Source organism: Seriola dumerili, unplaced genomic scaffold (genome assembly GCF_002260705.1).
Source record: "Seriola dumerili isolate Sdu_G_001 unplaced genomic scaffold, Sdu_1.0 BDQW01000035.1, whole genome shotgun sequence".
Lineage (NCBI taxonomy): Eukaryota > Metazoa > Chordata > Actinopteri > Carangiformes > Carangidae > Seriola > Seriola dumerili.
In genome coordinates this window covers 745,969-817,090 of record NW_019174290.1, presented here as the reverse complement: position 1 = coordinate 817,090, position 71,122 = coordinate 745,969, and the positions used below count along the sequence as shown (strand labels likewise).

At 40.2% G+C, this 71,122-nt stretch overlaps 5 protein-coding genes across 7 annotated transcripts; 3 read left to right on the top strand and 2 right to left on the bottom strand.

Moving 5' to 3' along the window:
* Window positions 1-15,614: 15,614 nt before the first annotated feature.
* LOC111216610 lies at window positions 15,615-20,766 on the bottom strand. Its single transcript, XM_022738185.1, has 7 exons — window positions 20,682-20,766; window positions 18,794-18,989; window positions 18,558-18,633; window positions 17,332-17,470; window positions 16,916-17,245; window positions 16,468-16,695; window positions 15,615-16,255 (listed from the first exon to the last, which is right to left on the bottom strand). Exons 1-7 carry the CDS (start codon window positions 20,734-20,736, stop codon window positions 16,185-16,187), a joined length of 1,095 nt encoding a protein of 364 aa, XP_022593906.1. The 5' UTR covers window positions 20,737-20,766; the 3' UTR covers window positions 15,615-16,184.
* A 1,304-nt stretch (window positions 20,767-22,070) lies between these two features.
* On the top strand, window positions 22,071-23,846 carry LOC111216612 (pyrin-like). Of its 2 annotated transcripts, none has more exons than XM_022738189.1 (3): window positions 22,071-22,166; window positions 23,259-23,532; window positions 23,657-23,846. In XM_022738189.1, exons 2-3 carry the CDS (start codon window positions 23,268-23,270, stop codon window positions 23,809-23,811), a joined length of 420 nt encoding a protein of 139 aa, XP_022593910.1. In that variant the 5' UTR covers window positions 22,071-22,166; window positions 23,259-23,267; the 3' UTR covers window positions 23,812-23,846. The 2 variants fall into 2 exon arrangements, with proteins under 2 accessions (XP_022593910.1, XP_022593909.1); XM_022738188.1 differs by having other exon boundaries at window positions 23,259-23,544.
* A 1,985-nt stretch (window positions 23,847-25,831) lies between these two features.
* Window positions 25,832-36,959, top strand: LOC111216605 (protein GPR108-like). 2 transcript variants are annotated; one of them, XM_022738179.1, is made up of 18 exons: window positions 25,832-26,182; window positions 26,479-26,601; window positions 28,902-28,952; window positions 29,168-29,259; window positions 29,361-29,431; window positions 29,568-29,749; window positions 29,828-29,890; window positions 29,983-30,084; window positions 30,167-30,300; window positions 32,080-32,155; window positions 32,238-32,311; window positions 32,394-32,511; window positions 32,668-32,798; window positions 34,207-34,250; window positions 34,351-34,400; window positions 34,895-34,978; window positions 35,462-35,583; window positions 36,461-36,959. In XM_022738179.1, the coding sequence occupies exons 1-18, from the start codon at window positions 26,087-26,089 to the stop codon at window positions 36,546-36,548; spliced, it is 1,701 nt and encodes a 566-aa protein (XP_022593900.1). In that variant the 5' UTR covers window positions 25,832-26,086; the 3' UTR covers window positions 36,549-36,959. The 2 variants fall into 2 exon arrangements, with proteins under 2 accessions (XP_022593900.1, XP_022593901.1); XM_022738180.1 differs by lacking the exon at window positions 36,461-36,959 and having other exon boundaries at window positions 35,462-35,587.
* Window positions 36,960-39,700: 2,741 nt separating this feature from the next.
* LOC111216611 lies at window positions 39,701-46,119 on the top strand. The gene is made up of 7 exons (XM_022738186.1): window positions 39,701-39,826; window positions 40,857-40,916; window positions 42,429-42,510; window positions 42,633-42,753; window positions 42,851-42,990; window positions 43,832-43,995; window positions 44,555-46,119. Coding segments are annotated over exons 1-7 (1,062 nt in total). The 5' UTR covers window positions 39,701-39,824; the 3' UTR covers window positions 45,048-46,119.
* A 2,990-nt stretch (window positions 46,120-49,109) lies between these two features.
* Window positions 49,110-64,993, bottom strand: LOC111216600 (calmodulin-regulated spectrin-associated protein 3-like). Its single transcript, XM_022738169.1, has 19 exons — window positions 64,843-64,993; window positions 60,025-60,302; window positions 59,691-59,831; window positions 58,918-59,004; window positions 58,330-58,365; window positions 57,739-57,786; window positions 56,544-56,682; window positions 56,080-56,219; window positions 55,469-55,562; window positions 55,301-55,352; window positions 55,080-55,141; window positions 54,957-54,993; window positions 52,304-54,779; window positions 52,088-52,209; window positions 51,675-51,961; window positions 51,479-51,578; window positions 50,651-50,766; window positions 50,415-50,533; window positions 49,110-49,630 (listed from the first exon to the last, which is right to left on the bottom strand). Exons 1-19 carry the CDS (start codon window positions 64,976-64,978, stop codon window positions 49,301-49,303), a joined length of 4,800 nt encoding a protein of 1,599 aa, XP_022593890.1. The 5' UTR covers window positions 64,979-64,993; the 3' UTR covers window positions 49,110-49,300.
* Window positions 64,994-71,122: the final 6,129 nt, after the last annotated feature.

Sequence of the window (71,122 nt, the reverse complement as noted above, 5' to 3'; positions counted from 1 at the left end):
GCAGTGGAGAGTTAATTACTCCATTACTGAGTGCAAGTTAATTTTTAACCATCTGAAATGAAGTCAGTCATTATTTAGTCGATTGGTTGATAATTAAGAGTCTAATCTAAATTAATTGTTGGGAGGCTGGTTTTTGATCCTGCCGTGCGCTTTGTTCAGCCTTAAACTGGGAAACTAGATGCGATTCCAATTAAAAGTGAAGGGCTTTAATGTATTGATGTTTTGGTTTTTTCCACAAATCTTTTTCCTGACACATAATGGAAGCTTTGATAATTTAGAGCAGGAAAGAACCATTTCCAGGCAAGTGCGTTTTAGCTCTTTCTCTCCATGCAATTAAAAACTTTTCCTCCATCTCATTATGAGCATAATTGTGCCTCTGACAGAATATTTGGAGGGAAATGCAAGTAGCGACTGAGTTGAAAGTTCGTTTCTTTCATTCACCTCCTGCTTGATAGATTAAACACGATGCCTTTTAAAAATCTGTCTCCCTGTGTGTGTATGTTCATATATATATATATATATATATATATACGTATATGTATATATATATATACTTTTAAAATGAATGTAACCAAAGCCAAACTTCCTCTGGAGCAATAATTCCATTTCAATTAAAACTGACTTATCACCTTTTCCTAAAACGTGCTTAATATGCCAAAAATTTTCAATGCTTGAAAGAGTCCAAAATGCCATTTTAATTGTTATCAGTGAGTCGGATCTCTCTCTCCCCCTTCCTCTCCCTGTCTTTCTCTTTTTCCTCTGCCAAGCCCCCCTTTTTCCTTGGCTGTCTTGGCACAAGCCGCACGGAAATAGACCTAATTAACCCCCCTACCCCGCAGGGAAATCCGCTATGCAAATTAACATTTTCAAAATATAGTAATGATATAATTTGAGAAATGGTGATGCCAATTTTCTATGCACTGCCTTAAAGTATTTGCATATACATTTTAGTGGCCCGATCGATGCTTTCCTCCACATCTCCTGGTCATCTGGAGTGTGTGTGTGTGTGTGTGTGTGTGTGTGGAGGGGAGGAGGGGAGGAGGGGAGGAGGAAGGGGGTGTTGAAACAAATGCCCAGATCTGATGGGCATATAGAGGAAGAATGGATCAGCCTATTTGGCCACTGGCTGGCTACTGGAGCCCAACAAAACCATCTGCTAGGAGAGAAACGGTGGAGGGGTGGAAGGAAGGAGGAGAAAATCACCTCCCTCCCTCCCGCCCTCCCTCCCTCCTTTCCCCCCAAAGAGCTCAGCTTAAAGCCGCTCTGTAAACGAGGAAAGATGTTTTAATTAGGAAGCAAGTTCATGCACATCTCATTTAAATCACTTTGATGAATAGCTCTGTCTGAATGGCCTGTGTGCACTGAAATAAAAGGACTGATGCTATTTGAAACAAAGGTGTTTCCTTTGGTTCATGTTTTGTTTCCTCACCTCACCACGCTCCCCGTGTCTCCTAACCCTTATCGTTTCAATGCACAGTATAAACACCATTTTCCATTTACTTGATATTTAAATATATTTAATCTAATATACATTTGGCCACACAAGGGCCCCAAATATAAGGCTGAGACGCTCAATACAGTATAACGATCACTTGTACTAAGAGGAAACAATAGTAGGTTCAGGCTTCATTTTATCCCATTTATTGTTGATTTCATTGTTGGTAATTATACATAATTACTCCTGAGAGATGTGTGAATACATCCTTTACTCTTACACATAATCCATAAGTTAAGGCCCTTTATATTATATAAATATAAAGGATATCACTTTACAATAAAACTACCCTTATAAAGGATTTATGAATGGTTTATAATTAGTTTGTTAATTAGCTTAATAACACTTTATAAATCATTTAATTGTTATAACACATTAGATAAAAAGGTGACCTTTTGCTTGCCAAATATTGAGCCCACATTTATCTGTACTGTCAAGCCTCATATCTCATTAGTTACTGAGCTTTCTTACCTGTCTACTTCAACACATATTTTTTAAGTTACTAGCAATTAACCACCGTCAGCATCTTAATGGTCATAAAGTTTCATTTGGCAATTCAAATTATGGCATATGAAATTATGGCAGATCATGTGACCAGATTCACACTCTAAGGCCTTGGCAATATTGTTTACCTTGACACGCTATCACCAGCTGGAAAAAGGAGCCTTATTGAAAAGTGTAAAACCCATCATCATTTATTAATGAGTTATAATAAGGAACTCATTAATAAATGGTGACATGTGTTACACTAAATGGTAGTAACTCATTAGTAAGATTAACAAGTAGTAAGCATGAACTTGATCTTGCCAAATAATGATCCTGAATCAAATTATAAAACTGTTATAACTTGTTAATAATTGTTTACTTTTGATTTGTAAAGTGTTAAAAACCAAATTAATAACATAATAATAAACCATTTATAAATAAGGGGAGTCTTATTGTAAAGTGGTACCACATAAAGTCTACAGAGCTGGTAGGTCAGTGAATCCATCTTCACTCTGTGTCAGGCTTTATCACAGTTTGTCCATAGTTTGGCGATGACCTGTGTGTCAGTGTGTGTCTGTAAGAATCAACTATCAGTAGCTATTCCTCATTCAAATTTGAACTCTGTAAATATTTTCCAAGCACGTGTAGAATCCCTTGAATATATTCAAGCAGAGTTTTCAGTGTGTACATTGTGGCCCTCAGAGGAAATACAGTAGGTGATAATTCTCATCACTGTAAAACAGACATAATTACCTGTATGATAGAGTCAATAAGTGCAGCACCGACTTTGATCAGTCTTGTGAAATTTGATGTTTTACGAGGCTGTTTGAAAACCCAACACATCCGGCGATACAGCTCGCACGTGTTTTGCCTGTATAGTCCTCGGCCTCAACTAAGTTAGCATCACTTTGGTAACATATCCACGTTCTCGATGCCCCTTTCCACACAGAGGGCAATGTAGTGACGTTTTCCTACACAAATCAGCTGTTTAGTCACTCTACCAAAGTCACATGATTATGAGTTTCCAAAGACTTTACTTAAAAGGGACGTCTGTGTTTGTGATGCTCTTTAATCTCCATTGACTATCAGAAGAACCTTCCTGCAGAAGAGTTTCTGGAAAGTGTTTTGATTTCACAACTGTGGAGTTTTTCTTTCATTAATTTTAGCTAAAATCCACAGTCAGGAGGTGCACCAGACAACACGCAGTGAACCTATGACTTCTAAGACTCTTGACTCTTGAGGTGTAAGATGCTCAGGTGACTCAAAAATGAGAAGGATCTTCTCAAAGCTTCTATTTAAGGAACTATGTTGCTGCAAAAACCATCTGAAATGTGTCTTTTTCATCCAGTCAAAGCCAGAGATACAGGTTTTCTTTTAAACTCGTATTCTTAAAATTTCTTTCTTCTTTCAATTAATATTCAACTACTTGTGCTAATCCTCCACAGATCTACATAAATCTACATGGATACAGGCTGGTGTGCATTTTCTGCAGTGTTACTATACAATATAGATGTGGGATTTACGACGGACTAAAATTATATCATGAAAATGAGATCCTGTTTATAATTATGGATGTTTTAACTTGTTCATCAAGGACCAACAGAATGAAAGCACTCCAGGCACTTTCTCTTTTCCTCTACAGTTAAAGTTCACTTCACTTCTCTTAATTGTAAAACAACCACTTTTGTTGCTGTATTTCTTTCTTTCTTTTTTTTCTACTACTGCAGACAGCACGCAGCCGATGGCGCACAGCCAACATGACAGGACAGTTTAAGCAATTAATGCACAAAGATATCAGTCAGTGAGAGCAAATAATTTCACATAACCTGCCAGTCCACCAAGCACAGCCTGATGATACCCTCTGGAATATCCCATCCTAACATATGCCTAATTGTTTACAACTGCTTGTTTACATAAATACAAAATGCTACAGGGGAGGAGGGATGGGGGAGGGGGGGGGGGCAGGGGGGGGTTTAGAGTCAGTACACTATCAGACAGAGCTGGAGAATTAATAACAATTTGTGGCAGATAATTACTTATCAATTAAAGCTGTTATCCTGCCTAATTAGGCAACGTTCATTAAATTCAGCCAATTTAAACCTTAATCAAAGTTAGCAGGGCCTGACAGCAGAGTGAGAGTCAGTGGAGGAGCGCCCCCCAGTGGAGGAGAGGGGAAGGAGGAGTCCCTCAGGATGGTGTGTGTGTGTGTGTGTGTGTGTGTGTGTGTGTGTGTGTGTGTGTGTGTGTGTGTGTGTGTGTGAGAGAGAGAGAGAGAGAGAGAGAGAGAGCGAGAGAGAGGAAGTTTTGTCTATTCTTCTTTTTTGTTGCTCTAAGAATGGCCCACTTTTCCAGTTTCATAAAGTTATTATCATCATTATTATAAGTAGTAGTAATAATAGTAGCAGTAGTAGTAGCTTCTATTCTTTCTATAGTATTTTGTTACTTTATATTATTATATTTGATGCATGAATCTAAATGCAGAAAGGTGGAGCTTTTTGTTTTGAACTTGAATATATACTGTTTGTTTGAGTAATTAATATATAGGCATCATAATTTATGAGCTAGTTATATGTTTTGTATAAAGAGCCTAAAAGTCAAATAATCAAGGAGTTAAATAGACGTATTGGTGTAAGAAGAAACGCAGTGGCGTATGAGGATGCAAGAAGAGCCAACTGGAAATACATAGATACAGCTCATGCATGGTTGGATTAACCCACCAGGGGAACCTGGGGCCAAAGATGAGCTCCTGTGCCCTAACTGAATAAAATGATCATAAAATACCAACACAGTTAACCTGGGGTTTTTAGGAGGCCCCTAGCAGTTTAAGATCCATGCTTTTTACCTCAAAATGAATAACTATGAGTACATGTACTGCGTTGCTTTCAACCAAAGATGGTGACAATGTTGCTGCTGGTGGTTATTATTATTATAGTAGTAGTTGGAGTAATAGTATAAGTGGTGAAAGAAGTTAGCAAATACAAGAAAAGATCTGCATTCAAATATACTCATTGTGTAGATTAGCCCCTTTTCAAAGTGTCATATTACTACATATTATTACAGTTGTTGATGCATTAATGTAAGCAGCGAACTAATCTAATTTGTTAATATCCTGATTGTTTGGTCAGTGCAAAAGCATCACACCTTGTTTTGTATGTAAAATCTTAATCTCTAAGGAAACAGCAACACAGAGGTTAACTATTTGAGGACAAATGTACTTTTATTTATTATTTATCTACTCAAAAGCTTAAAAAAAAAACTACACTCAGGCACACAATGACTCCAGGTTTAACACCCGCCTTCACCCTCTGGCCTCTCACCTCTCATTTTAAAGCCTTCACTTCCAAGAACTGTTGTGGCCAATTGACAACAAAGCACGAGCTTCTCGGGGCGTCTCGGCACGAGGAACGAGTTAATTAATATTGGCTCCTGTTTGCTCTGGTTAATGAATGAGTGAATTATGCACCTCTGGGACACCGCCTCCCCAATCGCTTTAAATTATTCCCCACACCCCTCTTCCAACATTGTCCTCCAATTTCCCCACTCTGATCCTGCACTGATGGGGTCCCTGTCACCAACCAGACCAACACACACACACACACACACACACACACACACACACACACAGAGGCTCCATCTGTCTGTCTTTGTCCTGCTCTTGTGTATTTTAGTTCATTGTCTCCAGCACATTTATTGACGTTTTTTTTTTTTTTCAGGATTCAACGCTTCTGTTCGACCTCGCATCATAAGCTCATGGTGGCAAATAACTTCCATCCCATTAACTCGTTTGAGAGGGGAGGCTAGTCAAACAAAGCTTGGCTGCAATCTGATCCTCCCTCTCTCCCTCTCTCTCTCTCTCTCTCTCTCTCTCTCTCTCTCTCTCATACACGCTCACACTCAGTCCTGTTGGTCAGAGAGGGAAAAAAAAAGAAAAAAAGATCCATATTATTTGCATTAAAAGCCTCGCACCGTGAAATTCATTTATAATTACAAAGCGGGGTGCAGTGTGTGTTATGCAGATCAGGGACATGTGTGCGGACTGAATCGCGCTCAGATTGGTTATTTTGTGATATGCTAACACGAATGTATGGTGACAGATTGCAATTATCCCGTTATTGTAATTGTCAAAGTCAATTCACTGCAGGCTGAGTGCAGGCTACATGAAAAGAGCAGGATTTACACACGACTGTCTGGATTTGATTGTCTTTCTGACCCTCAAAAAACAAACAAAAAAAAACCCTGTGTTTTACCAAATACATTGCTGCTGTCAGGCCATCACCTCAGATGACACGATGACACGATGACACTCAAGTTGCTCCCAAATTAGGACTGGAATTGAAAATTAGCCTTAATTTGAGGATTATATAAATATCAGTGATGTGTTATGTTTCAGTTTTAAATGTTACGAACTGAACATAAAGTATATGTTGATCACATATTCTGTTTCATTGTCAAATTAAATAAGGGTGTAGCCTGTATGTGTGTGCTGAGGAGTTCACGGTGGATCTAAGGAAAACTGTCCATAAAATATCTTATGGCATCTTCACTCACACTGTCCTCTGCTCGGCCTCACGGATCTTCAGCGCCCCCCTGTGGTGAAAAAGACACTGTGCAGGTCTTTAAACTTTTGGTGCCAATCTGCATCCCTCTGCATACAGCACCCAAATCTGTGTGCCCCTGCAATCATGGATAATTCTCAATTATGAATCGGAAGCAGAGGAGATTTTCATTCAAAACACCACAGAAATTCATTTCATATTTTCACTGTCACCATAATTAAATATATATAACAATAAGATGTGTAGTGACAGAAAAAAAGTTCATCTCTTTGTTTTATTTTTGCTACAATGCTGCTCACACTATCAAAAATTAAAGTGTCATGGCTATATTAAGGAGGCTGGATCCTGGGGTAAAAATTAGCTGTTGCCACGTTCCCATCAAGTACGTTGCACAAAGCAAAGGTGGCAACTTCGATATTTTGTACAGAGATCCAGAAACTAAACACTACTTCTGCCTGGCTTATTTTCTATGCGTCAGTTAGTTTGAAGTAGTTTGATTAAACACAACTTTATGTAAGGAAATGTACCATGTAACTACAATGGTAATCTGGTGATCCAGACCCTTTATTTTTTTATTTGGTTTATTGTAAGGTACAAGTACACAAACAGAAGCAGAGTCTGATGTACTGTACATGTGTTTATAACCAAAGATAATGTCCAACACCAGTGTCTTGATGGGCATTGATGGGTCAAGCAATCATTAACTGTGCTGTGGCTCCAAATTGGGGTCAGGTGCATCCTGTTTGCTTTAATTATCCTTGAGATGTGTCTGGAACTTGATTGGAGTCCAGCTGTGGTAAATTGAATTGATTAGAAAAGTACACACCTGTGAAGGCCCCACATATCATACTGCATGTCAGGACGAAAACCAAAATTTGAATTTCTATTGGGCCTCTCAAGAAGATTTTAATTGGTTACTCAAAGCTGTAATTGCTGCCAAAGGGGCTTTTACTAAGTAGCCTACTGAATTAAAGCTCTGAATACTTATGTAAATGAGAGTTTTTGATCTTTAACACATTTGCAAAGAAATTCTAAAAACATGTTTTCACTTTGTCACTATTATTGAGTGCAGATTGATGCGCAAATACGTTATCCATTTACAATAAAGTCTAGAACACAAAGTGTGCAAAAAGTGAAGAGGTCTGAATAGGAAGCTCTATATGAAACTAACACAAGCTGCCGGTTAGCTAAGCTTAGCATACGGCTTGTAAGCAGGGGGAACACCTAGCTAGCTAGCATGGTAAGAAAATCCATCTACCAGTACATCTAAACTTCATACATTTGTTTAATCTGCACAAGTGTTAAAAAAATAAAATAAAAAAAAGAAAATTCACCATTTTAATGTCAGGTTATGTGCCAAACTGTTCTTGAAACTGTTGCCAGGCAACAAGTGGAGACTAAAAATGTTACTATGCCAAGAAAATAAAAGTTTAAGCCCCTGAAACGCAAATGTATAATTTTTCTATTTTGTTTTTTTTCCCCAACTTTTTTTTTTCTCAAGAAGATGTAGCCTAAATCATTACCGAGGTTTAGAGGTACAGGTAGGCGGATGTTTTTCTGTTTTTTGTTTTTGTTAGTAGCTAGCTACAGGCTGCATCGTAGCTAACCCTTTTTTACCGGACAGTTGAAAGGGTGGTATTGATTACTCAGAAAGCCAGTAAGCCTATTTCTCTAAAGGGGTTTCCTTAATGAACCCTAATAAAAACAGGAAGATAAAGGAATTAACACCTGGTATTAAAGGACAACTTTTAAAGCTACATGGTTTGACAAATATTCATCAGTGTATGGAATGAGATTGGCTGTGTGTGGGTGACACAGTTGAGCACACCTGCATCTACTTCTCCTTAATCAAACCCTTCCTGTCTCGTTCAAACCGAACCACAGAGTCGGTTTGTGTTCCCCGGTGTGATGGCTGAATCCCGGAGAGTTCAGCTGACCACTCTGCCCTGCGACGTGCCACCTTCATCCCCCGACCCGCCCGCTTCGGAGCACGAGTCTTCATCGAGTGTCCTGCGGGGGAAAGAAACCGGGTCAGACCGAACCGCTGACACCGACACGGTCCGACTGATCCTCCCGTTGTTCGAGCCTGATGAGCGGAGCTTTCCAGAGTTCAGCTACAGTCAGCTCATTGACAACAAGGTGGGGTTTCATATGGACTTCTTTACTTCTACTACTTTAGATCAATATAAATAGCCTGCAGTGAAAAAAAATCCCAATCCAAGCTCCACATGTTTGTACATGTAACCTGACAGTATGATAGGTCGTATCAATTAGCAGGGAATAGTATGTGCGCCCCCTCTTACTATATATATATATTTAAAAAGTCCTTTACATTTGCTGTAAAAAATGTTAAGATACACTTACTTTTTTCACCTTTTCTTATGTGCACATCAATTTCATTATTGATCAAAAAGTAATACTTGTAACATGAATCTTTAAAACAGCAGTTGTGATTGGTGTTTTGTCATGATTTTACTTTTTCTTAAGTGATCAAATTAGAACGATAAGACATTCCTGCATGTTCTATTTTAAAGTTCATTCCCTGTGTCGTTTGACACTTCGTTTAAATATCTGACTGGGTTAGTTTGTCTTCATTTAAATGTTTAAACTTTTCACCAGGATAATTGCCTTAATCTTCTCAAGATTTCCCAAACTGTCCAACTTTAAAGTGGCAACACATTTTAACGAATGAGATAAATGAATGGGGCTAACTGAGCTAAATTTCTGACTCTAGGATACAGAAATATTTATTTTTGTGTAAAATGTAACGGTTTATATGACACTTTACATTTTAGATCAACCACACAAAAGATAAAGACCCACTGAGCACATATGAAGAGGAAGAGAGGAGAGAGGATGATGAGGTCGCTGCCATTGCCAGGAAGTTGGAGGAAAAATATGTGAGTAGCTTTTTTTTTTTGCAAACCTGATCCTATGAAGACAGGTTTTCCTTCATTTTGGAGTTTTAAGTCTTCATCGTAAATGGAAAGATAATATTTTGCATCCTCTCACTGCAGGGTGGCAAACCCACGAAAAAGAAGGATCGTATTCAGGACCTGATCGATATTGGATATGGTTACGATGAAGAGGATTCTTTCATCGACAACTCTGAGGCTGTGAGTCCTGCTCATATTTTCTTTTGGCTGTATAAATCCGTATTGATAAAAATGATTTGAATCTGATTACGATATTGCTTCTGGCTGGTCTCTGCAGTATGACGAATTTGTTCCGGCCTCCATCACAACTAAATTTGGTGGATTCTATGTAAATTCGGGCGTGCTGCACTTCCGCCAGGCTTCCGACACTGAGACCGAGAACTTGACAACGGAGGAGAAAACGCTTGAGTCCTCAAAAGTAAGTAGTGCATCAACGTGGAGCATTGTAATGGATGTTTTGTACAGACTTGGAGAGGAACAGAGTTTGTGTTTCAGGAGCGACTGAATTCCAAAACTGTTCTTTGCACCAGTGTTTTGTATCTTGAAAAAGTTTACAATTTGATTAGATTTCAAAGCCGTATCTTATCAGACATAATGGCTTCAAACATACATTTGTAGAAACGTAAACTCAATGCTGGACAGGATAAGCCGAAGAAGAAGCAGTGCAGAGCAGATGAAGAGATGAAAAGCAATATGGATGCCAAGTCAAGGTGAGGGGCGACAAAGTAAATTTATCTTTTGTTTAAAAAGCCAGTTTGACACTGATGCTCGAACATTTGATTCAATATGATTCTCAGAATAATTTTCTCATAAGCGTAATCATCTTGTAGCACTTTGTCTGAACTCGAACCGAGTAAGAAGAAGAAGAAGAAGAAAAAGGCTGTTGGCACGTTAAGTGTCACAAGCATGCTGAAGAAGTTTCAAAGAGAGAAGGAGAAGGAACGACAGAAAATGGAAAAAGCAAATCAGAGGGCAGCAGGAATCATTGGTGTACCCACAATCCCTCTGTGCCCGGCAGACGCAGCCGGCGGTGGGGGCTCAGGACTGACCGACCCGCTCCTCAGTTTAATCGGCTCGACCAACGACCACGCTCTTATTCAGGCAGCCAGCACAGTGGACTTTGTTATTGATCTGGTCTCTTTATTAGATGCCAGCGAAGAGACTTCTTCACCAAAACTGGTTCCTCAAGCTGCCACAGAGACGCAGCTTTTCCAACCCAAAACAAATAATCACACTCTCACTCAAGCCCAACCTCCAAATACAAAGACTAATTTGGAGCAGAGGACTCATCCAGAACAAATCCAGCTCCTGTCAGAGGCCGGCTCTACCTCACTTCAGCAGTGCGCCCCGCTGCCGGAGGGACTTACCCCAGCACTGGAGGACAGCATTAGAAAACTCGTGGCAGTAAGGTTAAATTTTATTACTTATATATGCTGAAATGAAGATGTCTGTGTGCATGTGTCAATACACTAATGCAGGATGGCTACACAGATGATGTACACTCATTTTTCAGGCTGCCAAGACCTCGGAGGGAGGGTCGAAACTCAAGTTCTTCACTCCAGAAATCAACTCAATCCTGCTAGAGTGAGTAATCCAACACCACAGACAGAGCAAATGTTGTCTTGATCCAGGAGCTCAGTGGAAGCCTGTTTTTAAAACCCTGATCAACTGCAAAATGCCAGAAATCGTGCTTTTTAACAACTTTAACAACAGATTTCACTTGTGGAGAAGCATGTGGTTGTTAAGTTGTGTCATTAATCAGTTTAAACTACAGCTTGAATCCACTTGTAAATATCAAATGTTGTTTCCTCAGACTGATCTAGGTTCAGCAAGATAAATCTTGAAGGCAAGATATTTGAATACTCGAGTCCTGGACACCCCAGGAAGATGTCAGCTGATTGTTTGTATACTGTGGCTAAAAGTATTAAAGGCAGGACCTTTTGATATTTTGATATCCATGGTTTGTAGACGATGCATCATAATGACTTTGATGACGAGTTTTACAAATTTTGTTTTCTCTATTGAACGAATTCCCTTGATTTTTGGTTCACACACTCATGTCTCCCTCAGGATGAAACGTTATCACTTTGGTTATCCATCGACCTTTGATCTGTACCTGCAAAACTGACATTTAGCACGCTTACTCACGAAACTAAGACGACGAACAAGGTAAACATTACATGTGCTAAACATCGGCACGTTAGCGTTGTCATTAGTTAGTTCAGCCTCACGGAGCTCCTAGCATGGCTGCAGAATCCTGGCCTTGTTTCTAGATCAATACTGAAATCAGTCGTCATGGTAAATTGATTGTACTTATATTAGCATCTTTAACCTCGGGAGAGTGCAAAGCTTACTAATACACACACACACACACTTTCATACATAATTGAAGTGCTAATTAAAAGCAGTGTTTTTCTCATGGATCAAATTGCCAGACCTGTGATCAGTTGATGACCAGCTCAACTCCCTGAGCTACTCTCATCCATTAATCTGACCCATGTGCATCATCAGGCTTTCAGTGGTGTGTTCTTTGCTTGAGCCATCCATAGTGATGTTGAACATAGTGTGTAACAGCACACGTCAACTCTCTGACTTTCTCGGTCCAGTATTGAGTTGCAGTGTCGGGAGCAGGGTGGCCAGTTGCGCTCCAAAGTGTACACACACCTGTCATCATTCCTGCCCTGCAGCAGAGATGCGCTCTTCAAACGTGTGAAGAGACTATTTCTCACGCACATGGTGAGTGAAGTTAAACGTTTTGAGTTGTTTTATTACAGAATTGGTGGAAGTATTATGTTTGTATGCGACTAACTTCTTGAATCTGACACTGAGAAGAAGGAACCCCCTGACGTGGAGGATCCCGTACAGAAACTTAAGGAGGCCATCGGCAAAGCTATGCCTGAACAGATCGCCTGTTACCAAGCAAACTGCCAAGCATATGAACAAGTTAAGGCTTCAAAGTAAGTTCAGTGGCATAAACTCTTGGGTGATGAGTGGGTGGGGGGTGGGGGATTCTTCTTATTCACATGATGACAGATGCTATTCGTCCATAGTCCATAGCCAACAATGTTATGTGCACCTGGGGTGGATAGCCAATGTAGCTGTTTACGCCTGGATTTTAAGGCTCTTCTGCACCTCTTCAGTGAGTCACATTTTCTAACACGTGGTGAACATTGTGAAAAGGTCTATTTTAATCCAAAGCAGATTTTTCTTTAACCTAACCAAATAGTTTTGTCGCCTAAACCTGACCAAACTGACCTAAACACTGATTATAATAAAAACAAGACAAGTCAACCAGGTCTGAAAATAGATAAATATCAACTTTTCATTTCACACAGGAGTGTAATCCCAGTCTCCTTGGAGAAAGTCCAGTGGCTAACCCATTCATCCACCTCGACCTTCTCCCCATGAGTCGCTCTTTATACTGTCTCACCTGACTTCCTAAAGTCTTTCTGCACTGGTGGCATTTAATAAGCACCTGATAGCGGCAGATGTCACCCGGCGTTTGGCACTTGGTACACGGACATGCATTGCAACATTTTGCGTCCTGTACACTATTTTGTAACAGTGCAAAAAAAATAAACAAGGCGCTTTGGGAGCCATTAGGTGTCCCATACGGGTGTAAATAGCTGAATCGGTGCCATGTGACTATTTTCACCTGGGTGCAAATAAACAGTTTATTTAAACAATATTAAAAAAAACAACAATGTAGAGGGTTGTTTTCCTTAAATTTAATTTAGTCAAATGTCAGAGGTCAAATATGTTCCAAGCCTGAAGTGGTTGTTTTAAATTTGATGTCACAACATCACTGCTGTTAATCACAATAGACTACTTATTCTATCTGTCTATAACTGTTATTAGAAGAACAAGAAATAAAATCTGGCCTCACTGGAAATAGTAACTGTGCCTCTGTCTATGTCAGGGCAACAGAAGAGGGGAATGAGGGCAAACAGAATGTGAAGGACGGCACAGAGGACAATGTGGAGGAGAGAGGTGGGAAAAGAGGAGGTCCTAAGAAGTTTTTCAAATGGAACGAGGAGATCAGGTCAGAGATGATGAAGACCAGCACACTGAAGTATAAGATCTTTTCAAATATCACGTGTGAACACATGAACAGACAGAAACTGGACATTAAGTAACCTACTTTAGCACACACATTCTTTCTTTGAAAAATGAAACCTGGAGCCTTTTCCCTTGTGTAAATTTGGTCATATTTTCTCTCATGCAGGGAGTGCTTGTGCCATGTGTTACGGCCAAAGATGGACAAATATAAAAATGAAAGGAAAGGCAGCCAGGAGATGGAGGAGTACCTCAAGATGCTGCTGGACAGTGAGGTCAAACCGCTTTGGCCAAAAGGGTGGATGCAATCTTGGTACGTCTCTCCTACATCTTAAGTCATGAAATGTCTTTCAAGCATTCAAAAGTTTTTCACCTAATTGTATATGCAGACATGCCCTTTCTTTAATTGTTTCCTTTTTTAGGGCACTGATGAGGGAGAGCAGGAAATTATTAGGCCTCTTCACCTCATTACCGTAAGTACAATAATCAGTCCAGTTCCAGCTACAAGTTTAATTTTGTAACTCGCACGAATTTCTGTATGCTGTTAAAGTGCCAACTAATTTGACAGCTCATCAAATATCACTGAAACTGTCTCACATGCGTCCCCAGAGTAAAGAAGGCCAGATCAGATAAGAAGCAGTCCTCTGTCGGAGGAGCTTGTGCCACAGTGTCAGACGTTCTCCAGGGAACTCCGCCACTGGAAGCAGAACTCCCCCAAGACACGGACGATGTGTTTATTGTAACCTCAAATATTTGCAATTCCATGCAACTTGGTGCGGTGAGGACGGAGGCAGCTGCCTTGAAAAAGATGGAGAGTAAAATTGGAGGAGGAGTGACAGTGGATGCTGGTTCCTCTACACCTGCGGAGTCAGGAGGCGAACTTCGGGTCAACGCCACATCCGCGCCGACTCATTCACTTCTGGATCTCCTTGCTGATCAAGCACTGGCTCGAGAGCAACCTCTAAGAGTTTCTCAGGAGCTCCTAGCAGCAGCTGTTGCAAAATACAAACGATCAGTTCAGCACTGGAGCTTTGAGGTGGACACCAAAAGTCTTCCTCCACCTCCTCCAGCTCCTCAGTCCAGCCCAGTCAGCGGTTTGCCAGTGAGCGGGGTATGTCAGGTTGTTTTTCCGCAGCTATCGCAGACAGGAAACTTGGCCGGGCACATGGATGCTGACCAGATCGAGATCATTTCTGATGATTCGGACATCATCATACAATGACCACTCCCAGTCCAGATTTACAGTTACAAGTTTTATTTATTTATTTTTTGGCTCACAAGAGACTAAAGAGATTAAAAGAATGATCATAATCGAAGCAGCAGAGGTCAAACTATCCTCACCTTTAGTCCCTCATTGGATCCTATAATGCAACCAAGAGCATCTTTCAGTTAGACCATTCCTGACTGTCACGCTCCACAACAAAAAATTCCACCCGACATCTGTGGTGCTGAAGACCAAGAGATGTGGCTGAAAGCTCAGGAAAAAAAGGTAGTCAGTAGATCTTGGCTTAATATTATTGTGTCAAACTTCTATTTCCAAGGTCAATAATTTTTACACTCATTCACAGCCCCAGTTTATGTCACAGGCTTTCTGTTTAAAACTCTGAGAAAATTCCCCTGATGGATTTAATAATGACGACATCAGTCTTGACAGTTTTTGCAAATCTCATTTTTAAGATAAAAAGAAAACCCCCAAAAAAGCAGCAGAGTATTGTATTTTTGCTAAAGTGCAACCCAAAAAACTTTGTTCAGTTGCATTCAGTTTTGTTTTGTAGACTTTATTTTGCAGATTTTATTTATATAATCTTCCACATTTGGTGACCTTCATCATTTCAAGGCGTGTTGCACGTCATCGGAGATGCAAGGAAACTAAAGAGTAATACTCGTGCACTTTTATCAACGAGTAGACAAGTGACCCGACATCTCATCTGAAAACTGAGACCAATCTACTCAGTGAATCACTTCTGATAACCACCCTTTAGCTATGACTTGTAATTGAAAGTATTTGTTTTGTTTGAAATGTAAATGATTTACTTTGAATGAATAAATAATAAAGAGATTAAATGCTATAGCCATTTTTGTAACCTGTGTTTTGGTTGTGGTGTCGGCAGGTCTGAAGTTTCAGTCACATACTTTCAAACATGTTGCACTAAAGTGTTGCACATATTTGTAACTACAGGGAGTTCATGTCTAAAGCAAGAACGTAGTGCTGCTGGATGCATGACAGTTCATTTTAATGTACAGCAAACAACGTGACCTCAGTGAAGAGTGCCACACATTTACACGGGACAAACACTAACATTTAGCAAAGGTTCAGACATTTCATAAACAACATTTACAGACAAATAAGCAGGTAAAACCTATGCTTAGTATGACTGTTGGATTATGAAGTTGTACAAGATGAGAATGATTTTTGATGACTTGAAATGTACGTGTTGTGCATTACATGGAGACAGCAGAAGAAAGTACCTGGGCAGATGATCTCAAGCAGAGAACTTCATTGTTCCCTATTTGTTTTTTTTGAAAGGTTGAATGTAAAGATGTAAAGAGGAGAGACACAAAGCAGTGAGTCTCCAAACATTTCTCGGAGCAGGAGCAGTTCATCCAAACAGCACAGAGAGACAAATCACAGACCTTGCTGGGTTCTTTTAGGGTCTACAGCCGGTTAATCGTCTGAATAAACAGGACAGCCAGAAGGAAAAATATATTACAGCTGTTTGTGGTTCCTAGAAAGAGGGAGAGACAAATTAATTCCATCAGTGCTGGCAGACCTTAAATCTTTGCCTCAGAAGACATTTTAAATCAAACATCTCAATGTTTGGAATAATGGGAGTTTAAAATGTAGATTGCAAGTTTGAACTCTTTGTTGGTTTATTTCTGTTGGAAATTGAGTGTTTTAGTTAATTTTATTTTAACAATGCAGATAAAACAAACCTACCACTGTTTTCGAGGACTTCCACCTCCACTGTGAAGTTTTTCTGTCCCAGTCCTTTTGTCCAGACTGTGTATTTCCCAGCATGCTTTCTGCTTGAGTTAGTGGGCAGGGCGACCGCCTGCCCATCTCTGAACCAGGTGACTGATGGTTGAGGGTTTCCTCTCACCTCAAAGATGACGCTCTCTCCCTCTCTCACCTGCAGTTTTGTGGGACAAATAAGGTGTGGACCAACTGAGAGAGAAGAAACGTCGCAGGTGGGAGTGGAGGAAAAGACAGTTGATATGTTTAACACGAGGAAATGGGCGAGAGGAAGTGATGGATTGAAAAAAGGATAGAGATTTTAAAGATGTGAAGAGACCCAAGAGAGGTAGAGGGAGAAAGAGAGAAATTCTTATAGGTAAAAATTACACACTTGAAATATGTAATGACAAACGCTGGCAGTTTCACTCACAGAGGACTGTGGCATTGAGTTTTTGTGATGTCTCCACCGGAGGATGCTGCGGTCCTTCAGGTCCCAGTTCCAGCTTGGCTTCACACCAGTACTGGACTCCATCATCTTCTTTACTGGGCATGATGTCCACAGTGAAGATCTTAGTCACTGGTGTCCTCTCTGTGTCGTTGGACTGTAGTTGACCCAGAGCTGTGTGTCCTCTGTAGAAGGTCACAGTGAGGTTTTGAACGGGAGCAACGTCCTGTACTTCACACTGCAGAGTGTAGTGACGGCCCTCAAACATCGGCCCAGAGTGATCAACAAAGCTGATGGACACGCGGTCTGGAGGCTCTGTGGAGACAGATGTACAGATCAGCCACACAGAACAGACCTGATGCATGTTCTAACATGTCAGAAAGATAAAATTACAAACTCACTGTAGACTGTTACAGGGAGATTAATTTGGCATTGTCCTCCCTGTTCAGATAGTGCATAGCATGTAGACGTGAAGTTCCACTCAGTCATCTTGTCCACGCGCCAGACCAGAAAACGATCCATAGTGACACTAGGGGATGCCTGGAGTTGCAAAAGGTCACAAAAAAAGCTATTGACATTCTGTTCACTACAATAGATGTTATCATCTGGGTGGTGGCCTACTCGCTTATTAGGGGCCCCTTAACAGTGTAATCCCACACCACAGCCCTGAAATAAACTTTGTGGGTGTCTTTGTGGTTGTTCAGGAGGTGCAGCATTCTTGGAGTCTTTGGGTGTGGTCCCAGATAGGGCCACTTCATAGATTAGCTAAGGCAACAATGGAAAAACCTTGTAGGTGTGACTGAGAATATCCCTGTGGAGATATTCAGCACGTCTAACTGGGAGGGGACCTGGATCCACCCAGAACACCCAGGGGTCCCATCTGGCCTGGAATGACCCTGCCTGGGCTAATACACTGTGGACATGACATTTCAATACAGACCAATACATCAGCAATAACTACAGTGTGAATGTGACAATAGCGTTGAATCAGCCCATCTGACTTCATGTCAAGAAAAGTTTTGTTGCAGGACAGCTAGAGTAACCAGGTAACCAGGCTGAACAGTTGGCTATCACTGCTTTCTCTGGCTTAAAGTTTTCACACCCTCCAACTCCAGGATCAGTGCTGGGAGTGGCCAGAGTGCGGTTTGCTGCACTTGTAACTACACCCCAAAAGTGATGTCACATGGGTCCTAACATACGCCTGTACATCACTGTGGCAAGGTGAAAAGTTAAATAACAGGGGGTCGACAAAGACATGATGGAGATGTTAAAGGTCCCATATTGTATAAAGTGCTCAGTCACACGGAGAAATGCACACAGCCTGTATTCAGAAAACGAGCCTAAAAACTTTGTGATGTCATAACAAAGCAGTCACTGCTCTCAGCCATGTACCAAGACCCGTCCACCTCTTCTGATTGGCTCACCGACCTGTTGTTACTAGAGCTCCAGAGAGAAGCCTGAGAGAGGAGATGTAAAAACTACACTGAGATTGTTTTTGGTTCTTAAAACCACAAATATATCTTCTTAAGGTTATCAAAACTTCAAAACAAAACAAAACAAAAAAGTGTAGAATATGGGACCTTTAACATTACTCAAGTCATACATTCAACAACACTGATTCCCCTACCAGTGGGACTTCCCAACCCAGAAGAGAAAAACCCATCTCTGATACAGAGCAGTTAGCCATGAATGGATCTTCAAACCTGTGATGGGAGAGTTTACACGCAATTAGTGACAAATTTACACAGAAACAGGGGAAAGTACACTTCCCACACAAGTCAGTGGTTACACAGATACGGAAAAGGAGAACAAAAGAAAATATTTTTGGAATTTGGTTGACAGGTAATAAGTTATTTGCCATACCTGACCACCAGAGTGGAGGGTGACAACGTCAGAGGGCAGTGGGGTCTTCCTCCTGGCTCCCCAGGGCTGCTGGTGAGGGGAGGGATAGTGAGAGAAGAAGGGAGAGGTGGGAGATTTGATGGAAAGGGTGACGGGGGTGAGATTTGCGATGGAAGACGTGGAGCGGGTGTGTTAGTGGAAACAGGGGATGGGGTAACTGAGGTTTCACAGGAGTGGTCAGGGAGAGGGGAAAGGAAGAAAGACACAGTAAGTCATATAAAAACAAGTCATATGTAAACATTGAATGCAGGATAACACAGTACAACAGATGGCCCCGTCCGCAGCAGCACATCACTCAGCTTCTGTGCTGGTGCTCCCGGCGGCCTATCTGAATCCACCGCAGGTAAAACAATGACTATGTATAAGTACCTCACACAACCCCATGTAAAGTAACCCAAACTATCCCTTTAAGGAGGCTAAAGGTCCTAAAGGTCGTATCAGTACATGTTGAGGTATTTGTGGTGTTAAATCCAGTTAGAGAAATACAATAATATGTCCCTCCAAATGTTTATCTTGGTGCAGAGAGTTGTATGAACTTATGAGTCATTTTCCCCTGCCTTAACATAATACAGCCAAGGGTCAATTGAATTTTGCCATCTCGTGAAATAATACTCTTTTTAGCTGATCTGTTGTGAACCATTGTCTTGTGGCGCCCTGAATACACCCAGTGTGTTCCTCTGAGGAAGGAAGGACACCCTGCCCAAGTCAAAAGGACTCCCTTCTCTTTTCTGTGACCATTGTTCCACTGAATCCTGTGCTTGTTCTGCCTATCGGACAATCTCACTGACAGTAGCCCTCCGGTGTGTGTGTGTGTGTGTGTCAGCATACCAGCTGTCAAAATTTATAGTTATGTTTCCCACATGCCACTCTGCAAACTGAGTGTAATGAGACGCCTACCAGGTTCTGTCTCTTCAGTCTGTCTCATCAATAGAGTGAGAAGTCTGTCAAAAATCAAACTGTCAGGATGGAATCACACATATGTCTCATCTTTTATTCATGTAAAACTAACATCATTACAATCAAACAATACTCCACTACCATTAAAAAGAACAAAACAAAAGCTGCATTCAAACTTAAATAAAAGTTTGGAAAAATCTGCAGCAAAATTCACCTAAAGTATCAAAATGATGTCTTTTTGCAGGATTGACCATTTCACCAGCTACAGAATTAAAGAGCTTGTTACGGCTGCCAAATGTTATGGGAAAAATAATCCATGACAATGATTCAAATTTTATAAGATGACTTTTTTTTTTTTTTTTTTTAAAGCAACGGTGGCTGTCAGTGAAATGTAGTGGAATAAAAGGGACAATATTTCCCTCTGACGTGCCGTGGAGTTGAGGTGACATAAAATGGAAAAGTATAAGTATTTCAAGATTCTACAGTACTTTAGTTACTTTGTACTAAACCTTCCCAGTTAATGACAGAAGAGGAAGAAGAAAATATATCTCTGCTCCTCAAAATTATTAGTTTTTTTCAGATTTTTCTCATTTTGTCAGGTTAATTTCTACAACCCAGAGTTACATATTTGTCTGAAAGGGCTTTACAAACTCTACAACATACTCTGTCCACAGACTCTCAATCCCTGCTCATCTCTCTGCTTACACTTCTGTTTCTTTAGTCTTATAAAAAATGTCTAAAATAACACAATCTGAAAGGGAAAACAAAAACACTCTTTGGTTGAACTGCTCAACAATGTTGACATCCACAATCTGTGATGAACGGTAGCAAGCGCTGTACATCCCTAACAGCAACATCACAAGCTAAAAGAAATGGTTTACTGATTTAAATGAGCAGTCTGTGCCATCTTCATACCTGTCCATAGCACTCATCCAGGTCACATTTCACTCACCTGAGCCGAAAAGGCGAAACAGCAGAAGCGTGATTGGCCAACCACAAACAAACATCCTTAGTCAGTTTCCCCGGTTCAAAAACACAGACTGCTGATATGACGTCTCTCTGAAACACACGGTACTTGCTGTGTGACGCTGGCAGCAACTCGGTCTGAGACTTCTGAGAAAACACTGACTACTTCGTGTTTTTATAGGAGTGTGTGTGTGTATGTATGTGTTTGTGCGTGGGTGTGGGTGTGTGTGTGTGTGTGTGTGTGTGTGTGTGTGCACTTGTGGCTGAAACGAATAATCAGTGATTCCTTTGCTTTGGCCCATGAAACCCACCATGGGCGTTCTCTGTTGGTATATCAAGAGAGGAAGGAAGGGAGGTTCAAGAATGATGCAGTGCAGTGCTGAGGCATGGAGGGCAAGACTGAGTGTGTGTCGGGGGGTGGGGTGGGCGGCACTCTCATGGCCTCACACTTTTGGACCCTTTTGGACAATGACAGCTATCAGCTCAGTGACATGACACAAACATTATCAGGTTTTTTCTTTATTTCAGAAAATTATCACACAAAATCGTGACAAAAAAAATTGTAATATATTGTTTTTTTCTTCAAGATGTAATATGGATGTAGAGAGCGATCTGTCCCACTTTTACATGCGATTTAGTGGGTTCAGTTAATTGATTTTTTACCAGGGCTGTACAATTAATCCAAATATTATCAGAATCACAATATGGCCATTTGCAATATTCAAATCATAAGAGCAGCAATTTCTTTTGATAAAGGTAAAATGTGTCACAACAGACCATAAATAAAGCATTGGCATGATGCTCCAGCTTGTAAATCATATTCTACAGACATAAAGGAACTTGCTTTTAAGCCCCACCAAAAATCACATCACCATCATTTTAATTTGATTTTCTTTTTGTGAACTTGAAATGCAAAAATGACTATTCCAACTGAAGCAATTGCAATATCATAATAAATAATATAATACTTTTTTTTTTTTCATCTGTCTGAGAGGTGATAAATATCATGTAGAGCTCTCTTATGTAATAGACAGGCTTTGAGTCATGTTGTTTGTTGGTTTTGTCTTAGTGTTTAATGTATTGTCAAGTCTCACTGTGATGTTAAATATTATGTGCAGTAAAATATAAATACAAACTACATTAACGTGGACCAGGAGTAGTTGCTACTGTTAAAATACAGTTGCTAGTGGGGATCTACATTTACTATTATTTACTATTACATTTACATTACAATTATTATATATAAGTAAAGTCTAATAATCTTTCATTGGCTGACTTTTAAGAGAATAAAACTGCTGTCATTCTGTGAGTGTCTCACCACTGGGGCTTCAGTACTGTGGTTTTGTATGAACCCAGCTGCTGTGGCCTACAAGTTTCGTAAACTTCCTGTACATGGGTTGGAAGCGAAAGTACCCAGCCTGCAATTTTGCGCCATTTTCTTTACATTATCTGTGGTTCAGTTGGTGACACGGTGAGTGTTTCTGGATTATAGGGCTCCTTCAATAAAAAGGCAGCTCTCGCGCTTGGGTTCTGGGTCTGGGTCTGGTGTCGGTGCGTCTTGCTGCTGCGCTGGTCCCACACTTACAGAGTCACTTTACAGAAGTGTGTAGAGATCGAGTCTGACGGACCTGCTGACTCAGATTGTGTTGTATACTGATTATGTGTCTGCCGCGGCATTAATGCCGGTTGTTTTCACAGTGTCATTATATCGTGTAGCTATATCGCGCTGTCACACACACATCTGTGTAACGACTTGTTAAATGGACTCGTGTTAGCTGCTTCACGATCTGTAACCCGACGTGTGTACTCACATTAGATCCTCAGAGCTAAGAGCTTATGAACCTTGTTTATTATAAGGGTTTAAGCCAAACAGGTTGAGGCCTTTCGACATGTTCGTTCATCTGTTTGTTGACGAGATCATGTAGCTACAGATCCAGCGGTAAATCCATTAATGTTACAAAGGATTTCTGGTACCACTTTCTCGTAACCCTTTATATAGAAGTTTCATATTGTAATTAATGGCTCCATTCACGGTAGTAGATCATTTTCTGGTTGCCAGGTTCCTCCTTCGGGATAAAGCACCTTGAACGGCCACTCCACTGATTTTACACATTAAGTTCAGTTTACTGCTATTCAGCCTCTGAAAACAGTAATAATGCCTTCTGTTGTTAAACGTTGGAGGAAAAAAACATCCTGATGATGTAATAAGGTGGTTGTAAAATCGAAACTACTGTCAACTTGCATTATGGGACAGCTAATTCGATATGTCATTTGGGGCTCTGGGAAATTGTGATGGGCATTGCTCTCTATTTTTGGAAATTATATAGATACAAATTATTCAATTAATCAAAAAAAAATCAGCAGATTATTCTATAATAAAAACCATTGTAGTTGCAGCCTGGGTTCAGCACATAAACCCCTGTAAAACCACGAATACAGATGAGAGATTCTTCTCATCTCACCAAACATCAACTAAAAAAAAACAAGAGTATTGTTGAAATATTCCTTTAACCCTGAAGGCTACTCTGGACAATGACTAATTGCTCATCCTCTGTCCGTTCAGTGAGGAGAAATGGGGGTTGAACTGCTGCTCATGGAGACTCTGGAGGAGCTGAGTAAGTGTGATTTTGAAAAGTTTAAGTGGCTCCTCTCGACGGACGTCATGGACGGCTGCAAACCAATTCCTAAGTCCCATCTGGAGGACGCACCCCGCACAGAAACTGTGAGTAAGATGGCTCAGAAGTACGATGACGACTTGGCTGTGAACCTCACTATTGAGATCCTGAGGAAGATGAACATGAACAATACTGCACAGAAGTTAAAGAACACACACACAGGTGCAGTGGATGGTGAGTTTCTTAAACTCACCTGTGAATCAAAGTAGCCAAAACCGGATTCTTTCCACACTTTGTTTACATGTGTCTGTACTGACTCTCTGTATCTGTATCTTTTCATCTGCAGGAGGAAAAACAGCTGCATCCTCCACCTCCTCCTCTGCTTCGGCACCTGCTGTTGCTCCGGCCACAATATCTGCTCAGCAGGGAGGTGTGGTCATCGCCCCGACAGTCAGTGGTTCCACTGCTGGATCATGGAATATAACTATCAACAAAGCGTGATTTGTTACCCTGCTAAATAAACAAAAAAACAAGCAGCGTGGCCTGTACTTTTTTTTTAACATGACACAATATACTACGAGGACTTAGAATAAAAACTGTATAAAGATTATAGTCAGTCCTGCACGAGAAACACATACTCTAGCAGTAATAATGAAAACTACTATATAGACAGTTACAAAGTGTGACTACGTTGAACTGCCACAACTACTTTAAAGAAATGTGTTTAGGAAAGGTGCAGGTGATACCAGTTATGTTAACACTGGCTCACTTCTTCAAATTCAACAGTTATTAATAAAACTAATTCTGTGACAGAGGGCCATTTAAAAGTGTTGATCCTGGGATTAAAGCAGGTGGTTGTCAACTCCACGTGGTGCCAGCAGGTGGCACTATAGGGTCACAATGATGTGACCTCCCCAGTGGACCATAAAGCTTCTGTGTTACTGTATCCAACAGCCAGTTCTCATTTCATTGATGAGAGCTGTCTATATCAAATCAGTCCAGTTCAATAATCAGGAAGAAGTAAATGTGAAGCTGGATGTTGTTTTCTTCCCATTTTTATGACATGGTTATTTAACCTTTGGAGGGATTTTCCTTCTGAAACAGTTTCAGATGTTCATCAGTTATTTATCAGCAGACAATAATCATAAATACATGTATAAAATTAGAAAGGGAAAGGAAAGAATTAGACATAATCAAGTAATTACATGTGAATTAATTTTCTTTATTATAAGAGACATGATGGTGATTCACTTTTGATTTATCTTTTTCTATCTTTCATCATCTGAATGACAGTTGCACAAAATCCCCTTCCTACATCCTCCTCCTCCTCATCTTCTGGTTTCACTCCTAATTCTAAGCTAACTTGATTTTGTATATACAGTATGTTCCAACCTGAATAGCCTATAGTCCACTGGAAGGGTTTCTTGATAAGGTTGATTGATTTCTGCAGACATTTAAAAGGCTATATTTAAAGTGAGACTATGTAACATCTAAAAGAGGAAATAACATAATCTCTCATTAGCAATAAATAACACCCTTGGTATGACCAGTAGTTTATAGCAGCTAAGGTTAGCAAACAATAGATATACATTGTTTTATAACTGACATTACTGAGTCAGTACTTTTGACTTGTCTTACTGTTACATTTTAGCGTGTCACAAATAAAGATTTTAATAATTTTATCACAAAAATAAAACCAAAACTAAACACACCAAATCTTACCTTGAGACATGCTTTAAGTGTACTGCTTGATTAAAAGTTGGTCTTTAGGTGCCTGTAGAAATAAGGATACTGCCATGTATGCTGGAGGTCAATAGGGGCCTAAAAAGAAGTTTTTGCTCTGGGACCATGTATTAGGTTGATTCGACCGTGGCTAAAGCGCTGGGTTGAGGGAGGATTTCCCCCAGTCTGGCACCCAAACAACTGCTCTTATTAACAGATTATGACTATTAGTAAGTATTATTAAGATAACTGATTTATTAACCATTAAGGAATACATTAAAATTACAGCCCTTTATAAATGGTGCCTTATCCAGATGAGGTGCTGAATACAAAATAAAAAGCACAGCTTTTGTCAGTATCTTTCTTTCATGGAAAATAAATTCATAAATCGATAAACAATAACTTAACTTCCACGTGTCAAACATGTTTGATGTCTGCTGACAGATTCCATACGACGTGGAGAGTCGGTCACATGAACTCTTTCAGCCGGAAGCTTACGAACCATGTGACCAAATCTAGGACAACTTGCACAAGGTGTAGTCAGGAAGTTAGAAGTAAAAAAAAAAAAAACTAGATTGTTTAACCGTCAAATAACACACGACCACGGACTATTCATGTGGAGTGCTTTTATAACTCACTTCTCACTTTTATAACTCACTCTCTTCTATTCTACTAGCTTCTGCTGTACGGCATAGACTCTGGAATTAAATCTGTCGCGGGTAATGGACGTAGGCCCGCAGCGGGTGACGTTTCTGTCCTCACCTTGCTTAATGTTTTGTTCTTGATTCAAGACCAGGAAGCGAAATTTTGCCATCTACAAGCTAGCTGGTACCTTGCGCGATGAAAGCACATAATAATCGGAAAACATAACATTAATGGTTATGATTTGATAACAAACGACGTATCATACGAGCCGATACAGTGAATTTAAAAATTAGCTCAGCTTGCATACTGTTAAGACTGCTATCTAGCTCGCTCTTCAGCCATCTGGCAGGATTGTCGCGCGCTAACATTAGCAGTTAGTTACCGTTAGCAGGTTGGTTACTGCCCGGTGATGGCTGTGGCACAGAGAGGCTGTGTTGTGGCTGGGTATTTACTCCTACTGGTGCTGACTGGGTGCAAAGCAAGGATACACAAGCTCACCCTGGAGGTACGGCGAGTATCTCTCAAGCTAGACTGGTGCTAGCTTATGAGCTAACGTAGAGTGTTAAGCTGTTTGGAGTCGTTTTATTAGCCGGCCAGTGTTCTTTAATTAGCTTTAGTGACAGAGGGCGATCCAAACGCGGTGTCCTGCTGTGACAGTGTAAAACTTGTTGCGAATTAAAGTCATAATAAGCGCAAGTAGTGAGGATGACAAGGAGTGTATTTGTGAACTGAAGCTGTTACTAAAGAGGTTGCCACAGCTGCTAATCTCTTCCTTTTAAATTTGCTCTTCTGTCCTCACAGAATGAAACTCGGTTTGCCGTCGACCTCAACAATTTTGGTTTCTTTGCTAATGGGACTCTGGATGTCAACCTGACTTCTCTGCGCTTCCAAAGTGATCAGTCGGTGAACTACAGCACTCACCCGGTAAATAAAAAAAAAAGAAGTGTTTTTTTTTGTGCGTGTGCCTGTGTGAGAGTTGTGTGTACATTTGCTTACCAAAAGACAAAGTGTAACTGACATATTTTGTTGATTTTTTTTTTTTTTTTTTTTGAAGTGAAATGAAATAAATGCACTGCAGCAATAAAATGTTCAAATGTTAATGTACTGTTACTTTTTATTACATTAATTTAAAAAATAAAAACAAACAAAAGTTTGGGCATCCTACTTGAAAAGCATCCTCCTCTTAGCCAATTATTAAGCATGGGGATGGAAATATTCTGCTTTGGGATTGTATTGCAGCCAGTGGCACAGGAAACATTTTACAGAATGGGGAGGGAAGAATGGGTTCCAGTAGATATAAGCAAATTCTGGATGCAAATGTCCTGCAGTCAGTCAAGAATCTGAAGTTTGTTTCTAAATCCACCATTAACTACTTCAAGAATCGCAAGTTGAAGCTTTTGGAACAGCCCTCTCAGTCCTCTGACTGAAACATCATTGAAAATCTGTAGGTAGATCTTAAACATGCACTGTGTGCAAGATGGCTTCAAAAATGTCTCAGATCTTGAGGTGATATTTAAGAGGAGTGGGTAAAGTAACAGTGCATTAACATTTGGAGAATTTTCATGTCTGCTTGCTGCAGGAGTAGCATTTACTTCTTTTCAATTCTAAAATCAATAAAATGCATACAACTGTACTCCTGAAATATAGCGACTACTGAAGTTTTCAACAATCAGAATCATGTTCTTCAAAATGGTTATTATTGAAAAGATGAAAAGAAAGAAGTGCAAACTGAGATGCATTTACTCAGTGGCCACTTTATTAGTTGCACCTGTACGATCCATTACAATTCATTATAACAGCTCTGCCATACAATCTGTCTTTACAAGCTTTGTAATGATCAGTTGTTGTTGTTGTTGACACTGTCATAAAAGATATGAAAAGACATTTAATCACTAGTATGGCTTTATTACTCAGGTCATAGCTAAAGGTAGTGTTCTACTGGACTACATTATATTGGGAGGTCTTTCCATTTTTTGTCCCTTCCATTTACTTTACAATATAAGAAACACCTTTTGAATATAATGCAGTCCAGTGCCACAACTCCAGAATAACCTCAGTGTTTAAAATCTATAAGTGAATTAACCACTTTATGTCAGCTAAATCAGCATGCTAAATATTTTTAGATGAAAGCTTAACAAATTGTACTTTGCTTCACACTTATGCGCTGCTGCACTCCTTTTAAAATGTTGTGTCTAACTTGATTTTATGCATTCTATGTATTGTATTTTTTAACTTTATTTTATTATTAATATTCATTGGGTTTTAGTTCCATCTTATGTTATGCATTGTATATTATGTATTCTGTTTTCAAAATGATATCTGATTTTTATTATTATTATCAAGTGAGTTCTATTTTCCATCTTATTTTAACCTTAATTATGGATTATGGCGTTCTCTCCCTGTTTTTATGTCCATTCTATGTCAATTTTCTATTTCCATTATTATTCATATTAATATTATTAGTATTATAATATAATGATATAATTTATTCCCCTAAGTGGTTAAAACACCCTTGCACTCAGTGACATGTTTCTTTATTATAATGAACATAGGCAGTGTAGTTTAACTTTTCTCAGTCCCACACCAGCTGACATAATATACTCACTAGTTCAATTACAGTGAGAAGCTATGTTTTAGGAGCCAGTAGAGACCAGTGAACCAGGTTAGGGAAGTTGGAAAGTATTGAGATATGGACTAATGTTAATACTAATACTTAGGTATTGTTGGTGTTGGTCATTTAGTGGGAATTGTTGACAATAAGGAAAATACAACACGAGTAACAACCATTTTATCCTTTCAATAATACCTCAGGAACTTATTATGTGTGGTAGTTTTGTATTAGCTAGTGAATATGCAGTTTAATAGATCTTGAAAATGTGCATGTAGTTGTGGAGTATGCAGAGATGCAGAGCGCTAATGATTGGTCAGTGTGATCAATTAGTGGCTCGTGGATTAGAGGAATGTTTCCCAGCATCATTGAAATGTCATGCAAACTAAACAGAGGTATCACAAATTAGTAAACTAATTTGCATTCTAGCAGGTGGGATGAATGGTTTCACCTGTAGAGGTTTGACCCGTGATTTTACTTTGGCCACCATAAGTTGGTTTCAAACATTGGGAGCTCTCAGGTGGAGCCAGATTCATGATATATATATAGATATAAATACTGGAAATCATGTGTTTTTCGACCCATTGACTGAACGCATTTATGATACTGTGTTTAGGTTGGTTTCAGCCTCTCCAGGTCACGTGTGAACGGGGTCTTGTCCTACACGGTGAGTACATTCAATCATAAATATTTCTGCAGGACTAATTCATAATTGACTAATTGTCATGCTACTATTCTTTCAAGGAAAACTTTTGTCATGTGTCCTAAGATACTGATGCATCAGATCATTGATACTACAGTGTAGGGTTGGTGATGAGATGTGCACTGTGTTGTTCAAATGTGACTATTCATCTGTGATTTTTTAAATTCTTTTTTCTACAGGCGGAGGAGACAGAAGTGTGCCCGCTCACTCTGAAAGAGTCCACCAATGACGAGCCTCTCATTCTTTTTCTTATCGATGTCAACAACCTCAGGTGTGTATGTTTCAGCACCAGTGTTAAGAAGTGTGTATTACTGTGCCATTATAAACTATCGTGAAAGTTGACTGTATAATGTGTGTGGTGTGTTTGTGTAGTGTCACCATGAACGCTATCAGTGCGAAGGATAACATCTTGATTGCAAAGCCAAAGGCTGAAGCACCTAAAGGTCTGTGTTGATCACACTTCACACCTCTTACAAAATCATTCAGTGTTTTATTTCCTTTTTTCAGCCATATTTAAGCAGCAGAATGAATGACAGATCATTTTAAAGAGACTGTACTTGACCTTTGTGTGTCCTGTAGGTCAGAGGAAAACCAGGGAGGCTCCTGAGGAGAATAAACCAAACACGAACATAGACGTGCCACACAATGAGATGAATCAGAAAACAAAGAATCCAGAGCCTGTAACTGAGAAGAAAGATGCTGACGCAAATGTTCCAAAAGTACCAGTAGAAGCTAAAAAAGTGGAGGAAAATAAAATCTATGTAAGAAGTGTTTCTGTGTCAGTTTGTGTCTGTGTGATCTATTCAGGAAATCAGTTTCTAATCTGTACTTGCTTTCAGCTGGAGAAGACCAAGAAAATGACTTTAGCTCTGGACAAAATTAACGACTCCTACAACTTCAGTGTGAGTACGCCTTCCTTAACCATTATATGTAACGTGGAGCAATAATATTTAATTTGGTTGTTGTGTTAAATTCTCTGTCCCTCCTCCTGCAGTTCCACATGGTGGTGGGCTTGCTGGCGCAGGGTCTGTACAGCCTCAAGTTCCACTACTGTAAGAACAGGGGGCCTGGAGTCAAACTGCCCTACTCCTTCACTGTAAGTTGAGTGTGCTTGTGTTTGTGTTAGTGTGTGTATGCTCAGGTGTGTGCATTGGTTAACTTGAGTGTGTTGTCTGCAGGTGGAGGTGACAGAGAGGAATCCAGGTGGCTACCTGTCAGCAGCAGAAATTCCTCTGTCCCGCCTTTACATTTGCATGGCTGGAGTCTTCTTCTTTGCTGCCATGGTCTGGGTGTACACACTCATGAAGCACAGGTACACACACATGCAGACACACTGACATGAATGCTCACTGTACTGTGAAACAGAAACGTACAGCTTCCTCATTTAAAGATGCCAAATCACTCAGTAGTGTGCGGAACAACTATTTGCAGAGTCATGTTTTAGCATATCCTGTAAAGTTTTCAATGCATCCACATTAAATCAGGACCTACTTGTTTCCTACAAGTTCCTTGACCTTCAAGAGCCTACAGCCATGCTAGCACCTCTGTGAGGCTACACTTAGGCACAATGTTGCTTTGAGCTAAATGCCAACAGCAGCATATTAACATGCTAACATGCTGCTGTTTAGCAGGTATAATGTGGCCCTACCATGTGACTGACTAAACAGGAAACAGAAAAATCAGACACAACTGCTCCGCAAATCTTCCTACTGCCCTCTGATTGGCTGATTAGGTGGAACCACGTGGCTGTAGCCATTTGCTGTAACTGTCACAGTGTCACAATGTGAAGCATTGTCACAATGCTTCACATTGTGACACTGGGAAAGGAGAGTGGGCTAGTATAGATGTGCCAGACAAACTCTATTGAGACGCTTGTTGCTTTTTCATGCTGCCTTTCACCTACAGGTTCATGGCTAAATGCAGCACAGCTGTAGCGTTTACATCCGTGTGTGCATGTGTGAGCATTCTAGTGCTGCACAATGTGCTTCATTTGGCTAACGCTACCTCAGTTTCTTTGGTGTGTTAGACCTGCATTTAATTATGTATCATTTTCCAGTTTGTAAACCACACATGCCCCTGACTGGAAAAGTGGATTGAAAAGGACAGAGCATTTAACTGCCATGGAGCCACTGTGAAGTTGTTCAGAGTGGCGGTGGGCAGATAAAATAAACTTGAAGTTCACTGTCTTTGTATTTAGAGAACATCTATGCATTAGAAATATGTGCAGAATACTCGGCTGTGGTGCAAAAGGTTGTGGTTAGGAAGAGAAGAGAAGAGGAAGACAAAATCAACAGATGTGCTCACCTAAAACTACGAGGATAGAAGTGTGTTGACCAAGACATCTTTTTTTAACTGCAGTATTAGCATGCTAATATTTGAGCACAGCTGAGGCTGATGGGGTTGTCATTAGTTTTGCAGACAAATTAAAATTTTGACTTGATGATGGTTCTGGATGAAAAGTTAGACGATTACCAAAGTTATTACAGTTCAGCTTAACAGGAACAGGAATGTCTGTACCAAACATCCACCCAGTCTGTGCCATCAGTTTCCAATCCAACAGCTGCTGAGATAGATAAATCAGTATGGACCAAAGTGGTGGAGCGACCTTCCAACCAACTGATGCACAGCATTAAGCCTCTGCAGTAAAGTAAAGACAACACTAGTAACTCTTCTTGTTTTTTGGTTTTAGTTTACAGACATTACTGTGGGGTGCCACTTTCACTCGTGATTAATCATGGTGTTTTGGGCATAACATGCAATGAACCAATCAGAGTGCTATCTCTCATTCCCCTAAAAAGCCAAGCGCACTTGCACCTGGTATTATAATGGCACAGTGTTTCACACAGAATTCATACACACACACACACACACACACACACACACACACACACACACACACACACACACACACACACACACAGAGCAGCTCTGAAAGGGCACTGAAGGGAAAAGGAAGGGCTGAGCAAATTGGAGCGCCGCGCAGAGCAACGACACAAATCACAGCATTAGACATCTTTTATGTTACCTGTGTAATACAGATTCATTGGCGTATGAAATATTTGAACATCTTTCCCTATGCGCTCGTTTGCAGGTACAGTGTGTTTAAGATCCACTGGCTGATGGCTGCGCTGGCCTTCACCAAGTCCACGTCATTGGTTTTCCATAGTGTAAGTGCACCATCGCCACATCCTCTCTTCTGTCTCATGTAATGTTGGTTGTTTATGAAACCTCTCTCTTTGTGTCTCTCAGATCAACTATCACTTCATCAACACGAAGGGGCATACTATTGAAGGCTGGGCTGTCATGTATTACATCACACACCTGTAAGTGCAATTCCTCCAGGATATGAAGTGTAATCTGTTTTACTTGGATTTATACCTGAGTTTGTGTTGATGCGCTCCCCAGGCTCAAAGGCGCTCTCCTGTTCATCACACTGGCACTGATCGGCACCGGCTGGGCTTTCGTTAAATACATCCTGTCTGACAAGGAAAAGAAGATCTTCATGATCGTCATCCCCCTGCAGGTGTGTGTGTGTGTGTGTGTGTGTGTGTGTGTGTGTGTGTGTGTGTGTGTGTGTGTGTGTGTGTGTGTGTGTCTGTGCTTCAGAAACAGTGGTTGTGTGTGATTGTTTACACTCAGTGGATTACTGTTGGCGACCCGCTCACCTGTCACCCTCCAGGTCCTGGCTAATGTTGCCTACATCATCATCGAGTCAACAGAGGAAGGCTCCAGTGAATACTATCTGTGGAAGGAGATCCTCTTTCTGGTCGACCTCATCTGCTGCGGAGCCATCCTTTTCCCTGTTGTCTGGTCAGTGTGTGTGGTCTATCTAGTTCGACTGTTCCATTTAGTTTTCCACTACGGCTACTTGAGATAACAGAATGTGTATGGCAAAACAAAGCACTTTGAGTGCTGTCTGGTACCTGAAAAGCCCCATTTTCAAAGCATTTTGTAGAAAAAAATGAATTTAACTTACTAACAGCAGTAAGAAAGTGGTTGATTGCCATGAGACAAAGAATAATTCTAGGCTGCAGGCATGATGATGGGCTGTGTGAGTAGCACCACCAGCCAATTAGAGTCAAATCGAGCCATTGCGTTTGTGATTATTTTGGCAGATGTTGCAATTGCGATATGAGTCACAATTTCAGGTGGAGTGAAAATTTTTGGATTTTATTTTCACGGAAAAAAATTTAAATGATGTGATTTTTGCTGGGGTTTGTACCAAAAAAGCATGTTCCCTTACCTCTGGAGAATATGATTTGTAGGCTGGGGCATCTGTAGCACCACAATGCTTCATTTATGGTATATTGTGACACATTTTACCTTTTATCAACAAAAAAAATTGCAGCTCTGGCAATTTGGATATTGCGATTTCCATTAGGTTTGGATTAATTGTGCAGCTCTACTTCCCATTCATTTCTATGTGACATGAGGCAAGACACATTCACTTGTGGTCACAAATTGATGCCCACCTCCTTCGCTATGTGCAGAATCTTATTCAAGTTTAACATATGAAATCGATGTCTGGCCAGTTTGAGAGAGGGGCTGGGATTACCCTCTTATTCAGAAAATATTGTTTGTTTATGTTCTTGTTTTATACCTGGATGCTGAAATAATACAAGCAGCAGAGGAGGAAGGATGTTGCTTTGTTTGAGTTAGTGTAAGGACAAATTAAATTTTGACTGGCACATTTCGGTCTGACTGTAGTTTTAGCTTTTTGTCCTCTCAGCCGACTCGCCTCATGAATAGTAATGAAAACTACTGAAATTTTCAATTTGACTCCAAAATTTCCAGGTATAAATTCCAACATAAGTAAATGATGAATAATAAGTGTTACACTGACCATGCGTGCAAGTTTATGCATGATGATAAATAACATTTTGTGTTTGCACAGTATGGCTGCGACTTACAATTATGTTCATTATTGATTAATCTGACGATTATTTTCAGGATTAATCAATTAGTCATTTTATCTATAAAATGTCAGAAAAGTGGAATCGTATTCCCACAGATATTCAGTTTGCAGTGACATTAAACACAGATAAGCAGCAAAATCTTCACAGCTGGGAAACTCAAACCAGAGTATTTGGCATTTTGAGTAAAGTAATTTAATGACTATTCAATTTTTAGAATAATGATTTTCTGACGATCCACTAATCAATTAATTGTTTTAGCTCTAGTGATTATGTATTCTTAAACAAAAAATTGTTGTTTTTAGGTCTATCCGTCATCTACAAGAGGCTTCAAGCACCGATGGCAAAGGTGAGAATCCTGATCAGTTACAGCTTTAAAACCTTCAGGCTTATTTTTTTGGAGAGTTGGTCATTTATTTGTTTTTAAATTTGGTTAACGTCTCTTTCAGCTGCCATGAATTTGGAGAAGCTCAAGCTCTTCCGGCATTATTATGTGATGGTAAGAGCAAATGCAGCTCAGCAGTATTTCAGTTCTGTCATCGCCCCCCCACCCACCCACCTACAAAGATCTGACGATTACTGGATCGCCAGTGAAATTGAAATTGTAGACCACAATATAGTTTGACAGCTTAATCCCCTCAGATTGCAACTCAACATTAAAGACTGAAGTTTGTGGTGATGTTGCTTAATTGTTTTTATTATCTGGCATCAAGCATTATTCTTACAGTAAATTATACTGAGTCACGGTGTTTGGCAAGGCCACCCCGTGCTTCTCATTCAGCACAGTCACTGCTGCAGAGCCAGAACAAAAGCTTTGCAAACAACCACACACTGCGTGACATCTCCAATAATATATGTCATTACACTTGGTCACAAAGCAAGTTTTACAAACCTTGTCTAAGATGCTAAATGATTGAAAAATCCACATTGATCAAAGCAACCAGCTGCCAGTTTTGTGTGATTTCTGACATCCTGTTCTCTTTTTTTTTTTAGATTGTGTGTTACATCTACTTTACGAGGATCATAGCCATTCTGCTCAAGGTCACTATGCCTTTCCAGTGGCAGTGGTGCTATGAGGTAAGGCAGCTACAACAAGGTGCAATAACAATCTGACTTCATTACTTTAAAGAGCATTTGTTTGTAAAGGTCAAAGACACCCTGTACCTTACCCTGACTCAGCAATGACTGGGCATAATTGGTTGTGTATGTACGCCACTTGATGTTTGCAAACACATTGCATATTTAAAGGCCTTTATTGCTTAGCAAATGGTCAAGAACACCGTTCGTGCCTCCAGAGGTTTGATAGGATCTTAGTATTACTGGTAGGAGAAATTTTTGCAGCCTACACTCATTAAGTCATGTAACCGTTTTTCTATTTCCCATCAATTTTGAAAATCAGTGACAACGCAAGGACTAAGATTTATGTTTGAATGGTCTGATGCCAGTTAAATGAAGCTCATTTACATACTGGGTGTGAAGCAGTTTGTTGGTGAGGACATCTTAATAATCTTTCTACCAGCTGTCATTGAACACCATCCACACTCTCTTATGTTTCTTCAGTTTCTGGTGGAGGTGTCCACTCTGATCTTTTTTGTGTTGACGGGCTACAAGTTCCGGCCAGCATCCAATAACCCCTACCTCCAGCTCCCCCAGGACGAGGAGGACGTGGAGATGGATGAAGTGTAAGCACACACATCTGTATGAGCCCATACCTTCCGTTCAACCCTTTGAACTACACTGTTTTTGCTCAGTTTTTACTACCTGTATGTGCAGGCGTGTGGCACTACATTTCTTACACAGTGTTTACATTTACACAGGATGCATTCAGGCACAGTTGTGAGTATAAGTCCCTCTTGTTTTTGGTAGCGCTCAGAGCCCAACACTCAATCACTGTAGTTACGAATGTAGAATGGAGGAAAATGGAGTTGATGCCAACCAGCAACATCCAGGGCTGAAAAACAAAGCTAACACGGAAGCTCCAAAACCTGCAGATCTTCAAATGGCCACTTGAGGCTGGCTCCAAAAGCAAGTCGATCCCTATAGCCTCCCATGTTAAAATGCCAAAATTTACAGTAGAAATAAACATATTTAGAGTCTGGTACAGAAAACGGGTTTGGTCTCTGTAGCTAATATCCCCCTTCATGACCTGATTAAATTTTATTAAGGCTTAAAGTTCTGAATAATTGAGGGTGTGACACTTTGAGTGACAGGTGGGTGAGCTTACCACAAAGTCACGGCTCCACACCTCTTTGCCTATTTCTCGATTAGCTGGGGTTAGGCGGAGTCAGGAACTGCCAAGTTGGCAACAACAGAACAGCCCACTCTGAGCCTCAAAACCCCTCTACAGAAACCTATGGATGATGTCATGGGCCATCTTTACTGAAAGGCTATGATTGATATGTAAAAATTAAGAGTATTATATAAAACATATTTATCTGTTGTGGATATCAGGTATCACTATCACTGGAGAGAATAAACCACACACACTGATAAAAGTTAATACAGCATTTCTGTTTAAATAAAGTGTTGTTACAACTCTCTGTTTCTCCCTGTGTCCAGAGTGACTGAGTCAGGTGCACTGGAGGGTATTTCCAAAGTGAAGAAGACGTCTAACGGACGTGAGCGCCAGAAAGAGTCGACCTTGTGAGCAGGAAGCTGCATCTTCGGGAGGGACCCGTTAAACATCCCCAGGCCAGCCGGTATAAAGGGGTGCACATGGACCAAGGCTCCCCACCCACATTGACAGCTATCATTTTGAAATTCTTGTGGTTGCAAGAGTTTCAAAAGGTTGCACTTCCAGAAAGGAGGCGTGACCACTGTCTGGCTATGCAAAAAAGAAAAAAAAACGAAAAAAAAAAAAAACACTAACTTTGTTGGACGCTCTCCATTTCCTTGAAATACTCCACCGAGAAACTCTGAAAGGTTTCAGGAGGAGATGAGTTCCTGCCCCATGGATGGGTGGAGATATGGAAAGGAGCTCTGAGGTTCTTTACAGTTCCCCTCTCTCTCTCTCACTCTCTCTCTCTCTCTCTCACTCTCTCACTCACTCTCTCTCTCTCTCTCTCTCTCACTCACTCACTCACTCTCTCTCTCTCTCTCTCTCTCTCTCTCTCTCTCTCTCTTCCTCTCTCCAAAGATAATTATAATTATCATTTTAGAGAAAGACTTGCTTTCTGGTGTGTTTATATCAGCTATTTAAAAACGGTACTTCTGCGAGCCTCTTAGCTGTACCTTCTCGTGTGTAATGTGAGTAAACGTGCGTGTGTGTGTGTGTGTGTGTGTGTGTGTGTGTGTGTGTGAATGTGTGAATGTGAGACAACACAGGATTTGAACACAACTGCTTTTTCCCCTTTGGAGACAATAGCCCGTACTCAGGTAAAAGGCTAATCAGTATATATTAAAAATTTAGGCAACAATCTAAACATGTTGTTTCTCTTTCCCACTGTTCAGGGCTCAGTAATGTCCCATCAGTTAATACACAACGTCACCACCACACAGTACATATGTTACTTTTTCTTATATATTTGATTTATATATTGAAATATATATATATGGATGGACGGAAGATGTTGTATATTTCAATATATTGACTTATTACATATTGAAATGTTATATTTCAGTATTATTGTTTATGTTGGAGAGGTGAGAGTTCCTCCCAGTCCGTCATATGGACCGCTGCTGTAATTTAGCTTTAGTGGTTGAGGTCGGCCCACATCTCTGTGAATCCACTCCAGATGGTGACATGTGGACCTCTTAATGTATAAACACGTTTTTGGATCAGTCTGTTAAACAACCAGAGCAGTGGCCCTAATTGTATTCAACGACAGCCTTGTTTTTTTTCCTTTTTGTTTTTTTCTTTATTTTTGGCCACGCTGTGCCAATCTGGGCAGAGAAGTGACCTAACTGATCGTTTTTGAATTCGACTGCTTTTTGGTTTTACCTTTTTGCTCTTGATGTGAAGCTTGTTTTATTACTTATTGATGACTTATTGGTTTATGAAAGATCAGAAACAACTGCAACCAAGTAGGTTAGGTGGCCATTTGTAAATAATTTACAGAAGAAGACTGTTGATACAAAAGGAGGCACATAACACTTTCATAAGAACTGCATAGGAGCTTTATAGACAGTGTTTCAGACAGCAATGACACAGGTTCAGTTTCAATGAGATTTTTTGATTCCATTAATAAATGAAGGGGAAGAGTAAATGTTAATCAAGGAAAGACTACTGAGATTTAACCACAGACACTCCTGTACATTGAGGACAGAGCTACACGGTGTTTACAGACTGTAAATGTGTCTCCAGGCTCTGGGTGTCGGGTACCTGGTAGGACAAGAGTTAACAGACAGTAAACTGGTTGAGTGAAGAAGGTTTTGTGCTTGTTACACAGGGCTGTTTGTGTGAACTGTCACAATAAAGCTGGTGTTCTGGAAAGGTCTCAAATGAAGCTGTTGTGTATATTTGTCTTGAAGCAATATTTTATTTATTTTTTTACTTATTTTTTGTGTCTGTTCAAAGGAATAGTTCCACATTTTAGAAAATGTCTTTATTCACTTTCATGCTGATGAGAGAATTGATATCAGTGTCATATCTGTCTGTTAAATGTGAATCTACAGCCAGGAGAAAGTTATCTTACCATAAGCTAGCTTGGCACTTTCCAAACGTAACAAAATTCAGACTTTATCTCTCAATTGCTTAATACATACAGAAACCAAACTGTAAAATGACAAATTATGGTTTTATAAGGGATTGTATTGTATTGTATTTATTTGGAGGCAGTCACTGTGCGGGACCAGGAAGTAGTCCAGCACACAAAATCTCAATTTGTCGTTTTTACACAAAAACGAGTTGATTAATCGATTAGTCAATCAAAACAAAATTTAATTTAGCTCTCCTATTATAGTAAATTGAATATGGGTTTTTGATTTGAAGACTTTGATCTGTGAGTTCTGCTATCGCTGCAAAGCTAACGTTAGCATTAACGGCTGTTTACTTATCAGACTAGAAAAAACGTTTTCAGTTCAGCATCAAACTTCCTTTACTCACCGAGAACTGTCTCCAGTGTTGTAAAGCAATGCTAATGTTAACTTTATCACATTTTTTCTTCTACTGAAGTTAGCATGCTAACCAGCTCGCCCCAGTCTGACTGGACTGTTTCATCACTTTCCGATAGCGAGTCAGGAGCATCCAGGCTGCCATGAAGAAGTAGCGCTGCTCAGATTGCGTATTTTAACCTCTTGCAAATGCAACAACGGCTGAAGCTCTTAGCTGCTAATTAAACAGTTGTTAATGCTAATGTTGGCTAAAGGCAAAACTCAAAAATAATAATCTTTTAATGCATTTATTGAGAAAATAATTGGTTGATTAATAGATAATGAAAATATTTTTGGTCAGCAAAAATGTCAGAAATCCATAACTTTTAGTTATAAGGTAGAAGATGCCAAACCTTGATATGGTCCTATACAGTAACCTTTCTTTTCTTTTTCTTAAACTCAAACTACAGCTCAGTTTTGCTGTGTTGTCTTGACTATGCAAACATACTGTAGACCATTATTAGCCCATATAAGGAGAGCATTAAATCTGGGACTTCCTCATCGTCATCCTCTCATGTTTGTACAGTATGATGGATTATTGATGGCGGATGCTAGACCAGACTACCTATTGTCTCGGTGCTGCAGCGCTGGAGGTAAACTCCCAGTCATACCAGGCACATATCATCTGCCCAGTGTTGGTCCAGTAGTTTGCAGCAGGCTGGTGCCAGCCTTAGCCCCTCCCTCCTGTGAGCTGCAGGCGGACTCTGGTCCTCACTGCAGTCCGCAGTAAGTCCACCGGCGCCCGTCAGAGTGCAGCAGTCTGCAGTCTCCATCACACTCCTCCCTGCGCTCCCCTGGCAGGTGGAAAAGACACACAAGCCGGGCCGGGACAATGTGAGTATCGGCGCTTATTTATTATAGTTTCAGTAAATATCACACAGGTATATCATTAGATTTCTTTTCAGAAATGTTTGATGCTTATTTTTTAGCGACTTTTCTGCGGCGTCATGGACAGGTGAAGTTGATTTTTTTGAGTCGGTGTTAATCGGTAATGCGTTCATGGAAATCTAACCTTTTTACTCAGTATTAAACAGGCTGCTGCAACACCTGTGCAAAAACATATAGACATCAGCAGATAGATTTGAAACTGGACTGGTGATTATATTTTGAAGCATTTAATCCTTTTATAAATAACCTTAATTTCCTCTCAAGAGTCTTAATCTTTAACCTGTTTGATTTGATTAAACTGTCCAAAAGGTGATGATCATTGGGATGTAATGAGCTATTGAACGCTGTTCTTCCATGACCTCAAAACGCCTTTGATTTAGAAAAGACAGAGCCTAATGATGCAGCAGATCGCTCCCCCTCTCTCTCCTCTTTGCGGCGCATTGACAGCAGGGAAACGTGTCCCATTTCATGTCTGCAGTGCAAACGGCGGATTGCAGCACAGGGCTGCGCTGACTGGCTCATACACACCTAGAAAAAGCCTTTTAAAATCTGTCAGTCACAAATAAAGATTCATTAAACCCAGATTTTTTTTTGTAGATTTAAATGTTTTTCTTTCCTTTTTGTTTTTGTATTATAGCCTCCAATAGTTTTCTTATTGGTTCCTACACTCAAGGCCTTTAATTTAAAATACATAATGACATTTATCTTACATTATAGAGCTTGTTAACTTTGTGGCAACTTCTCCCTCATATTCACTCTTTTAGCCTGAGCATACAGTAATTCATTGTCTCTTTTCTCATTAATTACGGTTATTTATTTATTTATTTATTATTCCTTGTTACTACTGGACAATTGTACAGTAAGTGTTTAAGTGATGTGTGTGTGTGTGTGTGTGTGTGTGTGTGTGTGTGTGTGTGTGTGTGTGTGTGTGTGTGTGTGTGTGTGTGTGTGTGTGTGTGTGTCCTTCCTTCCTCAGGGCTTTCATCTCAGTCTTGGTGATTTTGGCCCTCGTGGTTTCAGCTGAAGGAAGTGTTGGGTAAGCTGATCGTCTCAGATACAGTAGATGTACTAGGTGGCCAAAAGTATGATGACACCCAAACGTTACACCCATATGTAAATTGTACTATTACAAATGAATTTAGCTTTTTGACACTTGCGGCCAAAACAACTTATATTTTTCTCCCCTGCCACACGAGGACAAATAATTAACACACCTAAACATGTAAACAGAGTGGGTGGACCGTTAATCATCGGACTGGTGGTTCAATTCATGACTGCTCCTGTGATCGCTGGTATTAATCTGCTGCTATAAGACCCTCCACTCCTCCAGGAAGGCTTTTAACAAGATCTTGGAACCTGGCTGCAAGAATTTTTCTCCCATTCATCCACAAGAGGATTAGTGCGATCGGGCACTAATACAGTTACCAGATGTTACTTTCAACAAACAAGGCATTACATTGTCATGCCCTTCTCTATTTAAAGGAGTTGTGGCACCCTCTGACCACTGGGCGGAGCCTCAGGCCTCCTGAACAGGGACCTCTGGTTGTTCCAAGGTCAAAGCGGAAAACAAAGGTGGCTGTTGTTGCAGCTGCAAAACTCTGAAATAGTCTCCAAGTGACAGATAAACCATATCAGTGCACATCTTCAGGAAGCATTTGAAGTTAAATAGTTTACTTTGTGAGTTTTACTCTAATTTATGGTCATGCTAGTGGCATGGTGGCGACTGAGTTGGTCAGTCTGTCCGCCACTTTGGTCCAGACTGAAATTACAGGATTTCTGTGAAATTTTTAATAGGCATAGTCCCCAGAGGATGGATCCTAATGTTCTAATCCCCTGGTTCTTTCTGTAGCGCCACCATGAGGTTTAAATATAAAATTGCCATGAAATTTGCCGCAGATATTCAAGTTCTTTAGAGGATGATCCTCTGGCTTTTCTTTTAGTGCCACCAGCAGGTTAAACTTTCATGGTTTATCTCTACATCTACTTGATTGATTGGCTCCAAATTCTATAGAGACATTCATGGCTCCCAGAGGATGTATGTTAAGGCTTTCTCATGACTCATTTCTGGACAGCTATAGGTGATGGACTGCCATGAAATCTGGTACAGACATTCATTTTCCCCTCAGGAATTAATTGCACTGACTTGATCTTCTGACTCTTTATTTCCTGACCTGGCACCATCATCACGTCAAATTTTCTGTGCCCCCAATACTTTTAGTTTTGACCAAATGTTTTGTGTTTGCTAAATGCTAAATATTAGCATGTTAGCATTGTCGTTATGAGTGTTTTCTTCAAAGCTGTTAGCATAGCTGTAGATTCTTAGTCTTGTTCCTCTGTTTTATAATATATTCTATTATAAAGTGAATTTGGTTGCTGGTTTGCTACTGATGTTGGATGATAAAGCTCAGATCTGTTGAATGGGATCTTCCTCAAATTTCCTGCATAAAATCATCCACATACTCAAAGTTTCAACAGGGGTGTCCACAGAGTTTTGGCCGCATATTGTCGCTAAATAATAAAATTGAATTCTATTACCACTCTGTTATAGACCGAGTACCAACACCAGCTTCTGCACAGAGTCCAAGGAATGTCTGGAGTACGAGCTCGTCTGCAAAACAGATGAATATGAGGTGAGTGAACCCCTTCGTGTGAACCAGCACATATACTGTACACACAAGACCTGCCCATCAAGCTGATACTTCTCACACAAGCTAGTTCTCTCTTTTCCCATTTTGTGTCTGTGTGTGTTCAGGTGCGACACTACAGCCCCACTCGCTGGGTGTCAACAGATGCCGAGGCCTATTTCATGGGAGTGGGTGCAGCCATGGCTTTCAGGAGACTTTTCCAGTACATCACTGGAGCCAATGAAGGAGGTAAGGAAAAGTACAGGGAGGGAAAATCAGCCTCGGTAGAGTGTGTTTGTTTTGTGTGTGTTATTTTGTATGTGTGTGTGTGTGTGTGTGTTGACAGGCATCCAGATGGAGATGACCGCCCCTGTCCTGGTTAAGATCCCAGAGGAGACAAAGATGTGGGAGCCGGCTATCTACACGTTAAACTTCCCGCTGCCGGCTGCCTACCAGGACAAACCGCCTGCACCCACCAATGACAAGGTGAGCTGAGCCTGGCAGGTGCTGAGGGATTGTGGGAGAAAGAGCCTTTAAGTGTGGAGGGAGGCAGTTTTTTTTTTAGAGCTGGGTAGCCGCCCTTGCTTATTGTGAAGTCAAATGCTTTTATCCTCCCATTATCTGTGTGTAATTCAATCAGTGGTTTTTGCTTTTAGATCAGTAGAGAGCATTGATGGATGAACAGTATTTAGTGGAGTTGGCTGCGGTGCTGCTCTCACTCAGCAGAATAGAACTAGATACTGCTGCATCATGAAGGTGTCAGTGCTGCTGTCCTGTATCTGTTGCATCATTTCATAATCTATAGTCTGTGTAGATGCACATTCTTAATCTGTTTTATTCATCTGAGACGGATCAGAAACATCCTTCTTCTCCAGTCATGCCTGTGGTTGACTAAACTTAACAACAGAGAACCCTAATTAACCTTTTGCCTTGTAGACTGTATGTAACACTTACACTAATACTACATTACATGTTTTACAATATTATTTCAGCTCCATTATTTTAAGTCATAATATACTTTAACAACGTTTAACAACAACATGATTTAATTAGTGCTACAGTAAGTACGGTGTGAGTTTTTAAAACTTCCTGCAATTCACATGATAAAAATCTTCCAGTTTTAATTTTGGCCGACAAACATTTCTTCTAATGGCCACGACATCTTACTGATGTCTAGTATAGACGTCCCAACCTTGCACTTTAGTTGCCGAGACAATATACTTTTCTAATCATTTACATGTCAGTGAAGAAGAATATTTGTGCCTGCAGCATTCACTGTGATGGAGCTTTGTTGTTTGCTGATGTTGCGTCTGTGTCTCTATCACAGCTGTATTTCACTGAGATGCCAGAGATGGACGTGTACGTGAGGAGCTACGGAGGCTGGATGCTGTCAGTGACCTCCAGGCTTCACGCCCACCTGCTGACTAAAGAACTGGAGAGAGTCCGAGCTTCCTACAACCACAGCTACCACTATGGAGTTGGCTATGACAGGTATGACTAACTCATTTTCATGTTCGAGTTCTTCTAGTGTTCTAGTCCGAATTTTGTGCATGTGATATTTGGAAAACTCTGGCCAAAAATTACTTTTTGATTTATACAATTTGTTGCTTTATTTTCCTATAATTGGAAGCAGGATTCTTTTAGGTGTTACCTAATTGACATAAAAAGCCAGAACTCTTAAACACATTGCAGTCGCAACCAAATTTGGGTGACAGGTGCACAAAACAACTCAGAGCGTTCCTGTAAAATGTAACAGCATTTCATTTTTAGGCGGCACAACAGCACCATGGTAAACTTAAATTGCACGGTCATGATTCTGACTCACTTGTAATTTTGCATCCGTGTCATCAGCCAATCAGCATGACCATCACAATCTGCTTTTGGATCCAAATCTGGATCCATATGCCGATTTAAAAAGAAATTACAGTTTTGTGTAATTAAAGAAAAAACACACATCACTGCACACGTCACTCACTTTTAACGGTTGTGTTCATCTTTCTTTCTTTCTTTCTTTCTTTGTGTGTGTGTGTGTGTGTGTGTGCGTGAGCAGTCCCTTGAAGTTGTTGAACAGGCACAATGAGGTGTGGTATGTGGCCGAGGGAGAGCCGGTTTGCACGGATCCACGGGAACCGACCCCGGCACACACACCCAGGCCGACTCTGCCCGCCTCACCAACAGACTCTCCGTCTGACCCTCTCCCGCACACACTGTCTGACTCACTCACTCCCTTCAACTTGTCCTCGAACACAACATCCAACTCCTCCTCTTCCTCCTCACAAATGCCGTCTGACACACCCTCTCTCCCCCCGTCTAACGCTCCTCCCAGCCCTTCGTCCAACGTGCCCTCTGAAGTCGCATTCAGCCACCCTCCTACCTCCGCCCAGATCCTGCTGGACCCCACAACCAACTCATCTGATCCCGTCTCTGTGAGCCCGTCTCTGGAGCCCCAGTCTGAAGTTGTCCCGTGGAACAGCACAGCCCACAGCTCTGTGGATACACAAGCTGACAGTAACCCTGTGGTGGAACCAGATGACGCTCATTAACAGCCTTCACGTTTTCTTTAAGCAGCCATTCCAAGTATATTAACATGGAAACTAAAGAAAAGAAACAGTGGAGGTTTGGCAGAAGGTTGAGTGAATGTGAGTAATAGACGGACATGTTGGTCTCTTCTTCCTTATCTCTCTATTCCTGTGTATTACACCAACTCCTCCTTATGGCACTTAGTATTTGACTATATGTTCTATCACAGCTTTGCGCCTGCAGCTTCCTGTATCAGCGAACACATGCCTGTACACTTTGTTGTTCTGAGGTTATCATACAGCTGCATTTAGAATTAAATAAGATCGATGTATTTGTTAGAAAGTTAGAATTCAAAGTTGCTATGTTTAATCTAAAGGCAGAGGAAGATGCCTTTTGACATCAGTTTAAACCAAAACCTGATTTAGCTACTACTAGGACTTCAGTGGAAACCTGTGTGTAACTGATAAATCAAATGCTGGGACTAACCACGGTAGGCCATTATATCAGACGAAACTTTACTGTGTTCTATCCACTCTCGTAAATGGACTTTGATGATGTTATTAATTATTATTATTAATAAGCTTTTTCTCTGTTTAGCTTGTCGTCAATTACTTTCATGATGTGTGGCAACATATTAGTAAATCATAATAAATTCAGTACGCACATTCATTGGGATCTTTGGTGCAGCCTTAAACCTAAGAAATAAAACTGTATGGCTCTAATTATTTGGGGATCTTATGGAATTACCCAGATTGTAATTATTCTTATTTTTCTTTTTTTTTTTTTTTTTTTACCTTGGATCAAACCTTTGTCTCAGTATTTGTGCTCAAAAACTAAATAAAATAAAAAAAATAAAATTCTTGGCCAAATGTTTTGCAAATTGTATTGATATTTTTAAATCAATTTTTAGGTAATTAAGAAATTTGATCAGATTTTGTGATAGATTCTTCTGGCTCCCAGAATTAAAAAAAAAAAAAAACCTATTACAGTAATATAGCTTTGATTACACAAGGGATATTAATAACATACAGCCAAAATAGCTTGTTTTTCAATTCTCCCTTAATTTACTGTTAAAATTTTAGCTTAAAAAAAAAAGATTTAGAATCAACAGCATGATGGATTTTTCTTCCTGCTAACTTGGATCAACATTCAACCTTCAGACAAGTACAGAACAGGAGGATTCACATACACAAACACAGACGCACCCTCTCAGCTCTGGCCCCTTTTGAGTAGTGATCACTGTCCTCCATGGCGTCAAATCTAACTGTGGTAGGACTGCCCCAAAGATCCCAGAGAATCACGGCTGATCGAACCAATGCAATAAGAGTTATATCAGTTAATAATCTCTAGGCTACATACTGTATGTTCTGAGGAAGGTGCAATAAAAACCCATAACAAACACTTGGGCTCATGGTTTTATTGGTGGCTTTAGACTTGATTAACCAAGAGAATAATTTACTTTTGGAAAGACAACTTTGGTGGAGAACTTTGGTGTTATCTGGCAGTGGTAGTATCAACAACATTGGTAGTAAGCAGCGCACACCTCACGCTCACCTTCACCTTCACACCTGTGCACCAGACTTTCTCGTCTCTCGTGAAATGACCTCGTTGTTAGTGACACTTCTCAGTTTCTCCTATAGTTATTGGTTGGTGGCTCCAGGATCTACACCTGCTCCAGACAGGCACCTTGGGGCAATATGTCAGTGTTTTATTTTGAGCTTGTTGTGCTGCCCCCAAGTGGCCAAAAAAAAAATTGTTAATGCAGATTTAAGAACTGCACATTATCTTGTTTTCTACAATGCAAAGTGACACATAACCTCCAGTATCGGTGCATTAAAATTCTCTGAAGTTAAAATCAACAGTGCGACCTTTCCCAGATTCAGCCCTGATTCTGCTGCAGAAACCGAAGCTGCCGCTGGCTGATCTCTCAGTGGTCCTCGGCAGTGGCTCGTAAATCTGAAAAATCTGAGAACTGGTGTTCACAGGTGAGTCATATATTTTATCAGGAATGTCTGACTGCTGCTGCTCGCCTTAACCTGTGTCACATATTGTGGACTGTTCCCGAGGTTTCATTCATCAGTGTGAGGAGAAACGATAGGCCACAAGGGTGAAGGGAACGATATACCAAGAGAGAGAGACGGGCGGAAAAAAAGGAAGAAACGGAAGAAACAGCTTGATCAGTGGAGTTTAATCCAGTCTGTTATTTCATACATGAATGCTGGTCTGAAAAACACCAATTTTTAATTGTGTGCACTCTACCACGAGTAGGGATCGGGTTCAATAGCATTTTATCGAATCCACATCCTTTACTGAATCTTTTTAGGTAGTTTTGCTTGTTTGGAAATGAAGACATTTGAGTTAAAAAGCACATGTACTGTTTTTATTTCACTAAAACCTAAACCAACCAAATTATAGATTTCTCTACATACAAGAAACACAGAACATTACCACACGGCGGATTTGTTGTTGCTTTGCTCAAGGTCACAGAATACAGTGTAACACCAGCTGTAGGCTGAGGCCGAGCACTTGATCGTCCTTCTGAAGTTATCAGAAATAGCACAAGTTCTTATTTAAGCAGGGACTTGTCATTCTCCCCTTTGTCATAAGTGCTGTTATGCAAATATTGCATTTCATAGCTGTTTCGCTGACTTGGGAACATTTAAATTAAGGCGGTCCACCATGTTCAGTCATGCAGTGTCGTTATCAACTGTGTCGCTGAGTTAGGAATTGTTTGTCACCAATTTTTTTTCTTTGCAAAAGGAGATTATCTAAGAGAGATTGAAGATTTGATAGACGATTCAATTGCTGCAGATTTTAAAGGAGCTGTTTGTGAGTTTTGCTACTGCTACATAGCTAGTGTTAGCATTAACAGCTGTTTACTTACCAGTCTAGAGGAAACGTTGCAAGTACAGCAACAAACTTCGTTCCTTTATTCACCAACAGCTGTCTCAGGATGTAGAAAGCAACATTAATGTTAACTCTTGTCTCTATCACGTCTTTTCCTCTACTGCAGTTAGCATGCTAATCAGCTAGCCCCGGCCCGTCTTGTCACTTTCTGATAGCGCCTCGCTTTAGCTTCCAATCTGGCCTGAAGACGTAGTGCTGCTCAGAAGGTGTATTTTAACCTTTTGTATTATAAAGGCAACGATGCCTGAAGCTCTTGTCAAGCAACAATCACCAAGAAAACCACGTTTGTCTGCAGAGAAAACTTACAAATAGCCCCTTTAACAAATCTGGGCATTTTAACAACTTAGAACCAGATCCAAAATGGACCCGACTATCAGAACCCGTCCCTCACCAAGAGTGCAACAATCCACATAAATGTAAGTTTGGCATGACACGGCATCCTTGTTATACTATTAGTTCAGTGTACAAAATTTGTTTTAATTGGCATCTGCTGCTCATACGGATACCCATTATCAACATAGTTTCATCAAACCACAAGTTCTCACTGCGATATTATTTTGAAATAAGCTTATACCACATACAGTAAATAACCATTCATGCGGTGGTAATCATTGCTGAAAACCACTGACACATTTACAGCTCTTTGACTCCAAAAAACAAAGTTCACCTCTGCTCTCTGCATCATATAGTTATGGCTATCTTAGTTTTGCAAAACAAATGTGCTTTGATCCACCTGCTGATTGTTGAAGGTAGAATTAAACTTGAGGGTCATACAAAATAAAAGTCCTGCGTGTCTCTCTGACATGAGAAGGCATTTTCTCCATTGTTTGGCTTCATGTATAAAAGTGGTATTCTACTTGAGGACTTCAGTCCACAGAACCAGAGAGGGACCGGACAGCAATCTTAAGTCTTATGAAAGTCAGTGTTTTTCCAGTAAACAATAAAGTTTCCTTTTCCTCTGAAAGAAAAAAAAAAGTCATTTTTCGAGTTCGTACTTCAAATAATGAAAGTATAAATAATGAGACTTTTTAAAAGTAAATCTTCCTTGTAACGTTAACCTAATATTTTACAAAACCTTCCTCTGTACACTCTGGATATGAGCGTGTCTCTGTTTTCTGTGTAGTTGTGCTGTTGATGTTTTCATGCACATTAAGGGGAACTAAAAATATTTTTTTTTTATATTTTGTACTTCTACTTAAATCCAAGAGCAAGACAGCTAAGATGTCTGTACGCACACAGTTGCCTAAAGGCTTATCTGTGTGCACATAAATAACTGTTTTCCACTGCTGACTACAGTTTTCACTATAATTACAGTGTGATTATAGTGTTTTCTTTAATCGTGTGTCACTGTAATGTTGTGTTATGTTCCTCACTTGGAAATAACCGCCTTCTTAGTAATGCTTGCTCTCCTGCTTCCTCCTCCTCCTGCGCCTCCTCCTCCGTGCCAAAGATGGCTGGGGATGGTGAAAGCATCCACGCTCATGCCCATGGTTTTAGAGGGGATGGCACTAAACTGCTTCCTATCTGAACTGTATTTGTAGATGGACTCCACCTGGGTGGAGCCAATTGTCCGGGGACCCACGCCAGCCAATCGTATGAGCTCCTGGGAGTCTGGGTTCATGGTGTATACGCCCCTGAACTGGCAGCTGGAATCCCGGAAGAGGATAAGGAAGTGGTTTGCAGGAGACTTCTCCATCTCCTGAGGTTGGTACAAGATGAGAAGTAAAAGAGAGAAATGCAACAAATCATATTGGTGTTCTAGTTTTAATCATCATCATCAAACATGCAAATGACCCAGTTTGGTGCCTAAAAATAGTAACAGAATTCATGTTTTAATAAATAGAGTGCTGCAGGAGTGAGTCCTAAAATTATGGTTCCCAAAATCCATGGATTTTTTGAATGGGTTTTTTGTTAAACTGAAATAAGGTCTGTTAACATAAGCTCAAGACATTTTCACATTTTATTTTACGACATTTAAAATATGTCAGTAAATACCCCAGTCATGATTTCTTTAAGCTTTTGTGTCTCTTTTACATCATCACCGATCTACTCACCAGTCCACTTTTACAGCCTTGTTTTGATATTTGCACTTTTGCAAACAATTGCTGACTTTATTAGAGGAAAGACTTTTGTAGAAGAGGAAAGCGCTAAATAAAGCTACAAGTTGTAGTTCATTTGTAGCCTAACATTAGCTTTGTACTACTGGTGATTGTATTTAGGCTGGTGTTCATTTGTGAACATTATCGTGCTGAACAAAACGTATAAATATCATAAATGTTCCTTTGTCACAGAGTTTATTCTCGGCAGTAATCCAAAAGCCAATGTGAAAGTCCCATTGGCTTTTCTTGAGGGAACCAGGGTGATGCTAACTTAAGAGTTGGCCCACAAAAGTATGTCATGCCTGCAGCCCTCTATTAATGTCATGAATTTCAATAAAAGGGTTGATACAGAATACAAAGATGATGCAGAAAATGAAAATCTACCTCCACTATCTTGTTTTTTTGTGCCTCGTTGACCTTTCCAGCCAGGCAGCAGCGGGAGAGAGCGTTGTGAATGATAAATTTGTTGGACTTGAAGCTTGGTTCTTTGAAGAGCTTTGGACCTGAAAAAATACAAACACAGGCATGCTTGATTATGCAATGTGCACAATTGTAAGCAGTTTGGCAATGCATAGGAGTACTCGGGAACTGAGAGATACTGTAATGCTGCAGAGCTCTACCTGTGTATTCTGGGGCAGGTGAGGTTCCATTGGAGCCACTCTCCCAGTCCTTGTCTCCGTTCAGATTGGCCAGTCTACTTGGTGTCGCACATCCTGACGGTGAATCAGGACGGCTGCTGGAGAGGTCAAACAATGAGCCAACACGCCATAACCTTATATCGGTGCTAAACTTGATAACAGAACGATTCATGCCTAGATCATTAATAAGAAAGTAGTGATTGGTGAGGTTTTGGTTGTAGTGATTTATTTCTACGTGAGAAATGAGTCAAGTAACATTACTTCTACTGGGTGCTAGTCCAGTCCTCTTTCTACACCTTGTTTTGGCACCAAGTATCACCAAGAACTAGCCAGAACTAGCCGTTAGAGCCAATTAGCATCATTAACAAGCATGTTTTCAGCTTCTGGATGTTAGCATACTGAAGTTTAGCCTGTAATCTGCAACTTAGCAAATAATATTGGCATGTTGGCATTTAATTCAGCTGATGTTGGCAAGTTTACATTCAGCATGTAACTTTTTGCATGTTACTGTAACATGATAACTTTAGCACATTAGCATTGATCTCAGATCAATTTGCTCTTTAATCTTAGAGGTCCCCTGTCATGACGTGAAATATTGCACAAGTGGAAATTTCGATCATCACAGTCATCCGGATGCATCCTTGGGAAACCATGAAGAGATATTTCCCTCTGGAGAAAATGATTGGACTAAAAAGACCAACCAAATGACCAATTGACCAGAACTGCCATCTCTTGAGCTATAACAATCGCAACTAAAAACCTTGTCAATGAGAGGTAAGAGATATACAAATGACGTATGCAGCAGTGTACCTGTGAGGTTTCTTTGTGGGGTCACTACCACGGTTTCCTGTCTCATCTGTTGCTGCCAGGTTGAGGGAGGAGTGAGAGTAGACTTTGGTCAACTTAGAGCCTGGACAAACATGAAGACACGAAAACAGTTTAGTCACTTAAATCATCTACAGACAGTTAACTTCATATATGATATATTTTTCACTTTTGACTTCACCAGTTGTTCTCTTGGCTGGACTCAGAGACAGCTGTGTTTCTTCCCTGGTCATACTGCGAGGCCGAGAGCGGGTCTTCTTGGCTGAAGATCGTCCTTGATTGGCGGTTTTCTGGCGGAGCACTTTGTCCAGGTCGTCCATGATCCTGAGCTGTTGCCGCCGCGCATACTCCCCTCGTGTGAAATCTCCCCGACGGGCTGGAGTAGCAGGCGGTGTGGGTGACGGGGAGGTGGTGCCTGCAGGGGGTGTATTGGAGGGAGACGCTGCTCTCCTGTCTGAAGACACAACTCTGAGAACAGGAGAAAAAAGGTTACTTTCATATGGGCGCCGTTAAGCTTTGGAGTCTATAAGATAAGAAATTAAAGCAGTGCAAACTTGGATTCAACATGCTAAGATGTATGTGGGTGTGTTGTACCTGATTTCCCTTTCTTGCTCATGCCACTGTCTCCTCCTCTTCAGCTCCTCTGTTCTCTTTTGCTGCCTCTCCAACAGGAGAGCTCTACGCTGGGCCATCTCCCCCTCACTATGTACCTCCTCCTACGACCACACAACCATATACCCAACTGTCATGACGAGATTCATGTGCATTCAAAACAAACAAACATAGTATTTCTCTTTTTTAAGCACTTACCTTGAAGAAGAATCCTATTCCTCCTTTGGTTTCCAGCTCGCTCTGTTCTCCACTCGGTTCCAAAGTTTCGGTCTGTCCTGTTTGTTCTTTGGGTTCGGTTTGTTGTTCCGGCAAATCCGTGGCTTCCATAGCCAGATTCAGCTGCTCTAAAGGATCGAAGGGTTCTGTGGCGAGTCCTCTTGCCGGTTCCGCAGCAGATTCTGTGTGATCGCTCATTGAGTCAGAGGAAAACTCCTGCCCTTCATCGGTTGGTTCATCGCTGCCTCCTTCTGGCCCTCCAAGAGATGATAGTGACACCTCAATCATGCTGCAGCGTTTCTCTGCATCTCTGCCTCTTCCTCCTTCCCCTACTGCGCTGTACGCAGCGGAAATGGACAAAGTCTCGCTCTCAAATGAGCACTCTGAAGGAGCACCAGAGCTGCTGCCACCAGCAGCCCTGGGACGATCTTGTCTGGGCTGTGACAAGATCGGCAGCCCTCCAACACCCTCTACGTCCTCTTGCTCCAGCTCCAGGCTGAACTGGGTGGGTGTCTCGCTAGAGCCTGTTTCTGAGTTGCTCTCATCAGGCTGTGGCTGCTGAGGCTGAGGAGATTCCTGAGGAGTCCGGGGACCGCCGATACGGAAGGAAGAGGACGTCTGAACCTGACACTTGCTGGGGGACACACGGCGCAAGTGGGGGAGGGTGTCCACAGTCTGGGTTGGTGTCAAGACCCGATTGAGAGGAGGGAACTTGAGTTCGGAAGGCCGTGGATGGGGGCGCTGATTTTGGGGGCGTGGGTGGTGTTTGGGGCTCCGAGGTGAGGAGGAGGAGTGAATCTTAGTGCGAGGAGCAGGGCAGGAGGAGGAGACGACTGTTTTTGGAGAGGTGGACAAGGTCAGAGCGTGAGAACGCCGTGAGGGAGAGGAGGGGAGATTGGGATTGGTAGGGATCACCCAAGCTTTACCGTTGCTCCTTGTAGGAGTCTTTGTCGGGGTTCTCGGAGGTGTCTTTGTTGGTGTGTGGGGAGGGGTTCTGGGTGGTGTTTTGACGTTACTTCTAATCACTGACTTTGGAGCGGGTTTGGGTGTATTTCTGGGTCTTTGGTTGCTCATGAGCTGCTGCTGCTGTTCTGTAAGTTTCTGCATGTCCTTCTGTAATGACTGCAGGGCTTCACTCAGTTTCTGCACGACTTCATTGTATTCCACAAGAACACCGTCACCAGCTTTCTCTTTCTCTTTTTCTGCACCTTGCTTAGTTTCAATAGAGAACGTGACCTGCTTCTCCAGCCGAGGAGGATTGGAAACGGATAGCTTTTCTTTCTCCTTATCTCCGTCTTTTTCTTTTTCCTCCTTTTCTTTCTCTTCCTTCTCCTCCTCCTGTTTCAGTTGCTCCTCCATGTGGGTGAGGCGCTCCTCCAGGGTGAGATTATCCTCCCCCAGTCCCTCCCCTCCTCCCTCTCCTTGCTCTCTTTTCAGTTGAAGGAAAGCAGTTTTGCCAAGCCTCTGTCTGTGTTTGGCAAAGATGGCTTCGATGCGTCTTTTTTGGGCTTCAATGCTTTTGCGTTTTTCCTCCAGACGAGCCCCCAACTCCCAGGCCTCGGAGCCTGGTTCGGGGCCTCTGGGACCTGGGCTGTCCTGTCGGCCAGGTGCCCCCGCTGGGGTTGAGGGTGTATGTGGAGTTCCTGGGGTTGTTGGCGTCGCAGCAGAGGCTGAGTCCTCTCCGGGAGCAGCCGAATGTCTTCTCCTGCTGTCTCGTCGCTCAGCAAAGCTTGTCATTCGTGGGCTATTGCTGGTGCTGTGGTTTCCCTGGCGACCGTTACTGGGTCGAATATTACCAGGGGCATTTCTTGGGGTATCATCTGATAGTTCAGAGGAGTCGACGCTGCCATCTCGTAGAACGGAGTCATCGTCACGTGACATATCGGAGCTCCGTCCTGATCTCTCCCTCCTCTCTCCCCTTCCCTGCCTTTCCGTATCACCCCCTTCTCCTCCAACAGGCCGGCAGAGGACTCCAGAGCGACAGGGAGCAGAGCTACTGAGCTGGGGATTATCCTCCTCGGGGGAGTGCAGGAAGAAACCGGCAGGGGCTCCCTCGGGACGTAACCTGGGCTCGGGCCGTCCTCCCAACACTCCTCTTCCACCTTTCTCTGGCGTCCTTCCCTTCTTCCGATCTTTGCTGTTGGGAGTATGAACCACCTGTAGCGCCTCCTCGATTGTTGGCAGCTCTCCTAGCGGTGCCGTGTGTGCGTAAGGGCCCCAGGAAGACCGCTGCGATGGGGCTGAAGCGCTGACCAGGTGGCTGAGGTCCTCTGGAGGGCTGTACGGGACACGAGTCATCCCTGCTGAAGTCACCGGTGAGGTCATTACAGGGATGCCGGTGGTCAGGCTGTCAGTGCTGACAGAGCGAAAGACAGAATCTATTGGGTTTCCCATGACAATGTCAACATCACTGTCCAGCCCAAATGGGATGCTGAAAGTCACTGCTGACAGAGGACGACTGCAGAGAGGTGGGTGACGATGGAAACATGGACCAATGGATGGGTTGTGCCACACAGTATGGAAAAGCAGAGACCACAGAAGCCAAAGAAAGAAAGAAGATTAAAAAATTAAGATAAAATATGAATGCAACACAACATTTACTATAGAAATCACACAAAGCTTTTAAGCTACCTACCCGATTTGTTTCTTCGTCCAACTTTTGTTTTCTGAAAAAGACAGATAAAACTAAATAAATAAATGAGTCTATAAAAGTTTATTCATTTCAAAGAAACACATTCCTGTGCTCTGTATTTCCTACCTGGTGACACTGGAGAGGAGATGGGCACAAAGGGTTGTTTGAAGATAAAGGAAGGAGAACCACTGAAACAGGACAAAACAGTGAAATGCTGCACATTCACACATTTTTTCTAAAAGAAACCCAAAACAAACTAAAACTGTGTGTTACAGCTTTGATTCTCAGTTCAAAACATAAGGTGTCTACATCAGATTTCTCTTTTTTTTCTTCTTGCTTTCTAATACCTGTTGCTGTTCCCAGTGACAGGACTTGTGCAGTCCAGTAGCCCCGAGACATCTGAAAGACACAGAGGCCCTGCAGTGTCAGAGGCTGGTGTTTATTTATCAAACACTCTAACAGCCAGTGCATCAATATGTCAGGAATGTATTAGAAACAAACTGTATGTTACAGACCTGTGAGGTCAATGGGTTGTGTGGGCTGGACAAAATCAGGCTTCTTCACCTCAAACCACTCCAGCAGTTCTGCTATGAAGCTCATGATGTTCAGCTGAGAGAGGGGGGGGGTAAATAGATATTGAACAGATATTAGATCGTCAACACAGTCAGCAGTTTGTGTGCATGTCTGTAACTCCCTGTTCACACTTTCAAAGATTGTCATATTCACGATCCTACATTTAAAGCACTAAAGACATAATTTCCTTAATCAGCTGTTTATCTTAAATAGTAGTGTCTTACATGAACACACTGTCTGCCTCAGGTAACATTAGAGATTACTGTATTTGACTTTGTTGGAAAAGGGTGAAATCAAATATTTTCACAAAACAGTCTAAAAATATAGGAACCAGAATCTGACGGTCTGTTGTTGTCTGGCAGTTGTTGGGTTGTAGGGAGACACAGCTCCCAGTCAAATCTGATCAAACCACAGTGTTGATGGAGCACAGCTGACTGTTGAACTCTAACTCAGTTACAAATGTTTAATTTTAAGGAGAAATACTCAAATTTTCGAAACCAACATTTCAGGTGCTTCAACTACAGTGAAAACGCAGGAGGTCATAAATGCTCACATGGAGAACGGGTGGAGCGTAGAGCAGGTCCTCCACAGCGAGGGGGCAGCAGCTCTGTAAACTGTTCTCGCAAAACTCTTTGACCAGCTGCAGGTTGTAGAGACTGTCGGCCAATGACATGGTGTCCTTCAGACACACATCTGGAGGGGAAGAGACAGGAATACATAGACATTAATGTGTGTGTGTATGATTGTTAAATATATTTGCTTCAACTCGAACACTATCATAACAGGTGCTTTTTAAACATGTTTTTGTGAATTCCAATATATAAAGGAAATTTCCAACAAATGCTTTCTCAGTAAATTTAACATACATTCAAGATCCCACACTTATTGGCATTTTTTTTTAATATGATGGGCTCATTATTTAAGCTGCTATCAGCATACATCAGCCAAATATTAATATTTCAACATCTAACGTGAATTTGTATGCACGTGTGTTAGCGCCTGAGTTTATGTGCGTACCCTCTAGAGGCAGCAAGCTGGGGCAGTAGTAGTGCAACACAGCAGCTATGGCACAGCCATTAGACAGATCTTTGACCGCAGACACCAGAGGGAAAGTAGGAGTCAGCTTAGATTGCACTTTGTCCTTCCTATAGCGGATCTGGAGAGGAAAGAGAGGGGAGGGGAGGAGGAGAAAGAGAAGAGGGTAAAAAGAGGAAGAGTTGTGCAAAGACAGGTAGGAAACAGTAAATGGACAAGTGAGGGGAAAGAGGAGAGACCATAAGGCAGAAAAAAATTACAGATATGAAAATACAGGTTCAAGTTAGAGTTAGAAAAGTGACCAAAGAAATGTAAAACCAGCCGGGAGTGTCCGTCTTTCAGACAATAAATAAAATCATCGACTCAAACTGTGCAGCCAGCCAAACTCCAGGAAAATTGCAAAGAGAAGAAAACCCACAGAAACAAAGCGCAAGACCAGTGATGCTTCATTTGAGAAACATTTGCACACATAGACACACACACACACACCAACCAGGAGGTGCAGTGCAAAGGACTAAAAAAAAAAAAAAAAAAAAAGAAAAAAAAAAAAAAAAAAAAAAAAAAAAAAGGCAATACAAAAAACTGAAAGAAAATTATGTCAGTGATTATAAGTGAAAATGAGGACGTTTCTCCTCCGGTGTCCATGCAGCAGAAACAGGCACTGACGACACTCTGATCAGGTAAAAACCACATAATCAGATTTTTCTTTTTTAAGTGAATTTTACAGCTCAGATGCTGGATTGCTTTTTTAAATGTGCACATGAGATAAAATAAACCCAAAAACAAAAAAGAAAGGGTTCATGTCTTAAGTGCATCAGCTGTAACTTGCTGCTAAATGATTTTGCGCAGCCTTGTTGTAGGAGTACAGAGACGAAAAGGTCAACACCCAGTCTGATCATGCCTCCTACAACGCGGCTTTGTAACACACACTTTAAAGAAAAGAAGTGAAACGTAAATAAATATGAATAAATAGTGTTAAAAGCTAATGAGTTTTAATTGATCCATCCAACCTCGGGGTTGGAGTGGTGATTAGTTTGCAGTCAGTCAGTCGGTCATTGGTCGACAGCGTGGGAGAGGTGTGGCGATTGGTCAGGTCTGTCTGTCAGTCAGTTGTAGTGCGTTGCTACGGGAGACGTGGAGGATGAGGGTGAGATAAGAGCGAGATGTTATACGTTACCACTGGCGGCTTATTCCCCGACTCCTTCAAACAAAAAGCGATAGCATGCTGGATGGGGGATGGCAGAGAGAGGGAAACAAGCATAAATGACAAGGGGGCCGGTCATCATGGGAACTGCCACACCACTAAGTCACATGGCGCTGCTCAGGGAGAGAGGAGCGGCAGGGGAGGAGGAGGAGGCGAAGAAGGGGGCAAAGAAAGGGGCAAACAAAGGGGGCGCAGAGGTAGTTTAATAATCAGCGAGGAAGTAATTTCACCTCCCTCCCTCCTCTCCAACATCTCCTCCTCCCCCCTCCGCTCTGATAATCTGGGCAGTTTGAGATGAAACCGATGACTGAATGTAACAAAGTCAGAAACACCCTCAAGGTCCAAAACATCATCAGTTGATAACAATAGTAATAATAATAATAATCACAGGACATTTCAGTGGCATCTGATTAATCAGCTGAAAAGGTCACAGACAAAGGCACTTTTCATAACGAGACAGATAAGAGAGTATGAGAGGCATTTCCAGCAGGCACAGTTAATGTCAGCCATAGCAGATGGACAGACTCAGAGAGAGAGAGAGAGACAGGAGAAGGGTACACTTACTGGGACTAGTTTCCAGTACCAACGGGTGGATTGACACTGCCAGAGAGCAAGGCACGACAGAGATAAACCAGAGGGAGAAAACAGAGAAGCAGAGCAAGGTCGATGTTAGAAAGCAACACAGCAACGAGAGACAGTCGTTTAATGACGAGTCACCAAGCAATGTTCTGCTTGTTTTATCAAAGACTTCAGTGAATCATTTTTAATGAAGGGACAGAGCTCTGCTAACGTCAGCGGCTCCGTTTCAAGGATGTGTAGTGCGAGTGATATTTTCTTTCGCCGAGTAGAGGAAGTCACCGTTGTAAATCGGCACAAGATGACAAACTCCAGAACTTCAGACACAGTGATACGACAGTATAACGTACAACAGTTTGGCATCAATGATAAGGAAGTCACCCAGACAGTTGGTGGTGTGAGCAGGATCATACAAGTCGATGCACAAAAGTGAAACCTCAGTTCATTCCCAGGACTGAGCTCGGTTTTGTTGCTACATCACGTTGAACTTAGAAGATTGTGTTTTAATTGAGTGTGTGTGTTTGTGTGTGTGTGTGTTTGTGTGTGTGTGTGTGTGTGTGTGTCAGGTATTTTTACCGAGTCCTGAACAGCCTGCAGGTCTGTACACGTCTGCGACTTGACGGGTTCCTCTTCTTCTGTGCTTTCTCTCAATTTCTGGTTCAGCTGTAGACACAAGACAACTACTGTTAAAGGACAAGTTCACTGTTTTTCCCCTATTGTCCCTATTGTTCTATTTAATTAAAATACAAAAAAAAATTTAAAGTAAATTTTATTTACAAATTAAATTTAAATTAAATTAATTTTTTTAAAAACTTTAAAAAGACCAATGGCTGTGGACTACAAAGACCATCATCTTTGAGGTCAAATAATTGTACACAGGAAAATGATTCCTATTAACAGTAAAACCTGAGAATTTGTACAATATTCAGCTTCAGCAAGGCTTCACTTAATGAATGAAAACAGGATCAAAGATAACAGGGACAAGAACAAACAGTTTATACAGTTTATATGAGTATAAATTAAAATGATAAGAATTACAGCAAGCCAAGACTTTGCAATAAAATAAGTTTGAAATACTAAAATTAAATATGTAAATAAAATATTAACAAATAATAGCTTTTCATTACAGCCACACCCAAATACTGCTCTTGTTTTCACTGATGAAAATATTGTGTCTGTGTCTTCTAGTGATGATAAAGACGTCACACTATCAGCTTGTATTGCTCGTAAACACAATCGTAAACGGAAAACTGTGCAAAAAGTCAATGACACCCGACAGAGAGCAAGTTTAATGTAATCTGTCCTTTAAGCTAACAACTTGAGTAAGGAGGGAAACAACATGGTCTCACCCTGTTGACCCAGAAGAGCAGAGCGTTCTCCCATGGAGAACTGACGCCCATCTGCTCCGCCTCCGTCGCCATCTTCACCCGGCCCACTGTCTCTTTAGCAGCCAGTGACATCAGAGCGTCCATCAGGGCAAGGTGGGACTTCTGCACCAATCAGGGACAAGTGCTTTTTACTACCTTACACTTATTTGGCAGCTGGAAAGTTGTAGGTCCTACTTTACTTACACTTTTATACTCAAGACTTTTACTTTGGAAATTTGGGTAGATTTTATTTTTCCTGTTTGCAGATCAAACTGAAATCTAAATAAAAACTACACACAGCCACACACACACATACTGTCTTGATGGGGACGTTGCTGAGATCCTCCTCGGTGACATCTACATCCTGGACCTTTGGGGTGAAACCTTTCTTAATGAGGAACTGCAGCAGCGCGGAGTTGTCGGCCGGGGACCCCTGCGATGCCGGCAAAGAGACCCCGTGTGCCTGGGCCAGCAGGGCCTGAGCTCGGCAGTAGATCTCCGGGGAGAGAAGCAGCTTGGAGACGGACGGCTTGAGGTGCTCTTGTTCATACTGGTCCTTGTAAAGCGGCTCCCGCAACTCCACAGGGACATTTTCTGAAGCGAGAGAGAGAGAGAGAGAGAGAGAGAGAGAGAAAGAGAGAGAGAGAGAGAGAGAGAGAGAGAGAGAGAGAGAGGACGACTCTGTAAGGCTTTTTTCACAAAATGTTTTTACAGACATTCATGGTTCCTAGAGGATGGATCCTAAAGACTTTGCAGACTGATTTTTCCTCTACTGACACCATGAGGTTGAAATTTCTGGACTGAAGTGAAATGTCTTGACAGCTTTTGCAGGGACTGCCATGAAACTTGTTTTGCATATTCATGGTTTCCAGAGGATGAATCCTACTACCTTCTGTGATCCTTTGGCTTTTTCTTTACCTTCATCTGCAGGTCAAAGTTTTCACTTATTTTGTGAATAACTCAACTCAACTAGCTCTAACGTAAGATGCTGAACTAAGATGGTGATCAAGTTAAACATTACACCTGCTTAACATCTGCATGTTAGCATTAGCAGTGTGAGCATTTTAGCATCATAGATGCACTTAGTATGCTACTGTTGAAGAAACAACCATGTTTGCAAACTCAGAAGAGCTCTGAATGAATATTTCAGTAGATGGATGGTGCAAGTTGAAAGAGTCCACTCATCATTTTCTATAAGCAGAAATCTGAGTGAGGGCATTCATTCATCTATTAGAGGAGGTTCTCTGAGCTGCATGTGAGGAGAAACAGAACAATGAAGCAGTTTATGGTGCAGATATAAGATATTTCTTGCCTTGCTGCAGTTATACTGTAAGAAATGGGAAAAATGAGTCATCCTCTCTGCACTGGAAAGACAGTGGCGCTTACTTCTACTGCAATGCATAGAACTGCTTCATCAAGTCATTGTCCCATGTGGAAAAGGTTACAGAGGTCACCAAGGCTGCTGCAGAGAGACTGCAGATCCGCTGTATTTCTGTTCTAGCAGAGAAAAGTGAATAACCACTGGATAAAAGTGAAGAAGTTCCCCCACAGTGGAAATTAGGCGACAGTCAGTAATGGGGGGGGGGGGGGGGGGGGGGCTGCAGGAGAGGATAATGTCATCATCTGCATGAACAGCTCAGCTCAGCGAGGTTACCCAGACAAGAGTGTGGGAGTGAACATCAAGTAATCTATGATGTGCAAGAAGATCTGACCATGATGAGTGGGTCATTTCATACACACACACACACACACACACACACACACACACACACACACACACACACACACACACACACACAGGACACGGAAACACGCACTTTCCTGACTGACCCATATTCCAGCTCTGTAGCTTCTGTACGGCTGCACGAAGAGTCAGGATAATCCTGAAGATTGAAGTGGACTTCTTAAAGGGAATATCAGAGTCTACATCTCTTCCATTTACTCTTTCAGTCAATCTTCTTTTCCTTTAAGCCTTTACCAATTCACTCCTTCATCTGTCCATACACATCTGACTACGACTCATAATGAGGGCTACAACTCCTCTTTTTTTTCTTTCTCTCTGTAACCTAATGTTGTAAGGCTCTTATATGAAACTATAACTCCTCTCCTCATCCTCTCCTCCCTTTCTCTCTATTGCAGAAGAAGAGAAGAGAAGAGAAGAGAAGAGAAGAGAAGAGAAGAGAAGAGAAGAGAAGAGAAATTATCTATCTGTGTCATTACATAAACAACAGTTTGAACACACACTCCACTGCAGTGTGACACACACACTCTTTGGGGTTAAAACCATTGCCTTTCACACACTGCAGCACTGGGACGAAGTAGGGACTGCTGTCGCTATGGGAACGGTGGAAATGGAAAGCGGCAATTCTGTCCCGATCACAGCAGAGGCAATGAGACTGGACTGCTGAGTAGGTCCCAGCTAACCCATTTAACATAATACTAATTTCATCTGGAAGAAACAGGAACAGAGCTGCGGAGCTGACACGGCACAACACTGTTACTTTGTATAGATTTTTAGGAGCATGGTGCTAGAAATCACCTAAAATATACAAGTTACTGACAAGATAATATAATGACTCATTCATTCACTCACTCCCTGCCACAATGTCCCAACACGTACAAACATGTGCTCAAGGCTGCAATAATGTTTTTTTTTCTATTTTTCTATTTTTTTCTCTCTGTTTATAAGTGACTTGGTAAAATCTAGCATGTTTCCAAAAGACAACAAGAACCCAGGAAGAAATAAGTTATCTTTTGTAGGGGACATCCTTTGGCCATGTCAGATACAATAAATCTCAATGGCACCAGGAGTGTGTGCGGTGAATGAATCTCATGTGTGACTTTATTAGTGCTATTTTCTTTCGGGCTTCCATTAAAATTCTATGAGGCACCCACTGGGCATTTTCAACAGCTGACAGCCTCCCTGCTGAGAGGTTTCCAGCTCATCTCTCCTCCTGTCCCACTGACTCCAAGACTGGACGCAAATATAACGTGAAATTCTGTCTGAAGCTATTACTACAGCACACAAAAACACGGATTATTACATAACGGACAACTGTGTAAGTCTGCTATTGTAGATTTAGTCAACAGTGTGATGTCACTGTGTTAGTCAGCAGAGCCTGAACATACACACAGACCTGGTGTTTGACTGGAGCATGCCATCTGTACCCAGAAATAGAAACAGCACTGAATCAGTTGAGCAACAAAAAAACTGTCAAACACAATTTTTTATGACAATTATTTTAAAAAATCGAAATATACTCTGATCCTATACAGAAATGTAGTATATGACATATATAGTACATGTCCCTGTATCAAGGGTGATGTCACCATATATGTCATCTATGAGGGGAAATATTATTTAACATATTTACATCCTCTGGATATAAAAAGATAGTTTATAACATATACAAAATACACATAGTAAAATTTGTATGTTGTAATATATATAAATATATATAAAATTGTTTTCATGATGAATTCTTATATGGTATAACATGTTGCAATACATATGTTTCATCTTCATATATGCAAGTTTATTAAACAACATACGTATAAAAATGCTCTATACTGATACATATATATATAAGTAGAGAGCATTTCTTTTTAGTTTCTCATTCATTTTAAACATATCTATCTTCCCGTTCTGGGAGAGTGGTCTCAGACTTTTGGACCCTACTGTTTATAATATCAACATATACTCTATTAACAGGCTTTGGGATGGATAGTGTACATACATAAACATACATATCTGCAAAGGCTAGACATACAGTATCTGTCAATTGTTCTAATTTCTAAGGTTTTATATATCATTTTTACATATATGTTTTTATTTTATATGTACATACTGTATATTTCATATGTGGAAACTCAATATACGTACATATATTACATTTATGTAAGGGATCCCAGCATCTCAAACAGGATTAGCTGATTTTCTCTGTTTTATCATTATCTGATCTGTTTTACCATTTTAAATAAAATTGTTTTTCAAACTGTCAGTTGGACAACGTGAGCAATGTGATGACTTCACCTTGAGCTCTTGCAACTTATAATATTACTGTCACTACTTTCTTTCTTTCTTTCTTTCTTTCTTTCATGATAGATACAGTAGATTGATCAATAATGAAAATATTCATTGATTGCAGCCCCAGCTAGAAGCACCTTTGCAGTATGATGTCATCCAGTAGCCTACAACATGACCACAAACTGTAGAAAGACCACAAAGATGAGTCTGTATGTCTGGCGCCATGTCAACAAAAGCACTACATTATACAAGCTTCATCCGCCTGTTAATTTATCTCAGTCGGATTAAATTGAATCACATTGAAGTGTGCAGGTGTTGCTGTTTCTGACTCCATCCAGTCTATCACTACATCCAGTTTGAGCACAGCAAAAAAATAAATAAATTAAGTGTAAAAGAAAACATGCCTCTGCACCTCTGTCCTGCCATATGATGATAAACAATCTCTAAAATATTCTTAAGTGGTTCATGAATTTAATGCATTTGCAGCAGTTAGAACCAAAAACACTCCATTGTCTTACTAGACACTATGTCACCTTCACTAAAATGCCACGCGCTATAGCTCAACGTGCGTGCGTAACACTGACACAAATATTATGCGGTCTTGACCCATTTACAGCCGGCCCACACATAAATAGCCCACATCTTTATCGCCGTGGTTTTTAAATGAAAAGGTAATGAACCCAGGTTACATCTAGGTTATATTTTGCCTGGTGAACCCCTCCACGGGCCTAATGTAGCGGCTCTGACAAAAGGCTTTGTTGCACTGCAGCGATGACAGCCTCCGGTTCCTTCATGCATCACGCACCACGGAGGAGATTCCGTCTGACAAGCCACATATTCATGTCAATAATTGGCTGAAAATCATCCTCAGTCAATATGGTAGCTACATGCTCTGGCAAAAGCTGCACAGCCTGGGAGGAAACGAGCATCATCAGGCAGCGGCTTGATAAGGATGGATGCTGAGCGGTTGGATGCTGGAGGTTTCCCCTAGATGCCAAATAAAACGAGGAGCGTCTAACTCCAAGCTCCATATATAGCTGGATAAATTATTAAGCGCCCCACCCAAAGCTGCGCGCCTCAGTGATGTGAACAGAGACCGGAGTGTACCTGCAGAGCCGTACGACTTCGACAGCAGCCACCGGACGCTGGCGCGGATCTTGGCCCGGCTGAAGTCGTACTGGTCCAGCGGTTTGATCTCCGGCACTGAAAAGGTCTTCTTCATCGCGCTGGGAGAGTCCACCATGGCCGCGCTGTGCCGCACGGACGACACGGAGGCAGCAGCAGCAGCAACAGCAACAGCAGCAGCACCGGAAAAATGTGAGGAGGAGGGATGGAGGAGGAGGAGGAGGGGGAGGACAGATGGAGGAGGACACTGTGGTGCAGGCGCAGATTGGAACAAATGAATGACGACAAAATCACAAAAAGTTAAATAGAAAGAATGACTTTACAAAAAACAAATCTATTATTATCCTAGCATATAAATCAAAAATCTGTTTTATGGAGAATAAAATACCTCACTTATGCCTTCAACCGGCTCCACGCCCCCATGAACGTCACATGTCGGCCAATGGGGATGTCACACAAAATATGATTTTCAAATCCTTCATATTTTGGATTCAAAGCAGCAAAAAAAAAACAGGTCAAATGAGAATGTGTCACCTTCTTTGATTAAATGTTAATTTTGAGGAATAACAGACTGTCAGGTTTTGACTGACTGAGAAATAGATCAGTAAGTCAGTGTCCGCCTTCCTCCACGTGGAGGTGCCCTTGAGCAAGGCACTGACTTCACCCCATCAGCTGACTCGGTGAACTGGTCAGCGGAAGTAAGAGAAGTTGGTTGTAGTGCAAAAAATTTTAAAATTCGTCATGAACGAACACACAGCAGGTTAAATGTTCTGGTGTTTGGTGATTCAGAGATCACATAGCCTATCCTAGATTCTGGTCAAATTCAGCAGATTAGATTCAGTCCACTTCAAAGTCTTCCCCACAGCTGGATTAATCAAATCCCAAATTATTACAATAAGCAGTTTTAAAGTAGGTTTCTCTTTCAATTTGATTTCTGTCAAAAAATCCCATGAAAATGGTGCAATGAATACTATAGCTTTTTATGCCTCACTATACTATGATGTTGTTATGCTTTACTAGACAATAATTTAGTTATGGGTGGCACATGGATATACAGTAACTATATCGCCTCTTGGAGAGAAAGTTCCGTATTCAAACCCAGGGCCTGGTGCCATTCTGTGTGGAATGAATATGTTCTACCTTTGCCTCCATGAGTTCGCTCCAAATATTCCGGTTTCCACCTGCAGTCCAAAGACATGCACAACAAGTTTATTGGCGACTGTAATGCCTAACTATACTATGACCTTTTATGCCTTACTATACTACAATGTTTTTTGAAATTTTTATGCCTCACTATACAATGGTATTCTTTGACAATTTATGCCTTACCATACTATGACAATTTTTGCCGTTTTTATGCTGTAGTTTTTTGTGACATTTCATGCCTTACTATACTATGAAATCTTCTTTACACTTTTATGCCATACCATACTATGACGTTTTTATGCCAAACCATACTATGATGTTTTTAAACATTTTTATGCCTTACTATATGATGAAGTTTTTTTATGTTTTTATGCCATAATATACTGTGACAATTAAGGCCTTACTATACCATTATGTTTTTGACATTTTAATGTTATAATATACTGTGGCTTTTTATGATACACTATAGTATGACGTTTTTTGAAATTTTCATGTCTATACTATGATATTATTTGAAATTTTTATGCCATACTATATGACAATTTATGTCTTACTATGCTATGACATTTTTTTTTACATTTTTATGCCATAACATGCTATGACATTTATGTCATACCATACTATGACATTTTTTGATGTTATTATACCTTATTATACTATGACATTTTTATACCAAACCATACTGTGACGTTTCTTGACATCTTTATGATGTACTTTACTATGACAATTTATGCTTTACTTTACTGTGACTTTTTTGACGTTTTTATGCCATACTATACTATGACCTTTTATGCCTTACTATAATATGTCTTTTTTGATGTTTTTATGAAATAATAGAGTAGGACATTTTATGAAATACTATAATATGACAATTTATGCCTTACTATACTATGACGTTTTTTTGACATTTTTATACCATACTATACTATGACTTTTTATGGCATACTATACTATGACAAATTATGCCTTACTATACTATCACATTTTTTGACGATTTTATGATATACTATAGTATGACCTTTTATGAAAATACTATACAATTACTTTTTTTGACGTTTTTATGACATACTATACTATGACAAATTATGCCTTACTATAATATGACTTTTTATGCCTTACTATACTATGACTTCTTATGCCTTACTTTACTATGACGTTTTTATGACTTTTCATGCCTTACTATACTATGACTATTTATGCCTTACTATACTGTTGTTTTTATGACATCTTTTTGCCTTACTATACTATGACGTTTTTATGCCTTACTATGCTATGATGTTTATATGCCTTACTATACTACAAAGTTATTTGAATTTTTTTTTCCATACTATACTGTGACTTTTTTTGACTTTTTTGTGACTTACTATATTATGATGTTTTTTTGAAATTTTATGCCTTAATATACTATGACGTTTTTTGACCTTTCCTGCCTTACTATACTATGACTTTTTTTTTAGTTTTTGCAATACTAGACTATGACGTTTATATGCCTTACTATACTATGACGTTTTTTTTTTTACATTTTTTTAGCCACTATATGACATTTTTTGCCTTTTTTTGCCTTACTATACGATGACGTTTTATGACATCTTTCTGCCTTTCTATACTATGACTTTTATACACGTCACTATATTATGATATTTTTTGACATTTTTAGCCTTACTATACTATGATGTTTTTTGCCATTTTTTTTTACCATACTATACTATGACGTTTTTTGACATTTTTTTGCCTACTATACTATGACGTTTTTTGACATTTTTTGTAATACTATACTATAACGATTATATGCCTTACTATACTATGATGTTTTTTGACATTTTTTTTGCCTTACTATAATATGACGTTTTTTGACATTTCCTGCCTTACTATAGTACGACATCTTTGTGTTTCACTATAGTCTGACGTTTCTAAAGATTACTTTAATATGGCTTACTCCTACTCTGCTTACTTACTCTAAGGTTGAGGGTAGTACAGTGGTTAGAAGTGTTGCCTTTCATTCCAAGGGTCAATGGTTCAAATTCTGGTTAGGAATATCTTGTGTTTATGACCTTTTTATGCCTTGCTAAAATATTACGTGTTTTGCCATTTTTTTGCCTTATTATACTATGACGTTTTATGACATCTTTCTGCCTTACTATACTATGAGGTTTTTTGACATTTTTTTTGCCATACTATACTATGATGTTTGTATTCCTTACTATACAGTGACGTTTTTTTTTTTAATTTTATGCCTTACTATACTATGATGTTTTTTGACATTTTTTTGTCTTACTATACTATAACGTCTATGTGTTTCACTATATGACGTTTGTAAAGTTTACTTTAATATGGCTTACTGCTATGGTTGAGGGTAGTACAGTGGTTAGAAGAGTTGCCTTTCATTCCAAGGGTGGATCGTTCAAGTCCTGGTATCTTGTGTGTATGACATTTATACGCCTTACTATACTATGATGTTTTTTGAAATTTTTCTTGCCTTACTATACTATGACGTTTATACGCCTTACTATACTAATATGTTTTTTGACATTTTTTAACATTACTATACTATGATGTTTTTTGCCATACTATACTATGATGTTTTTTGACATTTTTTAGCCTTACTATACTATGACGTTTTTTGACAATTTTTTGCCTTACTATACTATTACATTTATACGCCTTACTATATGATGATGTTTTTTGACATTTTTTAGACTTACTATACTATGATGTTTTTTGACATTTTTTTGCGACTTACTATACTGACGTCTATGTGTTTCACTATACTCTGACGTTTGTAAAATTTACTTTAAACTAGCTCACTGCTACAGTTGAGGGTGATACAGTGGTTAGAAGTGTTGCCTTTCATTCCAAGGGTCAATGGTTCAAGTCCTGATTGGGACATCTTGTGTGTATGACCTTTTTATGCCTTGCTAAAATATTATGTTTTTTTACATTTTTTAGCCTTACTGTACTATGATGTTTTTGGACATTTTTTTGCCTTACTATATTATGACGTTTATACACCTTACTATACTATGATGTTTTTTGATATTTTTTTTCCTTATTATAATATGACGTTTTTTGACATTTCCTGCCTTGCTATGCTATGACGTCTATGTTTTTCACTATACTCTGACGTTTGTAAAGTTTACTTTGATATGGCTTACTGCTATGATTGAGGGTAGTAGAGTGGTTAGAATTGATGCCTTTCATTCAAAGGGTTGATGATTCAAGTCCTGGTTAGGAATATCTTGTGTATGACCTTTTTATGCCTTGCTAAAATATTACGTTTTTTGAAATTTTTTTGCCATACTATACGATGACGTTTTTTGACAATGTTTTGCTTTACTATACTATTACGTTTATACGCCATACTATACTATGATGTTCTTTGACATTTTTATGCCTTACTATACTATGACGTTTTTTGACATTTTTATGCCATACTATACTAGGACGTTTTTTGTCATTTTTATGCCTTGCAATACAATTTCATTTGATGCTTTACCATATTATAACATTTTTATGACCTTTTATGCCTTAATATACTATGATGTTTTTTTGACATTTTATGCCATACTATACGACGACGTTTTTTGACATTTTTATGCCTTACTGTACTATGACGTTTCTTGTCATTTTTATGCCTTGCAATACAATTTCATTTGATGCTTTACCATATTATGACATTTTTATGACCTTTTATGCCTTAATATACTATGACGTTTTTTGACATTTTTATGCCATACTATACTATGACGTTTTTTGTCATTTTTATGCCATACTATACTATGATGTTTTTTGTCATTTTTATGCCTTGCGATACAATTTCGTTTGATGCTTTACCATATTATGACGTTTTTATGACCTTTAATGTCATAATATAATATGATGTTTTTTTGACATATTATGCCATACTATACTATGACGTTTTTTGTCATTTTTATGCCTTACAATACAATTTCATTTGATGCCTTACCATACTATGACGTTTTAATGACCTTTTATACCTTAATATACTATGATGTTTTTTTAACGTTTTTTGCCATACTATACTATGACATTTTTTGACATTTTTATGCCATACTATACTATAACGTTTTTTGTCATTTTTATGCCTTGCAATACAATTTCATTTGATGCTTTACCATATTATGACATTTTTATGACCTTTTATGCCTTAATATACTATGATGTTTTTTTTTTACATTTTATGCCATGCTATACTATGACGTTTTTTGACATTTTTATGCCATACTATACTATCACGTTTTTTGTCATTTTTATGCCATACTATCCTATGATGTTTTTTGTCATTTTTATGCCTTGCAATACAATTTCCTTTGATGCTTTACCATATTATGACATTTTTATGACCTTTTATGCCTTAATATACTATGATGTTTTTTTGACATTTTATACTTTAATATACTATGATGTTTTTTTGATGTTTTATGCCATACTATATTATGATGTTTTTTGTCATTTTTATGCCATACTATACTATGACGTTTTTTGTCATTTCTATGCCCTGCAATACAATTTCATTTGATGCTTTACCATATTATGACATTTTTATGACCTTTTATGCTTTAATATACTATGATGTTTTTTTGGACATTTTATTCCATACTATACTTTGACGTTTTTTTGTCATTTTTATGCCTTACAATACAATTTCATTTGATGCCTTACCATACTATGATGTTTTTATGACCTTTTATGACTTAATATACTTTAATGTTTTTTTGAAACTTTATGCCATAGTATACTGACATTTTTCGTCATTTTTATGCCTTGCAATGAAATTTCATTTGATGCTTTACCATATTATGACATTTTTATGACCTTTTATGCGTGAATATACTATGATGTTTTTTTGACATTTTATGCCATACAATACAATTTCATTTGATGCCTTACCATACTATGATGTTTTGATGACCTTTTATGACTTAATCTACTATGATGTTTTTTTGACACTTTATTCCATACTATACTATGACGTTTTTTGTCATTTTTATGCCATACTATACTATGACGGTTTTTTCATTTTTATGCCTTACAATACAATTTCGTTTGATGCCTTACTACACTATGACGTCTTTATAACCTTGTATGCCTTAATATA

Coding starts and splice junctions, on each gene's coding strand:
- LOC111216610 (XM_022738185.1), bottom strand. CDS start 20,736: ATGTTTGTTTGTGGTTGGCCAATCACGCTTCTGCTGTTTCGCCTTTTC. Junction 18,634..18,793: donor CCCTCCACTCTGGTGGTCAG/GTATGGCAAATA, acceptor CTCCCATCACAG/GTTTGAAGATCCATTCATGG. Junction 17,246..17,331: donor TCTCCCTGTAACAGTCTACA/GTGAGTTTGTAA, acceptor CTGTCTCCACAG/AGCCTCCAGACCGCGTGTCC.
- LOC111216605 (XM_022738179.1), top strand. CDS start 26,087: ATGGCTGTGGCACAGAGAGGCTGTGTTGTGGCTGGGTATTTACTCCTA. Junction 26,183..26,478: donor TACACAAGCTCACCCTGGAG/GTACGGCGAGTA, acceptor CTGTCCTCACAG/AATGAAACTCGGTTTGCCGT. Junction 29,432..29,567: donor AAAGGCTGAAGCACCTAAAG/GTCTGTGTTGAT, acceptor TGTGTCCTGTAG/GTCAGAGGAAAACCAGGGAG.
- LOC111216612 (XM_022738188.1), top strand. CDS start 23,268: ATGGGGGTTGAACTGCTGCTCATGGAGACTCTGGAGGAGCTGAGTAAG. Junction 23,545..23,656: donor ACACACAGGTGCAGTGGATG/GTGAGTTTCTTA, acceptor TTTCATCTGCAG/GAGGAAAAACAGCTGCATCC.
- LOC111216600 (XM_022738169.1), bottom strand. CDS start 64,978: ATGGTGGACTCTCCCAGCGCGATGAAGAAGACCTTTTCAGTGCCGGAG. Junction 56,683..57,738: donor CGGGGAATAAGCCGCCAGTG/GTAACGTATAAC, acceptor TTTCCTCTCCAG/ATCCGCTATAGGAAGGACAA. Junction 55,353..55,468: donor ACAACCCATTGACCTCACAG/GTCTGTAACATA, acceptor TGTGTCTTTCAG/ATGTCTCGGGGCTACTGGAC.
- LOC111216611 (XM_022738186.1), top strand. Junction 42,511..42,632: donor GCAAAACAGATGAATATGAG/GTGAGTGAACCC, acceptor GTGTGTGTTCAG/GTGCGACACTACAGCCCCAC. Junction 42,991..43,831: donor CTGCACCCACCAATGACAAG/GTGAGCTGAGCC, acceptor TCTCTATCACAG/CTGTATTTCACTGAGATGCC.